This window comes from Cricetulus griseus, chromosome 5 (genome assembly GCF_003668045.3).
Source record: "Cricetulus griseus strain 17A/GY chromosome 5, alternate assembly CriGri-PICRH-1.0, whole genome shotgun sequence".
NCBI lineage: Eukaryota > Metazoa > Chordata > Mammalia > Rodentia > Cricetidae > Cricetulus > Cricetulus griseus.
Genome location: NC_048598.1, coordinates 127,065,816 through 127,122,077, shown reverse-complemented (window position 1 = coordinate 127,122,077; position 56,262 = coordinate 127,065,816). Strand labels below are relative to the sequence as shown.

At 42.5% G+C, this 56,262-nt stretch overlaps 3 protein-coding genes across 13 annotated transcripts in view; all 3 read left to right on the top strand.

Annotated features, from left to right (window-relative positions):
- Positions 1–635: 635 nt before the first annotated feature.
- Zbtb1 (zinc finger and BTB domain containing 1) lies at positions 636–30,654 on the top strand. 5 transcript variants are annotated; one of them, XM_027418288.2, is made up of 3 exons: positions 636–773; positions 14,850–16,763; positions 30,453–30,654. In XM_027418288.2, exons 2-3 carry the CDS (start codon positions 14,866–14,868, stop codon positions 30,637–30,639), a joined length of 2,085 nt encoding a protein of 694 aa, XP_027274089.1. In that variant the 5' UTR covers positions 636–773; positions 14,850–14,865; the 3' UTR covers positions 30,640–30,654. The 5 variants fall into 5 exon arrangements, with proteins under 5 accessions (XP_027274089.1, XP_027274090.1, XP_027274086.1 ...); XM_027418289.2 differs by lacking the exon at positions 30,453–30,654 and adding an exon at positions 25,030–26,998; XM_027418285.2 differs by lacking the exon at positions 30,453–30,654 and having other exon boundaries at positions 14,850–18,349.
- A 2,747-nt stretch (positions 30,655–33,401) lies between these two features.
- On the top strand, positions 33,402–36,658 carry Hspa2 (heat shock protein family A (Hsp70) member 2). 3 transcript variants are annotated; one of them, XM_035445895.1, is made up of 2 exons: positions 33,402–33,417; positions 34,257–36,658. In XM_035445895.1, exon 2 carries the CDS (start codon positions 34,262–34,264, stop codon positions 36,164–36,166), a length of 1,905 nt encoding a protein of 634 aa, XP_035301786.1. In that variant the 5' UTR covers positions 33,402–33,417; positions 34,257–34,261; the 3' UTR covers positions 36,167–36,658. The 3 variants fall into 3 exon arrangements, with proteins under 3 accessions (XP_035301786.1, XP_027274095.1, XP_027274096.1); XM_027418294.2 differs by lacking the exon at positions 33,402–33,417 and adding an exon at positions 33,880–34,021; XM_027418295.2 differs by lacking the exon at positions 33,402–33,417 and adding an exon at positions 34,028–34,046.
- Positions 36,659–44,914: 8,256 nt separating this feature from the next.
- Positions 44,915–56,262, top strand: part of Ppp1r36 (protein phosphatase 1 regulatory subunit 36) — a 17,896-nt gene continuing 6,548 nt past the window's right edge. For 3 of the 5 annotated variants that reach the window (XM_027418304.2, XM_035445169.1, XM_027418301.2), the window contains exons 1-6: positions 44,915–45,062; positions 46,510–46,574; positions 49,393–49,479; positions 50,800–50,897; positions 50,994–51,060; positions 51,789–51,887. In XM_027418304.2, the coding sequence (XP_027274105.1) occupies positions 44,994–45,062; positions 46,510–46,574; positions 49,393–49,479; positions 50,800–50,897; positions 50,994–51,060; positions 51,789–51,887 (485 nt within the window). In that variant the 5' untranslated portion in view covers positions 44,915–44,993. The remainder of the gene's footprint in view (positions 45,063–46,509; positions 46,575–49,392; positions 49,480–50,799; positions 50,898–50,993; positions 51,061–51,788; positions 51,888–56,262) is intronic. The other 2 variants (XM_027418305.2, XM_027418303.2) reach the window with 1 other exon arrangement.

Genomic DNA, 56,262 nt, shown 5'->3' with positions numbered 1-56,262 from the left:
CGGGGGAAGTGACTCAGGCCAGAGGCCGTCGGGCCCGCGCGAGGAGGGGTTGGGGCGGTGAGGGGGGTGGGGGGCCCGCAGGGAACGGGCGCCCCGGAGCGGACCAGCTTCAGGCGGGACGGGACGAGAGTGTCAGCGCCCCCAGAGCGTCCAGGGTGGAGCGCGGGGGCGGGTCCAACTGCGGGGCCCTGCGGGGCAGGGGATCTGATAACTGGGCAGAGGGCGAGCAGCAGCATCCAGCAGCCCTCCCGGGGGAGTCGGGAGGATCCCAGTGGCGTCCAGCTGTGCAAACAGGAGGGGGGCCGAGGAGACCCGGGGGAGAGGGGCGAAGAGTACTGCTCAAGCCGCCGCCCGGGCGCCCGCGTCGCTGCGGGCAGTGCCAGCCTCCTCGGCCCCGACGCAGAAACTTGTTGCAACCAACAGGCGACCGCGGGTGCCCCTAGCCGCCAGCGGCGGAGTGGGTGGGCGGGCGAGAGGGAGGGGAAGGCTGGCGGACGCCGCGGCGAACTGGTGGGCAGACCCGGAGTCGCCGCGTAAGCGGGGCCGGCTCAGTGCGGTGCGGCAGGCGCGGCTGTGCGGCAGCGGAAGTCCTTTGTTGCAGCAGCGCAGTCCCTGGCAGAGCCGGAGTGTCTCGGCGCAGCCCAGCCGAGCGCCGCGCGCCGTCAACTGCAGCCCGCGGTCCTTCACCTCCGCTCGCCCGCCCCGTGGCCCCGCTTGCCCCGCTGCCCGAAACTCCCGAGAAACCTCCGCAGCCGCGCGTCCCGCCGCGCCCGGTGAGTATCTGCCAGTCGTCGGGGCGATTTGCGCAACTTTGACCGGGGCCGGGCCGCGCGGGCCTGGAGGAGTGCGTGGCCCGCGGCGGCGGCGACGGCGACCGGTGCGGGGGAGCCGGAGCGCGGAGGGCGCGCGGCGAGGATCCGGTGGCGGGGGACTGCTGAGCCGCCCTCCTGCTCGGTGCCGGCGGTCAGTCAGCCCGGTGCGCGCGGCCTCCCCGGGTCCGGGACGGATCCCCCCTCTCCAGACGACTTCCCAAATTACTTCTTTTCCCTTTATTTTATTTTGTGGTGGGGGAGGGGGGAGGGGAGGTGGAGGCGGGAGGCCGCGCTTGATTGACGGGCCCAGAGCGCGCTTCGCTAACTTCCAGCTGCGGCCGGGCGGCCGGTGGGAGGGGAGCGTCCCGGAGCCGGAGGCCGCAGACTTGGGCGCGCTCCGAGGGAGGAGGCGGCCGGGCCGCGCGGATTCCTGCTTCGCTCTTTCCCACCCCCTCCCGTCAAGCACACACGCTTTTTGTTCAGGTCAAAAGTGGTAGGTCTCGGGGTAGGGGGAGGGTTGGGGGATTTTTCTGGGGACGAGATTTTTTTTTTTTCCTCTCTCTCTCTCTCCCCCCGAGTTCCGAGAAGAAAGTGCTTTTCGAAAGCCTCCAGTGGTGGGCGCTTACAAGCAGAAGTTCTGGGAGAGGCGGTGAGCCAGTTGGGTGGCGATCGGGAGTCCTTGCGGCTGAAGCGTGCAGGCGTGGGTCTGAGCTCAGCCGCCGCTCCCAGGCTGCCTTTCCACCTGAGCCACCCGTCCACGTGATCACGGGGGTTGACAAGACATTTTTCCAACTCGGTCGCGTCAGGAACAGGTTAATCAAAGTCCTTGTTTTCTGGGGCTAGGGTATCTGTGTATGTGTGTGATCGTGTTCCTAAATCGAGCGTCGCTTCGAAGGTACAAGTAGATTCTCCACTGTTCAGAATGTATTTCCGTACAGTATGTGTTGTATCGCTGCCGCCACATTTTTCCCTTTGACACTGGAATCTGAAAAGCGTTCCAAGCATTTATTTTTTTTTCTTTTTTGAGATAAGGTTTGGCAAGGTAGCCCAGGATCGATCGGTTGGACGTAATTCTCCTGCCTTGGGGAATCCTAAATTCTGAGGGGCATGAGCCACCGAACCTGGTTTTGTGTTCTGAAGACCACTTAGAATTGATTTCTTGAACCGAAGTTCCAGGCACCCTGAAGGAGATTTGGAGAAACGATGTAGTTCTTAAGATAACTTTAAAGCAACCATGGTTTTAAAAAAGGTGTAAGATAGCTTCTCTGGAACTTTGTCACCTCAAATGGATGTGATCTGGAGAGAAGTAGAGAGAGGATGGAGGTGCAAGAGTCTGAAGCCTGAATGATGGCTGGTCGTTCCCCGAACCCTAAAACTTCCCTTTTGAATCACTTGCTGCTATCTCCTGAAGTCTCAGTAATACTGAGTGGCATTAGGGGCTACTCGGGGTTCCTTCCTCTTAAAGAAACAGATGGAAGTAAAATAGAAAAGAGGTGTGAAATGCCTTTCCAGAGATTAATAAATCCTACAGTACAGTGTTGGTTATAGCAACTTACACCCATTTTAACAGCAGTATTTCTCTATTGACACCAAAGTTTTACAGGGTGTGGTTGCCTATATTCCCAGCACTTCCAGAGGCTGGATCAGGAGTTGGAGGCTAACCTGGACCTGGCCTACATAGTAAGACCCTTTTTTTCAAAAAACAAGACTCGGGGCTAGAGACATGGCTCTGTGGTTAAGGGCACTTGCTTTTCTTCCAGAGGAACTGAATTTGACTCCTAGCACCCATACATACCAGGCAGCTCACAACTGCCTGCAGCTCCAGTTCCAGGGAACTCGTGTGCACATACCCCTCCCCCCACATAAATACATAATTAGAACTAATTTAAAAAAGCAAAATCTCAGTTTTCATGATACTAAATTCTTCCAGTTTCTAACATCATGCTTACTGTTTTGAACCAGTGAAGGTGACAGGAGCATCATTGTCAGAAAAGAGAACCCGTTTTTAACCCTGGAATAAACATAGCTTCTTGACTGTGTTCGTTCACGTTCTGTAGGCCACGGTGTGGGTGTGTGTGGGTGTGTGTGTGTGTGTGTGTGTGTGTGTGTGTGTGTGTGTTCTGTAGGCCAGTCTGGCTTCAGAGATCTGCTCCTAGTGCTAGAATTAATGGCATGTATCACCATGTTGGCTGTTTTTTGTTTTGAATTGATTTTTTTTGTTTTGTTTTTGTTTTTCTAGATTCTCTCAACTTTTGGTCCAGGACTGGCCTTAGCTTTCTATCCTGCTGCTCCAGCCTCTCTACCAATGTTAAGATTAACAGGCCTGTGCCACCATACCAGGTTTTTGACCTTGTAGGTTTTGTTTTCTGAAAACAGGGTCTCACCTTGTAGCACTGGCCGACTTACAACTCTAAACCAGGCTGGCCTGGAACTCTTACAGATGTGCCCACATCTGCCTCCACAGTGCTAGGTTTAAAGGTTTGTGCTGCCAAGCCTGCCCATGGCCTTGCGTTTTGATTTCATGGTAGCTGCTGAATTTTGTACCCTCTTGCTTCCTCATTCTCCACGTTTGTCAGTTTCTGGTGCAATCAGGGTCCATCTTCACAGTGTCCAAGTGTTCCTTGTAACACCATTTTTTATTTTCTAACAATTCAGGAAAAAATGTTGCTGTCCTTTTTTGGGGGGAGGGGTCTTCTTTAGCTGGGACAGCCTAAAGGAGGGGAGGGAGACTGGGACATTTGAAATGCTAAAAAACACTTTTTTAGGCTGCAGTCTTTTGGGGGATGAATATGTGAAATATGTACTTCAGAGTTCACTTTGGTCTCTGGTGTTCTCTTGATAGTTTCTTGTGGCCTTATTAACTTGTATCTACTTTTCCTTAATGTGGGAATGCCTCTTTCTTTCTTTCTTTCTTCCTTCCTTCCTTTCTTATTAACTTGTATCTACTTTTCCTTAAAGTAGGAATGCCTTTTCTTCCTTCCTTCCTTTCTTTCTTTCTTTTTTTTTTTTTTTTTTTTTTTTTGAGACAGGGTTTCTCTTTTCCCTGTGTAGCCCTGGCTGTCTTGGAACTCAGCTCTGTAGACCAGGCTGGTCTGGAACTCAGAGATCCACCTGCCTCTGCCTCCCAAGTGCTGGGTGGAATGCTATGCTCTTTATAAAAATTCAACCTGTACTAAAGTACATAAAATACAAAACTAGGAAGTTGTTCTGACTCCCACTCCCCAGAGATAATCACTGTGAACAATCCATTCCGTGTTGTAAAATATGAAGGCAGTATCCGAGCATCTTGCTGCTATGTGTGCCTCACTCTGGCCTGTTCCCATTCATACGCTCATGTTCTTTTTTCATAACTTAGATTGGGTAGAATTGTCAGATACAGGGAAAGGAGGGAAGGTTTTTGCATTGAGCTCATGTCAAATCCTATGATTTGGTAACAGATGTGTAAGTTTTTATGTTTAATAGAGCTGCTGTTTTAGTTTAGTCCTCATGAAGTTTACTTTGGTGGGCTTCTTCTCATTCTTTGCAAATGTTGCAGCCCTTAATCTGATTAATGTATGCAGCCTAACCTCATTAAGACAAACCCTTCATGTGTAGAGAGCTTCCTAGCTTACCATAGAGAATAAGTGGGTATAATTGTCTCTAAAACCAGTGCGGAGATATCCCTTTGCCTTTTTGTTTTGGTGTGTGTGGGTTCCTCTTGATCAGTAGCCAGAGCTGCAAGAGAAACATGATTGGAAGGAAATCCTAAAGGGGGGCGGGCAATAGTGACGGTGTTGTTTTAGGTTATCGCATTGAAAGGACTAACAGTTGGGGGGGGGCAAGGACGCTGGCTTGAATTTCACTCTCATTTGGCGTCTCATATATTTAAGGTGGGTTTCTAAGTCTACTGATACTTTGTCCTGTGTAGTCTTTCACGAAGGATGAGCTGTGAAGTTGGTTTTCTAATAAAGCCCCAAAAACAATACATGCAAATTTAATCACAGTAGTTACTTGAGAGTGTTGAGGACATGATTTTTTAAAACACTGCTGTGTGAATATAAATTGTTCTCAATCATATTTCAAGGCTGGCGGTATAGCTTAGTGGTAGAATGCTTGCCTATCATGCATGAGGCCCTAGGTTCAATCCTTTGCACTGCAAAATGTGATAATTAAAAATTAAACAAAGAGTGTGGGGGTGAGTGACTCAGAAGGCAGAGGCAAGTGGATTTCCCATAGGTTCAAGGCCAGCCTGATATATACATAGTTCCAGGCCAGCCAAGGCTGTGTAGTGAGACCCTGCCCCCCTCCAAAAACAAAAAAACAAAACAAAACAAAAAAAAAACCACAAACAACTAATAAATTACTGATTATATTTTCTTTTAGTTTTCTCTATGAGATGCATGCTCACTGAAAAGCTCCTTCCCACTTGAAATTGCCAGCAGTAGAGGTGGGATGGGTGGTCAGCAGATGGAAAGGGAGATAGGGAGCAGGGGGTGCATTCTGCCTGCCTGCAAGATAAGACAGTGCAAGAATGATAGGAGTTTTACAGTGATGGAAAGTGACTGTGGGAGGCTTAGAATGTTCCAGAGGGGCACTTCACTTACTTAATAATCATACCCAGAAAGTGTTGTCTGGATTACAAAAACTGAAACACTGCATTTTGAATCAAGAGTTAGTGTTTTGGCCCCATTTTCTGTTTACAGGATGAAGGTGTTAACTACCACACCTGTTTTCTTCATTCACAAAATAAGGATAATTTAAAACCTATCTCAGGGCATCACGAGAATCCATTGACTAATGTATGAAAAAGGCCCTGTAGATTGTCAACAACTATTTTAGTTTCAGCGATAGCCAAAGCAAAAACTAATGAGCAAAATAAGACTTTCCTGCTTCAACATTTTATTCCTTGAAAAACTCATTAAATGTATCGATTACAACCTCTAGCTTCTAGTAGTTACTCATGACTGACAGGACACCTTGGTCTCAAGGACCTTACACTAAAACAAGAATGACTGATGCAACTTCCAGTTTGGATGACCCAACATTTGTCTCCCTGGTGTTAGACTTTTGCAGCCCAGAAAAGAGGTGCCTGCCTCATTGTGGGTCACAAAGGGTTCCCTAGAGATGTGTGTGTAAAATAAGGAAAACTTTCACTTTCCAAGTGTTTGGGTTGGGGAATTATTAAAGGTTTAAAAATGGAATTATGCTTAATAGATAATTTTATTGGTTTTATTTCATTTATTTTAATTAAATAAAAGTTTGAAGTTTTGCCAGGTGTGGTGGTACACACCTTTAATTCCAGCACTCAGGAGGCAGAAGCAGGCAGATCTCTGGAGGCCAGCCTGTTCTACATAGTGAGACGCTGTCTCAAAAAAAAAAAAAAAAAATTGGAGTTTTCATAATTTTGGTTAGAACTAAACAGAAACCACTCGGGGTGCAGAACTTGAAACAGTATACTTTATAAAACTTACAGGATCTGCTGGAAGAAGGAAAATGACCGGTCACTGTGGGAAGAGCTGCCTGGCAGGATATTAGCAGCATTTACTGAATACTTAAGTTCTGAAATAAAGAATCAGCTAACAGTCTGAATCCGGTTGCTCACAATTACAGCAGACAGTGCACACAGCAAATAGTTTGGAATAAGTAGAGACTTATACCACAAACCCTAACAATATAGATGCTATGTGCTAAGGGGGACCAACTTTGGCTACCTACAGTGCCCTCTGGTGTTCAGGACATGGCTATACTGCCTCTAGGATAGGGGGTTAAAAATGGAGATATAAATACCTTTCCTCTTGTACTGGAGAGAAAGGAGTATTCAAAACTCCATTATTTTTACCTCTGCCTTCAGTGTGGATGAATTCCTTTTCTGAGATCCAGTTGACAGAGATGGTTTGTTTGTGTTGTTTGGTGTAACATTTATTATCCATAGTTATGCCAAGAAGCCAGTGAAGGCAATTTGCTTGCCTACTATCATACTACATAGGACCTCAAAGAATTAAATTATGTAGTGTTTCACTGAGTTTTTGTCTAGTGTCACAGCCTGTGGTATTAAAATGTGGACACCAGATCATCATACCTTTAAGAAGTGAAGCTGTTGGCTTGAAACAGCAAGAGAACCCCAACTAACAAACAAGCCACAGTCTACAACTAAAGAGTGGCAGTGAGAGGGTGGCTGGAGTAAGTGTAGACAGTTCCTGCATTTCAGCAATGCGTAGTGATAAAGACAAGCCAGGGGTGCTGTTAGCGATAGGAAGAGCCTAGACCAGGCCACTGGAGACCCAGGTCTAACCCTGACAGCCACCGAAAGTCTGTGTGGCCGAGTATGTGACTTCACCCCTGTGAGCCTCCATTTGCTTTCTCATCTGCAGAACAGTGAGTTGAACTTGATTTTTCATAGAATTTTATGAATTGTGTTCAGTGTGATGACATTAACTTTTAAGAACTGGATTGCCCAAAACCCTGTCCTTCCTAGTGTCTACAAGAACCCTTTGCTGAGTGTGGCTGTGCTGCTTTGATGGTTGAGAGGCAAAATACAAGAGGTGGAACGGTTTCCTGGGACCTACCAAGCGGGTAGAACTGGTACCCATATCTAGCAGTGCTTGTTTCCAGAACTTTTTTTTCCCCTCCCTTTCATTTAACAAACATGTGCTAAGTGCCAACCATGTGGGAAGACTGTGCTGGGCACAAGAACACTAAGGCCTTTAAGCGTGTCCCTGTCCTCTAGGGCTCAGTATAGTGGGCATTACTGTACCGTACTGCTCCTTAGATCAGCGAGTGCCAATGATACCAGCAGTGCCGCAGCATTGTTAAGATTAATATAGGGCGTGTGATGGCTTTAACAGACTTTTGGGTGTGAGCACGAAACTGAGCCACCATTTATAGCATTGTTTCTATGGGAATGTGTGTTTCAGGTTCCAAATAACTTAAAAATAACTTAAAAATAAGTTTTGGAACATTATCCCATTATAAATTCAGAACTTCCTGTACTAAGTACTGAATTTAATAGCTAGCCTGGTTTTAGATAGTGGATAATTTTTTTTCATTTTCTCTTTTATAGCTCATAGTAAGATGTTTTTTATCTTTAGGAATATATCTACAACTGGTTATTCCCATAAATTTTAAACAGAGAACCCAAAATTTTTCATTTCTATTAGAAATAGGACTGTGTACTCTGAAATATGGCATTCAAGGAAGTGAGTGTGTGTGTGTGTGTGTGTGTGTGTGTGTGTGTGTGTGTGTGTGTCTTTCTCTTTCTCTGTCCCTATATACCCTGGCAATGTGGAACTGCTGGGATTAAAAATGTGCGCCATCCCTGCTTTATGTGCATATTTAATTAACCAGGTAGGAACTGTTATTTACCATTTAAGAGATTTAGCCGTAGACTAAATGGTTCCTGAGATTTTACTATGTCAATGAGAAAGTCACTGAAATAGCTTCTGTGGGGGTTGGGGGTGTGGCTCAGTGACAGAGTGCTTACCTACATGCAGGAAGCCTGGGTTCCATCCCAAGCACTTTTTAGTAAATCAGGTGTGATGGGGGCCTGTGATTCCAGAAGAAGGATCAGAAGTTCATGGTCATCCTTTACTACAAATGGAGTTTGAGGCCAGGCTAGGCTACATGAGACCCTATCCAGGCTAGACCCTGTCTTAACAAAAAGCTGTAATAGGGAATATATCCACACACACACAGATAAAACCACATTACACCTATCATTCAGATGGGGCTCGTCACTTATATGATAGCACCTGCTGAATTCAAGACCAGAGCCCAGTCCTTACCACACTAGATATTAGTACCAAGGAAGTTTTAGTACCACCTGAGGTATATAGGAGTCCTTGTCTGTAGTCCCAGCACCTGGTTTACCACAGATAACTATATCCTGATAAAATGTGTAATCATCATAGGTGTTTGCTTTTTATGAAGTAAGATTCTTGGACTTAGATTAAGATTTATGTTCTATAGGTTTATGACTATCTGAATTGCTTAATACAGTTGATGTGTTTTGTGATCACATTATGATTTTTTAAAACAAACTGGTAAACATTTTCAAAGTAAGTTTTAATTGTGGCGTGAGATACATTGGATCGCTGTCTCCTTGTTGCTGGAGTACTTTTCCCCTTTGAATACAAGTTGAGGGTTTTACATTCTGTCCCAGCCCAACTGCCAGCTGTGATAAATGTGATCTTCCATTGATAGCTGGTAACACAAACAAATACAGCCACAGATTCTAATCACAAAAACCAGAGCAGGTGAGATATAAGGACTCTGTTTATGTAAGTAAACTTCTTGATAAGCAACATGATATAAAGCTTACTATATTTTGGTGACATTTTTGTTGGTTTTGAGACTGTAGCCAAGACTGGTCTGGAATTCACAGATTTCCCCATCTGCTTCCCAGTGCTGGGATTAAAGCCACATACAGGAACGTTTCTTTTAGATTTGTTTTGTTATTTTGTATGTTTGAGTATTTTCTCTAAATACATGTTTGTACACCACATGTGTGCCTGGTGCCCACTGAGGTCTAAGAAGGCATCAGATCCTCTGGGGCTGGAGTTACACAGACAAGTTGTGAGCCACCATGTGAGAGCTGGGAATTTTACCTAGGTCCTCTGTAAGAGCAACAAGTGCTCTTAACCATTGAGCCTTCTCTCCAGTCTCAACACTTTTTAGTTATAAGTAAAAAATTGAGTTGAAAAGAAAGCAAACTTTTTGGAATTTGAAAGAAATTGTTTAATAAAAGTAAATGCTTAGCTGGGTGTTGGTGGCGCACGCCTTTAATCCTAACACTCGGGAGGCAGAGGCAGGAGGATCTCTGTGAGTTCGAGACCAGCCTGGTCTACACAGTGAGTTCCACACAGCCTCCAAAGCCACAGAGAAACCCTGTCTCAAAAAACAAACAACAACAACAACAACAAAAAAGTAAATGCTTTATACCATTTGGGGAGGTGGGTAGGGGTTTGAGACAGCACCATTCAGAGATCCTCCTTTCTCTGCCTCCCAAGTGCTTGAAGGAATGTGCCACCAGACCCAGCTATTTTATACACGTGTAATGCAAAACTTAACCTTAAAGAGATAAGCTAAAGTCTTTCAAGAATTTAGATCCTCCCCATCCCCTACTCTAGGTAAAATCAGCCTTACCCAGTAGATAATAACGTTGTATAATAAATAATAACATTGCTGAAACTATAATTGTATGTCAGCCTGGAAACTGTAGGGGTAGCACTGAAAATTTGCCTTAGCTCTTGTTCAGCATCTCACAGTAGGATGGGAAGAGAGGAGGATGCAGCACACACAGAGACAGTGGGATGGGGTTTACATCTGGCATTTGGACACAGTGCTTGTTCTCCACCGAAGCATGCTGCCTTCTATAGAGCAGACACTTCCTGACTATGCTGAGTGAAATCGCTAGTCCAGGGAAAACTACTCCAAAACTTTGGGCTTTGGGATACCTGTGTTGCTGATTTCAGTACTACATACAGTTACTGATTTACTGAATGAAAAAATGTGCGTTGAAGTGCTTTCGACGATGTACTAATTGGTATAGTGCTTGTTTAGGTTAATGCAAAATAATGGATTTTAACTAATTGTATGTAGTTGGCTTTAGTTAGTGGCCGAATCACTGTTTTTCATTTTAGATAAGAAAGGCTCTTGGAATTTTTTGACTCTGTCATGTCATTTGGCTCTTACTTGGAAGGAAGCTTAAAGTTTTATCTAGTTAGATTTACCTCCTAGTGCTCAAATAAACATCACCACCATTACAACCACAGCCAGTATTGTTTCTGTTAATTATTACATGGCAAACACCACATTTTACACATTAGTTGTGTGATACCGATACCTTGTGTGTGTTATTTGAGTCCCACCTTAGCACAAGGAGACTGATAGTTAACGGGTTTCGGAATGGGAGATCAGGACTGGGACCCAGCTCTGTCTGCCCTTCCTCACTCAGTTTCATCCCTCTGTATGTTGGCATCACTAGGTTCCACTCAGGTTTGTTTCAGTTTCCAACAACTGTTTTAGAAAGTCTTTTTTTAGAGCTATTGGTCATCTTTGCTTCTTTCTCTTTATTTTTCATTAAAAAATTCTGTGAATCATACAGTGGGAATGACTAGTGACCTCAAAATCTCACCCTACTTAAAATAGGTGTGGGTCAGTGTTTCTGTATATTTTTTAACATTTTGCATTCAGTTGTATTATTGTGTAGATTTGTTTTGTATAATTCTAATGGTAACAGTTTTGTTTCTGCACCTTCATTTGCTGTCATCATTTGTCAATATATTTGTTTTTAAAATGTTTTGAGATTTAATTTTGTGTGTATGTGTGTTGCCTGTATGTGTGTACCACATGTGTTTCCTGATGCTTTTGGAGGACAGAAGAGGGTATTGGATCACTAGACTTAAGGATGGTTGTGAGTCACTATGTAGGTGCTAAGAATTGAACCTGGGTCTTCTATGAGAGTAACAAGTGCTCTTAATTGCTGGGCCATCTCTCCAGGATTTTTTTTTTTAAGATTTATTTATTTATTATGTATACAACATTCTGCTTCCATGTGTATCTGCACACCAGAAAAGGGCACCAGATCTCATAAGGGATGGTTGTGAGCCACCATGTGGTTGCTGGGAATCGAACTCAGGACCTCTGGAAGAGCAGTCGGTGCTCTTAACCTCTGAGCCATCTCTCCAGCCCCTCTCCAGGATTTTTTTTATCATTATATTTTAAAACCTAGTAGATTAACCTAAGTGTAGTTAACTCTTACGAATAACATGACTTGCATCTTTGAACATACATAACTTTTATGTTCAGGCATATCCTCAGTTTAGTTGTGGATGTCTGAGACTTGGGTTTGAGATTTATTAACTTCCTGAAACACTTGATATGGCTTTCCAGTAGACACAGTGGCTTCTCCATTTCACAGGCTCCATCTCTTCCTAGAGAACTCTTGTTGACATTTAGGTAGAGAAATAAGGGAGACACCATAGTCCCTGTACATAGCAGGGTAGCATGGAGCAACAGGGTAGTGACCTATATTTGATCTGTGAGGAAAGATAAAAGCAAGGAGAAATGAATGTACTCAGCATTCTCTTGATTGCTACTACAGAGATGGAAAAGAACAGCTGAGCGTTGGTGGCGCATGCCTTTAATCCCAGCACTCGGGAGGCAGAGGCAGGTGGGTCTCTGGGAGTTCAAGACCAGCCTGGTCTACAAGAGCTAGTTCCAGGACAGCCTCCAAAGCCATAGAGAAACCCTGTCTCAAAAAACAAAAACAAAAAAAAAAAGAAAAGAAAGAAAAGAACTACATTTTGGTGGAACCTGGTTTAGACCTTTAATTCCAGCCACTCTGAGTACCAAGATAGGATTGAGTATCTGTGAGTTCAAGGCTAGCCTGGTATACAAAACAATTGCCAGGACAGCCAGCCAGGACTAAATAGAGACCCTGTGTTTAAAAAAAAAAAACAGAAGGAGGAGGAGGAAGCGGAAGAGAGAAAGGAAGCGGGAGAGAGAGAGAGAGAGAGAGAGAGAGAGAGAGAGAGAGAGAGAGAGAGAGAGAGAGAGAGAAGAATGGCCACCTCAGCCTTTGGGTATATGTTATGTTCACCTTTAAGTTGTATTTTATTTTTGCTTTATAATGTAACAGAACCTCTAGAGGGTTTTAATAGTTTCCTCTCTTACTCCCAAGTTAACTCACTACGTTAATAATTACACTGCCCATCAGTGTTGAAAACAGGCCACTTAGTGGTCTATACACTATGATACCATTTGAGTTAGAAAAACATAAAAGCAAAGTATATACCCGGCATGTTAGTACTAGGTATTACAGACTGAGAATTGTCAGATGTGAAGGGTATGTGGCCTAGAATGCTTAGATGATCACCTGAGAAGAAGCATGCCATTCAAGGTGCATTTTTATTCTGTTTAAACTTACTACAATGAGCATGTGTGGCATTTTTTCTATTTTTAACAATTTGTTTTAATGTTCATTGGTGTTTTGCCTGCATGTTTGTCTGTGTGGAAGTGTCAGAAGTGCTGCAACTGGAGTTATAGACAGTTGTGAGTTGCCATGTGGTTGCTGGGAACTGAACTGGGGGCCCTCTGGAAGAACATCCAGTGCTCTTAACCACTGAGCCATCTCTCCAGCCCCTAAGGAAAAAAGATTATGATATAAAGACAGATACTTTTTTCCCAAGTAAATTCACTGCTTCTTTTCCCCTTAAGTACATGGTGAACAATAAAAGATATATTCTGACTACAAAACTGCTGTTTCTCCAATAATTCAAGAAAAGAGAAAAATACCAAACTATTGGTGTAATTTCTATATAACTTAATAAAGTTTGTTTGTTTCCTGTTTTCTCAGACAGGGTCTCATTATATATCTAGGCAGGTCTGGAACTCAAAGACATCTGCTTTCATTCATTACCTCCTAAGTTCTGGTATTAAAGACTTATGCCACCAAATCCAGCAGATTTTTTTTTTTTTTATAGAATTCTGTGCTTGCTTTAAGAGACTTTTTTAGTTTATATGTATTTTTCTTTTGCCTGCGTGTATGTTTGTGCACCGTATGTGTGCAGTGTTCATGAGACTTAAAAGGGGCATTGAAGCCCCTGGAATTAAGAGTTGCAAATGGTGGTTAGCTGCCATAGAGGAACACTCTTAACCACTAAGCCATTCTCCAGCCCTAATAAATTTTTCTCTGTGGAAAATTTCAAGCAAATAAAAAAGTGAAACTCTTATGGCCCTGCTTCATTTCATAGCCAGTTTTGTATTATCTGTAGCCTTCATCCCCTCCTCAGTTGTTTTGAAGATTATCTCAAATGTGTTACTTCATCTGTAAATATATCAGTACATTCATCTAAAAGATAATGTGATGGTTCTTATGTGTAATCCTGTATCCAGGAGGCTGAAGTAGGATTCTGAGTCTGAGGTTAGACTGGGCTACACAGAATTCCAGGTTCTCCCAGCTCTATGATAGAACCCTGCCTCAAAAACCCAAGGTAGAGGGCTAGAGAAATGGCTCAGCAGTTAAACACTTAGTGCTTTTGCAGATAACCCTGGTTGGGTTCCCAGTATTCATAGTATTTACAGGTATTTTCATCTACCTATAACTTCATTTCCAAGGAATCTAATGCCCTCTCTGATTTCCACAGGCTCCTGCGTGTGTGTGTGTGTGTGTGTGTGTGTGTGTGTGTGTGTGTGTGTGTGTGTGTGTGTGTATGTATGTATGTATGTGTACGTGTACGCAAATACACACACATAAAATAATTTTAAAACCCCGAAGTAAATGTGAAAAAGGAGTGCTTTTTGGCGCACTTTTAAAATGAGCAACAGTTTCTAACCATCAAATCATTCAAAAGGCTTTTTTTAATGCTCTACACTCAAGTTATTTACTTTTAGTTTAAGTTGCTGCTTTATTTACTTTGGTATCTTAATGTCTGTCCCTTTTCAAATTTAGTATGAGTTTTCCCTCTAGGATAAAGACAGTTTTGTGTATATGTTCATTTGTGTACAGAGGCATACATATTCGTATGTGTGTAGAGGCCTTGTTCCTCAGTGCTATTTACCTCGTCTTTGAGACAGGGTTTCTCATTGGCTTGGAACTTCACAGGTAAGGTAGCAGGCTGGCCCACCAGCAAGTCTCATGGGTGCAGAGGGGTACCCCATGCCCAGCTTTTTAAAGACATGGTTTCTGGGGGTACTCATGCTTCCTTTTTTGTTTGTTTGTTTGTATACAAGGTCTCACTATGTAGCCTTGGCTGGCATAGAATTCCAGGCTGGTCTGGAATTCATAAAGATCTGCCTGCCTCTGCCTTGTTTTTAACTTTAAAAATATTAAGGTTTTTGGTTTTGGTGCCTTTTGTTTAATATGAGAAAACCAAATAAATGGCTAGATATTTTCATCTTCAGATTTAAAAAATGATTTAAGCATATTTCTGATTTTGCTTCATTGGCATAGAAAACTATGATTGAATAGCAAAATTATGCAAGTCAAAAATCATGCTAAAAGTGTCCTTCTTTAAAAGTGCCTCTGATATCTGACTGTCATATTTTTGTTTTGCATAGGTCTAATTAATAGAAGATGGCAAAGCCCAGTCACAGCAGCTACGTCCTTCAGCAGCTAAACAACCAAAGAGAATGGGGTTTTCTCTGTGACTGCTGTATTGCTATTGACGACATTTACTTCCAAGCACACAAAGCAGTCTTAGCTGCCTGTAGCTCCTATTTTAGAATGTTTTTCATGAACCATCAGCATAGTACTGCACAACTGAATCTCAGCAACATGAAAATAAGCGCTGAGTGTTTTGATCTCATTTTGCAGTTCATGTATTTAGGGAAGATTATGACTGCTCCTTCCAGTTTCGAGCAGTTCAAAGTGGCAATGAACTACCTACAGCTCTACAATGTTCCCGACTGCTTAGAAGATATACAGGACGCGGACTGTTCTAGTTCAAAATGTTCTTCTTCTGCTTCCAGCAAACAGAACAGCAAGATGATTTTTGGGGTAAGAATGTATGAAGACACAGTGGCTAGAAACGGCAACGAAGCCAACCGGTGGTGTGCAGAGCCCAGTTCAACGGTGAATACCCCGCACAATAGAGAGCCTGATGAAGAGTCTTTACAGTTAGCTACTTTTCCTGAGCCGCTGTTCGATGTGTGTAAAAAAAGTTCTGTGTCCAAACTATCTACTCCAAAAGAACGTGTGTCACGTCGCTTTGGACGGAGCTTTACCTGTGATAGTTGTGGATTTGGCTTCAGCTGTGAAAAATTACTAGATGAACATGTGCTGACCTGCACTAACAGACATTCCTACCAAAACACAGCAAGAGCTTACCACCGGATAGTAGATATTAGAGATGGAAAAGATAGCAACATCAAAGCTGAGCTCGGTGAAAAGGATTCTTCCAAAACATTTTCTGCACAGACAGACAAATACAGAGAAGACGCCAGCCAGGCGCCTGATGGTTCAGCTTCGACCACTGCAAGCAGAAAAAGCACGGTAGAGTCTGGAATGGCTGGTGAAGAAAAAAGTAGAGCTGCTGAGACAAAAAGAATTATTATCAAGATGGAACCAGAAGATATTCCTACAGATGAGATGAAAGACTTCAACATTATTAAAGTTACTGATAAAGACTGCAACGAGTCCACTGACAATGATGAATTAGAAGATGAACCTGAAGAGCCATTTTATAGATACTATGTTGAGGAAGATGTCGGCATTAAAAAGAGTGGTAGGAAAACCCTAAAGCCTCGGATGTCTGTAAGTGTGGATGAAAGAAGTGGTTTGGAAAGCATGAGACCTCCTAACAATAGCAGTCCAATCCAGGAGGACACCGACAATGCATCTTGTGAGCTGTGTGGACTCACAATAACTGAGGAGGACCTGTCATCTCATTACTTAGCCAAACACATCGAAAATATCTGCGCATGTGGTAAATGTGGACAAATACTTGTCAAGGGCAGACAGCTTCAGGAACATGCTCAGAGATGTGGAGAACCTCAGGATCTGACGATGAACGGGCTAGGAAATGCTGAAGAGAAAATGGACATGGAAGAGAACCCTGATGAGCAGTCTGAGATAAGAGACATGTTTGTTGAAATGCTGGATGATTTCAGGGACAGTCATTACCAAATAAACAGTATACAGAAAAAGCAGTTATTTAAACATTCTGCCTGTCCTTTTCGGTGTCCCAATTGTGGTCAGCGTTTTGAAACTGAAAATTTAGTGGTTGAACATATGTCTAGCTGCCTAGACCAGGATATGTTTAAGAGTGCCATCATGGAAGAAAATGAAAGAGATCACAGACGAAAACATTTTTGTAACCTGTGTGGAAAAGGATTTTATCAGCGGTGTCATTTGAGAGAACACTATACTGTTCATACTAAGGAAAAGCAGTTTGTTTGTCAGACATGTGGAAAGCAGTTTTTAAGAGAGCGGCAGTTGCGTCTGCACAATGATATGCACAAAGGCATGGCCAGGTATGTCTGTTCCATTTGTGATCAAGGCAACTTCCGAAAACATGACCATGTACGGCATATGATCTCTCATTTATCTGCTGGTGAGACTATATGCCAGGTCTGCTTTCAGATATTCCCAAATAATGAACAGTTGGAGCAGCATATGGATGTTCATCTGTATACTTGTGGAATATGTGGAGCAAAGTTTAATTTGAGGAAAGATATGAGATCACACTATAATGCCAAGCATTTGAAAAGAACCTGAGGGGCTTTCTACTGCACGAATGTTTAGTTGATAGGCAGAACACCAAAGCAAAAGGATATGAGCTATTTAGACACTGATTTCATAAGAAGTGTTGGGGAAAGATTTCAAGGCCCTTTTACTTTAACATTTTTGTTTAGGACCTTAAGTATATTTTAGGCATTAAATGTTTATCATTTTTGATGTTTCCAAGAGCATTCTTTGTTCATAGTTTTCTTAACTACCATTAAAATTACTTTTCAATGTAGACTGTAAGTGGCTGTTATCCCTTCAATGACTATTAAACTAGTTTTTTTTTAATCAATAAGGTAATGATTTCACTATTTCTATGTACTTTCATTTTAAGGTTATCCTATGAAATTTTAAACCCAAGATTACTGACCATTCCTGCTTAAATTTTTTAAGAGTTTTTAAATAATTATTTAAAACTGTCATTCATTTTTTGCTTCTTTTTTGCTTTTGCTTTTTTGGGGTTTTTTTTGGCTTTTTGGCTTGTTTGTCAGTTGTATAGTGGATGGCTACTGTTCATTCTCCCTTATCAATGAAATCCATATTCTTAAATTGACAAACTTAGGCAAGTGAGGTGCACTGAATCTAACCTTCAAGGTGGACATGGGCTCAATCTTGGCCTAAGATTGATGGACCTAAGGAAATTCCTATAAATGAACATTTCCTATAATTGATAAAATGTTATCATTTAATAATCACATTTAAAACTTATATTAAGTGTAAATCCCAATGACTTTCCCTCACTTGAGAAATTAGTGGGGATAAGCCATTTTGTTTTGTGATACTGAATTTAACTATGATAGTTAATTAAAAAAACATCTTGTATTCATTAAAATATTTTAATTTAAAAATATTCTGATTTCTAAAGTGTGTTAGTTTATCAATTATTTTGTTTATAAATAGACTTTAATAGCTCTTTAGGAATATGACATCTAAGAAAAATGATTTTTCATTTTTAAAATTACTTTGGAACTGAGATTTGAAAAAGCTGCCATGTATATTGATAAATCTAATAAAATAAAGAAATCAATTATAAATCTGGTTGTTCTATAAAAGTAGAGTGCACAAAAGTGTGTTGTGTTTACACTAAGATTTGGAGGAAGTGTGTTGCTGCAAATTGAAGTTTATTGCTATGCTTTATAGATAATTTTCTGTAAAGGATACAAGATTTGAGGACTATAAAATAATCACAGCATATAAATGGAAACAGCTTCTACTTGTCAGATAAAGTAGTCATATTGTTAGTTGTTTTGGACAGGGTCTCTACTATATCAGTTACATGTGAACTTAATCCCTGGCAAAACAACCCACTAATAAACACATCTACTGAATAGAATGCCTTTTAATGTGAATTACTTGGAACACCCTTCTTATATTGAGAGGGATTAGTTAACATTTATATTTAAAAGTATGGCTTTGATCATGGATAGTTTAAATGCATTGCTCTTTTTTGCTCTTGATAGTTTTAAGATATGCAAATCATATTTTCACATAAAAGTACAAGTTGCCAAGAAAACTGAGAGACATTGGCTAGTACAGGATCAGTTGAAAGTACTAGAGCACAGTAAACACAGAGATTGATGGGCATGTGTTGAAATGTTACTGAGGACAGGATAGCACAGGAGCCAAGACATTAAAACCTGACCATGAGAAGAGGCACAAAAACATAATGGATCTTGGGAGTTTTTTCCAAGGCCACGCGTAGTTAACAGAACATGCTAGAAAAGTCATTCATTTAAAAATGTCTTCGATAGGCCTGACGTTGGTGGCGCACGCCTTTAATCCCAGCACTCGGGAGGCAGAGGCAGGTGGATCTTTGAGTTCGAAGCCAGCCTGGTCTCCAGAGCGAGTGCCAGGATAGGCTCCAAAGCTACACAGAGCAACCCTGTCTCGAAAAAAAAAAAAAAAAAAAAAGTCTTCGATAAGATAGTTTAACAAGTACTTAAAACTGAAGAGAAAATACAAGATGCATATGTAGATTACTCGTAAACACCTGATAAATGTTCTCTAACGGAGCCAAACGTCAAAGAGTAGTGTAAAGGAAGAGAAGACAGATCAAAGGAAATGATCAAGTTACACAGTATCTTAGGGGACCTAATTTGGGGGTTAGGAGGTCACTTTTCCCTGTCAGAATTTGTGTTGCAAAGGCTTTCCCACAGTTAAAGGCATTTTTAAAATATCCCATCCTTGAAGAAGGAATCCTCTCTTTCGTGAGGGGGAGAGGTTTGATTTAATGTTTTAGTGTGTGCTAACAACTACCAAATTAGCAAGCAAACATAATCTAACTTTATCAATTAAACCATCAATTGTGATGGTTTCAAGAAGCCATGTTTGATGATGTTTTCTATTTTATACCATAAAGTATGCATGTTTTTTGGGAATTAAGCTACAGGATAACACAGGTTTCTCCAAGTAGAATGTACAATTTTCTTTAACAAGACTAGCTTTGGGTAAAAGTTACTTAGCTTGGGCTGGAGAGATGGCTCAGTGGTTAAGAGCACTCACTGACTGCCATTCTAGAGGTCCTGAGTTCAATTCCCAGCAACTACATGGCCACTCACACCATTTGTAATGAGATCTGGTGCCCTCTTCTGGTGTGCAGGCATACATGCAGACAACACTGTGTACATAACAAATATTTAAAAAGAAAGAAAACAAAAGAAATTACTTAGATTGTAAAATTAATAGGGATGAGAAACACCCACCACTTCTGCCTGCAACCTCTCCTGCCTCCCTTGAACTGTGAAGACAGTGACTCAAGGCTGGGATGTTTGCCTGGTGCTTCTGCCTTTAGTAGTTCGCACATTTAGGATCCAAAATTTTTCAGATCTGTAGAGGAAAAGAGAAACGAGAAGAGTAGCATCTCTCCCCCTGTATTAATGACACTTCTCATTTGAAGTCCCATTGCTGGAATTTCTTAGTAAACAATCTAATTGGATTTTTTTCTCTCTGGTGCTCCAGATCAAACCCAGAGCCTTGACATGCTAGGCAGCCATTCTGCCTGAGCTGTGAATTGAGTTTCTCTTTTGAAACAGCAAAAAAAGAAAAAAAAAAAAAATCCGGGAGAAATAATTCATTTCTAACAAGGTTGACACTACAATGTGGATCTATGATTTTTCATAAAGACTGGACCTCAGAACTTAATAAAGTAGAATCAAATCAACAAAAGACTAGAACTCAACTGGATTTAATCCCTCCTTCCCCCCTCCATTTTTCTCTCTTGTAGCCCAAGCCGGCTAACCCAGGTGTGCCTCAAGCTCATGCTGCTCCTCTGCCTCAGCCTCCCAGGTTCAGAAGTTACAGGTGTGAGCTAAAGCTTTAGTTCAGCATCTCATGTCCTTTCAGGTTCTTTGCTCTGTTAGTCAGGGTCTTGCTTTGTAGCCTGAGAGAGGTTGGAGTGGAAGTCTCCATTCTTGCAGTGTTTCACACCCAATTAAATTCCTTTTTTTTTTTTTTTTGGTTTTTCAAGACAGGGTTTCTCTGTGTAGCTTTGGCAATCCTGGCACTCGCTCTGTAGATCAGTCTGGCCTTGGACTCACAGAGATCTGCCTGCCTCTGTCTCCCAAGTGCTGAAAGTCTCATATGTTTTAATGAAATTTTTCAGAGCAATGACCCACATGATAACACGGTATATAGCAAATGTTTAATATAAAGTAATAAACAATTTGACTCCACGCAGCTCCACGCAAAATGTTAAATGAGAAGGATTTCAGAGGGTACTCTTAAAAGAATTAAGCTGCTAGTCAGTGGTGGTGCATGCCTTTAATTTCAGCACTTGAGAGACAGAGGCAGGAGGATCTCTTGAGTTTGGGGCCAGTCTGGTTTACTAAGAGAGTTCAAGGACAGCCAGGATAGTTACACTGAGAAACCCTATCCCCCCCTCCCCCCAAAAAATGGAGGCTGGGTGTGGTGGTTTATGCCTATAATCCCAGCACGCCAGAGGCTAGGTTCAAGGCTACTACTTGAGTTCACGACTCCGCTGGTCTTTACATAGTTAAAACCCTGTCTCAGAAAAATGAAAAATACTGTTGAGGACAGCTTGCTAAGACAGAACAACACTGAGCTTGAAAATCCATGTTTCAGCTTGAAGCAAAAATACGAACATGATGTAAAACTGAATGTAAACCAATGATAGGATATTAAGGTTTTTTGTTTTGTTTTTTGTTTTTCGAGACAGGGTTTCTCTGTGGCTTTGGAGACTGTCCTGGAACTAGCTCTTGTAGACCAGGCTGGTCTCGAACTCACAGAGATCTGCCTGCCTCTGCCTCCCAAGTGCTGGGATTATTAAAGGTGTGTGCCACCACCTCCCAGCGGATATCAAGTCTTGATTAGGCTAATCCAACTAATTGTGAAATACCCAATGGAATAGTAGTTATAAGCATGGCAAGTATGTGCCCCAAAAGTGATGGTTGGTGGTAACTTCTCACTGGTTAAGCAATATTTCTTTATATCACTAATAAAGTTATATACTTACTAGATCTCTGAAAAATCTTCCTAAGAGCCAGTTTAACATTTGAAAAAAAAAAAGTGTCTTTGTTACTAAAAACTAATATATCAGTACTAAAAGAAAAAGACCTCAATATGTACATGTAAGAAAAAGACCTGAATATGTACACATAGCTGAGAAGTTATGATTTGACATACCTAATTTGAACTGGGTTTATCATTAACTTAAGAGCTGGATATGATGGCACATACCTGTAAACCCACTATTTGGGAGGCTGAACCAGGGACGTCAAGAGTTCAAGTCCAGCCTGGACTACATGATACCATGCCACAGGTTGTTAAAAAAGAAAAAAGAAAAGAGCCATTCCCCCCACCCCATTGTTCTGTTTTGATCAATTCCTCAACTTTGTTCACTTTGTTTCCCATATAAGTGCTTCCCAAGGATAAAATGCCCATTCTCTCCCACTTACTAGGATTGCAGAGTAGCAGAAATTGAGGGGAGCATGTTTTCATAGAACCCTGTCCTCTGTGCTTGATAGCTCAGCTCAGTTAACTAGGTGTGATGATATGGACGCTAAGGAACTAGCACAAGTGAAGCCATCCTCTGAGTTAAGAATTTGATGTTTACATCCCAGCTTAGGAAACCCACAGTTTGCCCATAGTAGGACTGGCTCCCTAGAGTCCAAGCATCCATTTCTTCAGCACTCTGTATTCCTTATCCCCTTTGAGGTAAGTCTACTAATTTTCCAGATGGGGGACAAAGATCCAAAGACTACTTATTTTTCCTAAGCCACACAAACTGTATATACTAGACCTGGAATTGGAATTCAGTCTTTGACTAAGGCTACATTCTTGTACTTAATCATGAAGACACATGTTCCATCTACAAAGAAGTGCCTTTTCAGCATAGGACACACATGACAAAGTTCGTGTGAGGCTGTGCTCCTTGGTCACCTGTCATCTGTGATTCCTGGTAAGGTGGCTGGTAATAGTGGGAACTACCTGAGGTGAGAATATAAAGTAGAAAGCAAATGTGGTTTGAATGTGTCATTCAGAATGTTTTGATTTTGCTTCATTTAAACTTAAAACATTTGGTGATAGTTATTTGAGGGCCCAATAGTCAGTTGAAAGTTAACTTGAATTGGCATTGCATGTTTGTACTGGGGCTTTGTTTTAGTCTCCACCAGCCTGTTTGCTTGCATTGGTCATGGAATTAGTAAATTGAAGAAGTCAGATTACTCAAGCAAATATCCCCAGGGGAAAAAAACAAGATAACAATAACCAGTCTCCTCTTTTTTGTTTTTTTGTTTTTTTTTTGGGGGGGGGGTTCAAGACAGGATTTCTCTGTGGCTTCAGAGGCTGTCCTGGAACTAGCTCTTGTAGACCAGGCTGGCCTTGAACTCACAGAGATCTACCTGCCTCTGCCTCCTGAGTGCTGGGATTACCTCTTTTTTTGCTTTAATAGAGGTGGATAAGAAACTGGATATTCCTTTGACCATTGAACAGATTCCCCTCCCCCAATGGTATAGTGTGGTTGTTTTACTAAAGGAATCTGCTTAAAAACAAAAGTTGGATATTCTAACTCTATGATTCCATTTATAAAAATATAGGTTTCTAGGTAAGCTCAAAGGCAGTTTTACAAAAGAAATGGAAGATGAGCCCAGGAGGTCACAACTTTGTAACTACATCAGTCTAGCAGCACTCAAAATGTTAAGTAATGTTTTAAGGAGGACAATAAGATTCCGACCTTTGCAGCTATTTAATATCTACACAACAGATTCTATGCTGAAGCTACCTACCATTAATAATTTGGCTACCATATGTCAATGTTGTTTTTGAAATAAAAGAATGAACTGGAGACTGTTCTGTGACCAATATAGTCATTTAAATGGCCCTACTCCTCACTGCTCTCTGTAAAACTCTAGAACACATTATTTAGGGTTTAGTCTCAAAAACAGATGAAATTTAGCTCTTTATATGTTTATATTCTGGCAAAGACAAAAAGAGGATTTTATTATTTCTGTCTACCAGGGACAGTTGGTAAATAGAAACTAACCAGATGAAATAACAACTTGTAAATCCATGCTGGTTTTGAAGCAATTTATTACTAACATGCACATATGCACACATACATAATTCAAGTTAGCATTGAGTTTAAATCTTTAACTTTCTTGATAATCAGGAAAACCAAATCATTGAGGCAAATTAGTAATGAGAGATTATCTTTGTATCAAAGTTCACATAAATCAATGGAGGGCAGAAGGGGGTAAAACTGAAAGGTGATATGTAGATTACAATTCCATACTCGGTTTCATTCTAATGGATCAGTGTGCTAATCACTGAGCTAAGTATAAAATCATAGGAAAGGCAGCACCTGAGGAAGGTGACGAAAGACATTTCGAAGCCAAGAATATTAACAATGTCATGTAAGAAAATTTGCATCAAAAAAAGCTCGTTATGGTAGCACGTACCTTTAATCCCAGCACTGGGGAGGCAGAGGCAGACGGACTGAGTTCAAGGACAGCCTGGTCTACAGAGCAAGTTCCATGACAGCCAGAACTGTACAAATAAACTCTGTTTCAAAAAACCAAACAAAAAAGAAAATTGCATAGTAGTCTGTAATGGCCTATTTGAAAAAGGATTAGAGTTAAACATATAGCCTTTAAGCCGGACTTAAAACATTTGCTTGGCTTCTATTATGCTTAAACCAATAATTTATACCTGCTTATTCACTCAATCAAGTGAATAGACAGAGCAAGGGTTCTGTTCTGTTTTGAAGATGGGGTCTCAAGTAGCCAGTCTGGCCTTGAACAGGGTGATCCTCCTGCCTCATCGCCCAAGTGTCATATCACAAACATAATCACCGTGCACAGCTACAGTGCTGTTTCTGATTAAACAAATCTAGGCACCCAGGTTATAGAAGTCACCTTTTCCTTCAAATGCTTATGTTCCCCGGTAAGAGAGATATTTTAAGGGACTATTTTTTTAAAAAAGGATATTAGTATTAGGGCAAAACATTCCTACAAAAAAATAACACTTTGCCCAATACCAGGGGGTGGGTTAGGAGAGTTACAAACCCCGGACTGACTTCCCAGCCATGTTTGTACTTGGTTTTTATTTGCAAAGTATATGCCTAATATTTGAAGAAAGTAGTGTTAGTGTGATGGCTGAAGACTAAAACCATGAACTTTCAAATTCATCACATCGGTATTTCAGTCAGATATTTTTCATTAGCAAACACATTATAAAACTATCCCATTTGAAGAGAAGTGCTTGCTTAGCTCCCGCTCCCCTGGCACCCTGTCTTAGGTGACATACTCATGTCTGCAGCCATGCTTACTTAGACCACGAAAACAAAACTAAAAGGTGCCCTGAATTTGAAGACTTAACACCAGTGATACTAGTTTATAAGTTCAGGTTCTAGGAGCTATTCTCTCGTTCCTGCTCTGTTCCTTCAACAGTGTGCCAGTGCCAAAGCTAAAATATTCTGACCTAAGCATGATATTGTCTTGTAGAGCAGTTGCCTTGTGATGTTATTTTTCTTGAGTTTTGTCTTTTTCTGTGTGGCAGTGGTGAAATAGGGCCTTCTAAGCCTCTGGAGAAGTGACAGATGTGGCTTTGGAGAGGACATGGGGAAGAATCATTCTTCAACAGATAATCTTTAAGTGCAGACCCAGGAAATCAGATCTGACGTGGCACCATCTTGTCTGTCTTCCTGACAAACGCCATCAGCCCCAAAGTTCCAGTTGCAAAGATCCAAGAAAACTCAATAAAGATCACTTTGGAATCACTTTGTTGTAACAAAATTGATTCGCAGTGACTCTCCTAGTACTTACAGAAAATCTGCTAAAGAAAAGTGACTGTAAAAGTCATGTGACATCAGTGATTAAGTTTATGCCATGTATCTTCACGGTTCCCTTCTAGAATAAAGGGCTTGCTAGGCTACTGTGAATGCACTATAAAGGGAGATAATTACATATTTCCGTAAACACATATTCTAAACTCAAAACAACCAGAATTATATATTGTAAAATGCAGTTAAGCAATTTAAAAGAATATTAAAAATATCTGTAGAGTGTAAGTAAAAAGAAATGGGTACAGAAAAAGAAAATCCAAGACCAGATCTTTAACAAGATAATGTAGCTATTAGAGAAATGTAACACTAGGCTTCCTTTCTCGCTGTGTACCAGTCACACACTTGCTTATGAATATGAGTGAAGCTTCTTTCAAAGTCTCCTGAACAGAGGAGCATTATTCAGTAGTGGTAGATTCCCACAAACCATGCATTATTTTCTTCTGAACTTAGCAATATGGTCCCATAATATAAAATGATTTTTTGTTATTCTCAGAACTGATGTATAGTGTCATGTTTAGCTTCAAATTTCAAAATAAAATGGAGCACTAAATGAACTGATAATATGTCTGTATGAAACCTTTGCTGAGATAAGATTTAGTGAGATTTGAATTTAGCTATGACTACAAATGCTTCACTACACATACACTCCTTAACCATATGAATCTTATGTATTATTTCTTGATTGTGAATATACTTTTTTTGCTTTTTGTTAACTATGTGACTAATTCCTTATTGCTTTGTTGTTTGTGTGTGTGATTTCAAATGTTTAAATGCTTTGTTTTTATGCAAAATCCTTGCAAGTATTTTAATAAGTTACACAAAGAAATCTGTCCTAAGGAATGAAGAGTGTATATGGTGTACATCTTTAATCCCAGTACTTGGGAAACAGAGGCAGGCTGATTTCTGTGAGTTCATGGCCATGCTGGTCTACATAATAAGTTCCAGGCTAGCCAAGGCTATATAATAAGACCTTGTCTAAAAAGAATTTTTCTTAAATTAAAAGAAAATCCTCACTTTAAGGTAATAATAACTTGAATCTCATTTTGTAAACTAACTGGCTAAAAAATCAGAGAGCCCACAATAAGAGATAATGGATATAGAGACGAAAGAGAACAAAGAACCCTACCAGAGTTCAGATTCAATGAGACATGCTGATGGATGCTTGCAATCCTAGCTTTTGGGAGGTAGAGGTGGGAGCATCAAAGAGAATTCAAGGCTAGACTTGGCTACAGAGTGAATCAAAGCCAGCCTGGGCTACATGAGACCCTATCTCAAACAAACAGACAAAAATATTCCAAATATATGACTGCTTTAAGACAAAAGGTCTAGACAAGTGTTAAGAGTTGAAACATCACCAGAGTAATAAGCATATAGACTGCAGGCTTCTTAAAGTACTTAGAAAATTTAAAAAATCACAATAACTAAAGAAACCAGATCAAGATAGAAAAGACTCAGTTTTTGCCTAAGTTTTATTACTCTAGGTTTACTAAAGAAAATGGTTTTGACTGTATTAAATGCAAGTGTAACGAAATACATAAGTGGTATAAGTGCATACTATAATGTGATTATTTTCTGTACATTATTTTAAGTGGAATTTTTGGATTACATACAGTATTTTTGTTACATTTTGAAATCCATTGCTTTTACCTAATAAAATTTCCTCCTCTACATTCAGAAGTTAAACTGTTTGTACATCACCTTCATTTGTATTGCATTTGTTTGCAACCTAATTCTTTTAAAGCATAACCAGTCAACTAAGTTATCAACTCGACCTATCCTCTAGTGTCACAATAATGTCACCAGAGGTGGTCATGTATGGCCCAAAGAGAATTAGCTAAAATTTATTGCTGACTCCTGTTTATTCGTTTTTTGATACAGAAGAATGATTGGAAAATACTATTCCAAGGCAAACATGAAAGCAAATTATTGTGTTGACAATGATGGAATGTTTGGTCTGTCTCTCCCCTTGACAGGGCAGCCTCACTTTGCTGCATCATTTCAAACTGTTCTCCAAGGAACATGATTTGTTAGCACTCAAGATGAAGAAGGCAGACTGCCTGTAGCTTCCGGCCACCTCTCAGAAAGCATGTCTTCCAGGGCCAGGCGTTTAGATGTCCACTCAGGACATGGCAGTCTCCCTGCCCATCTTACCATGTATCTTCAGTTTAATTGAACTTAGGACTAAGCTTTGTTTTGTTGTTTTTTTGAGATAAGGTCTCACTCTGTAGCCCAGGCTGCCTTAAACTGGTGGTGATCTTCCTGCCTCTGCCTTCAGAGTTCTTGAATTACAGGTTTAAATCACCATACCAAACAAGACAAACTTTTAAGACTCAAAGAAAACAAATGGTGATTTCCCCCGACCATAGGGGCTGAGAATTGGAGAATTATCTTAAGACCAGGCACTTTAGAGCTGCCAAGGTAGCTCACCAGGTTAAGGCATTGCCACCAAGCCTGAAGACTGAGTTTGATTTCCAGAACCACGTGAACACCAGTTCTCTCCAGTTGTCCTCTGACCTCCATATGTGCTAGGGCATGTGTGCATGTGAGGTCACACAAAGCAAGCATGTCTGAGAAAAACAAAAACAGTACACTAGAGACAGGATTACAGCTAGCCAGTATCATGCAGCAAGGCCCTGTCACAAAAAGGTGTGGAGGTGGCCTTAAATAATTACAAAATGCATGATGGCGCATGCCTTTAATCCCAGCACAAGGGAGGCAAAGGCAGACGGATCTCTGTGAATTTGAGGCCAACCTGGTCTACAGAGTGAGTTCCAGAACAGCCAGGGATGCTACACAGAGAAACCCTGCCTTAAAAAAACAAAAAAGAATTATAAAATGGCACTGTTTATAGAGATCTTAAATATAATCATTAGTTGAACTCCAGCCTGCTCATATATCTTCAAATTGGAAGCTGTTACTGATTCTACTTCCTCTTCAGGCCTCCTCAAAACAATGCCAACCCTAATGAAGCCTATGCCTGGGTGGGATTAGAAGGATTTAGGACAGTTTAGCCTTGTACTTTGCCACCAGCTAACGCTTGCACACATCATCTTGGGTCTCATATTAGCTCAAGATCTCTAGTGCAGATATTTTCAGATATTAATCTGTTTCAACTGTTAGACTCTGTAATGTGTAAGAGGATTTTCTTCTTACACAAGAGGAAGATTGTTTGTGGTTGAAAATATTATGCTTTGGATAACTTTTAATAAACAATGAATGAGCTGGGAATATGACCCGGAGATGAGGTGCATTATAGGTTTTTGTAGACGAAACCTTGTGTTTAATCTCCAATACCAAGCCCCAAACCAAAACCCACCAAGCTCTTGATTCTTTGACCAGTCTGTGAAAAGTTAATCTTTGGAATATTTAGTCCAAACAGTCTAGTATATATGATCTGTTAAAGAGATTTTACCTGTTGAAAACCAGTACTGATTTATGTGTAAGTAATAGGACTGGTGAACTTTGTTTCAGTTGAATGTTGTTGCTATTTTAAAAATCAATTGGAGGGGCTGGGGAGGTAGCACAGTTGACAGAGTTCTTACCTAACAAGCATAGAACCCTGAGTTTGATCCTTACATGAATCAACTGGGCATGTTGGTACATGTCTATGATGTTAGCACTTTCGAGGGTAAGGCAAGAAAATCAGGAGTTTAAGGTCATATTTGACCACATAGTGAGTTTAAGGTCAGCCTGGGCTACCTGAGACCCTGTCTGAAAAAAAAAAAAAAAAGTAAAAATATAATAAAGCAAGTTCTGATAACCCTGCCATCTAAATTCTGGTGTCATTTTCATATATAGAGAATTATTCCACTAATAGAATCAGATACAGAAGCTGGTAAGATTGCTCAATGTTTAGAACAGTTGCTGCATAGTCAAGAGTACTAGAGTTCAGATCCCAGCATGAATGTAACAGTGGGTGCACTGCACACAGTCTTAACTCCAGCTCTGCATGGGTGTCAGAAAGGGATGGTGGCTGGGCTTGCTGACTTCCAACCTACACAAACAACCCAAAGCCTCAGGCTCAGCAAGAGAGCCTGTCTCATAGGAATAGCAGGAGAGTGACAGAGAAAAGACAGTCTGCCCTGTCTTCTGACTCATGCAAGTAAGTGGATATGCATTAGGGTGCATGTGTATTGGCACATGAAGGCACAAATAATAACAATTTAAAAAGCATACAGAAGTTGAGTACCTCCTTTTTTCATTTAATTATATCCAAGGCAAGTCCGTGTCATTAAAAATCTTGTAAACAGGACCAAAGAGATAGCTTAGCAGTTAGGAGCATTACAGACTCTTCATTTCCAGGGAATCTGAATTAAGCTCCCAGCATCCTCCTCCAGTGGCTCAGGACTACAGGTAACCCCAGCTCCAGGGGACCCAACGCCCTCTTTGACCTCTGTGGGCCCTGGCAAACAAATCTTAAAAAATAAAAAGGTTACCCCTAGTACACAATGGACTTTGGGAGCCCTCTCCACATAGAAGGATACTCTCTCAGCCTAGATACACTGGGGAGGGTCTAGGCCCTGCTCTAAATGATATGACAGGGGTTGGGATAGAGGGTCGGTGGGGGGCAGGGAAGGAGAGGAGGGGGAGGAAACTAAGATTGACATGTAAAAGAAGCTTGTTTCTAATTTAAATAAAAAAGAGAAAATAAAATAAAATAGGGAGGGGCTAGAGAGATGGCTCAGAGTTTAAGAGCACTGCTGCTCTTCTAGAGGTTCTGAGTTCACTTCCCAGCAACTATATATAATGAGATCTGGTGTGCAGGCAGAACACCATATACATAATAAATCTTTAAAAATAAAAATTTAAAAAGGAATGTGATGGTAAATGTGTATGTTTCCAAATGTCAATGCTAATCTAGCATTGTTCTTAAAAATTATGTGAATAGATGAACATAGTGACATCCCAGCACTCGGGAGGCAGAGGCAGGCAGATTTCTGTGAGTTCGAGGTTGGTCTGATCTACATAGTGAGTTCTGGGACTCATAGTGAGGGCTGTCCTTGTAAATACTTTTGCAGGTACATAATTCATCATGTGTATATAAGTAATTGATTTTTTGCATTCAATATTTAAACCATTTTCAATTTACTGTTGCCACCACAAATAATAACACAGGCATTTTCTATTATCTCCTTAGGATGAACCACACAAATAATATTGATAAAGGATATGATCTCTTCAAGGTGAAAACAAAAGCACTGCCGCAGTCCTCCAGAAAACCCTCAGTGGTGAGCAGTCTTGGTAGGGCTTGCCTGTTTTGCTACACCACTGATAACACAGATGGTCAAAACCTTGCTGATTTAATCATTTTTAATGGACTGTGATTTTAATTATTTATTTATTTTGGTTTTACTGTTTCAATCTATAGCTCATGCTGGCCTGGAACTCACTATGTAATAATCCTCCTGCCTCTTGGTCCTGAGAGCTGAGATTATAGGTATTGCCACCACACCTACCTGAACTGTGTTTTTAATGAATTCTGAGGTATAGTTATCAAAAAGAAAAAAATGCCTGTTTTAAAACAAATTACAAACAAGGGAAATGTAAAAGATACCAACAAAATGAAAATATGCCAATGCTCTGTCTGAAGAAGTTTCACATAAAAATATTATTACTGTATCTTTGTGGGAAAGGCCCAAGGTACCATGTACAGTATGAAACATGTAAACATCAATTTACCAGGTGAAAAGTGAAAGCAGAAAAATATAGCTAATAAAAACACAGGCATAACTGTGCTGTCATTTCAGAAGACTGTTAAAGATGTGGTGAGAGACTCAAGATTTGTCTGCAGTGACTGCATAGATAGGACATAGTTACTTCACAAGAGAGCTCTCCCTTTGAAGCTCTAAGGGTCTCTCTGTGGGAGAAGTTTGGGCCTGCTGGCTCTCAGTCTTGTTTTGCTTAAGATGTCTGGAGAGTCAGAATCGTGTGTAGTGCCCTAGGAGACCAGGAGAGGGCGTTGGATCCCTTAGAACTCGAGGTTTGGATGGTTGTTAGGCCCCATGTGGATTCTGGGAACTGACCCTAAGTCCTCTACAAGACCAAGTCCTTTTAACTGCTGAGACATCTCTGCAGCCCACTAACTCCCTTATTTTCTAAAATAATATTTTCTAATAAGAACATGATAAAGATGTTTTGTCTGCATATATGTGTACCACTGCTTGCCTAAGGTTTCTTTTTTATTTATGTACATGTGTCTGCCTTTGTATGCTTATATACACTTGAGTACAAGAGCCTAAGGATGTTAGAAAAGGGTGACATTCCCTAGAACTGGAGTTAATGTTGGTTGTGAGCCACCATGTGCACGTGGAGAACTGACCCAGGGCCCTGCAAGAGTAGTTAGGACTCTTAACTACTAAGCTGTTTCTCCAGTGCTCTCCCCTCACCCCCACCCTGCTTTGGGTGAGCCTCCCCAGTGCTGGGTATGTCAGCATATACCACCAGGCCAGGTCCGCTATTTTTTTTAATTCTTTTCTTATCTCAAATTTTTCTTTAATTTCTTTCATGGGAAATAGAGAATTGTTAGTCAAACCAGTTAAATCAATGAGATGAAGAAATCAATGGCAAATGTGTTTTTAAAAACTAGAAATTACATATCAGAACAAATGAAAGGATCTTTAAATTTTTCCTGATTAGGTTTTATAGAACTCTGAGCTGGAGAGATGGCTCAGAGGTTAAGTAAGGGTACTGACTGCTCTACTAGAAGGCTGGTGCTCAATTCCCAGCACCTATGTCAGGTGGCTTTCGACCATATTTAATTCCAGCTTTAGCAGTTCTGACAACTCTAGCCTCTGCAGGCACCTACACCACCACACTGCACAAACCTGATACACTCACACACACGGGAGGGGAGGAGGAGGTTGGAGAGGGGGAGCGAAAGGGGGGGAGAGGGGTCGAGCGAGCGAGAGCGAGCGAGCGAGAATCTCAAAAGTTTTATAGATGCCAGGTGGTGGTGGAGTACGCCTTTAATCCCAGCACTCGGGAGGCAGAGGCAGGTGGATCTCTGTGAGTTCGAGGCCAGCCTGGTCTACAAGAGCTAGTTCCAGGATAGCCTCCAAAGCCACAGAGAAACCCTGTCTAGAAACCCCACCCACCACCCCAAAAAAAGTTTTATAGAATTATGTCAACATTTCCTTTTGGACACAGAAAACTTTGGAGTTTGTCACGCAACTTACTAGTCAGTTTAGCCAGTTTCAAAGGGCGGTTCTCTCCTGAAGCTTCGAAAACAAAAAACAATCCCAACAATACAAAAAACAACTCAATGTATCCTGACCCCCAACTTTGAATTCGGAACTCAAATGCCCAGGTCGTTGCCCACACTCCCAACTCCTCAACCTGAATAAATAATGCCATTCTAGCTGGGCGGTAGTGGTGCTCGCCTTTAATCCCAGCGCTTGGGAGGCAGAGGCGGGCGGATCTCTCTGAGTTCCAGGCCAGCCTGGTCCACATAGGGAGCTCCAGGACAGCCCCAAAGCTACAGAAAACCCCTGTGTAGAAAAGCCTAAAACAAACAAAAAGCCTTTCTTACCCTACTCCGCACCTCCTCCGGGATGCATTCATGGACACTTTCCCTAGTCAGTGTGTGCCCCCGCCCTATCGCACTTCTCCCAGCACTTCGGCTTAAGGACGGACCGTTCCCCCTTTTCCTTACATCTCATCCTAGGCACCGGTCAATGTTTCCGGGGATGACTGTGCTCAGCTTCCCATCCGTAAGGCAAAGGGGTGGCTCTACCTTACAGCTCTCCGGTTTCCTCCAGGAGTTCTTTGACAGGAGCCAACTTCTGCCCACCCTCCCTCGCGCCACAGAGTACTTTCCAGACCGAAAGATGTTGACTCTTTTTCATCTACCCTCTCTCACAAGTCTGTGCTGCCAACCTAACTTCTCTGTAGGAAAAAGAAGTTCAACCGAGCACAGCCGCAAAAATGACTAGTTCCTAAACCGGATCTCGCGTGCGGGGACAGGAGTCGGAGAGTGACTGGCTTATTTCTCCGTACCCGCAGGGAGCCAAAACCGCCGATAAGGGCGCTTCCAAGAGAAAACGAGGAAAGCAGAGCAGGGAAAGCGGGGCCGAGCAAGGAGGCCGTGAACGCGCGCCTCCCGGGTAAGCACCGCACAATCTACCCCCGCCACGCACCGGCCAAAGACGCGCGCGCCAGGAAAAGCTCGCATCCGCCCGACCGTGATCACAGTCCCCGCCCTGGAACCGCCCCACGCCCAGCCCCGGTCCTCGCTGGTGGAACCGCAGGGGCGGGGAAGGACGAGAGCTGGTCCTAGCCGTTCTTTATTCGATGCAACCGTCCCAGAAAGAATTCGGCCCGGGGGAGCTGGGTCCGTGGCGGAACTCCGCACCGAACCGCACTTAAACCTCCAGGCCAGCCAGCTCTCCTTCCCCCGCTGCCTCCGCGAGCCCCGCCCTGCGCCCCGCCCCCAGGCGTCTAGGGCTCCGCGCTGCTCATTGGGCATCTGCCCTGCCAATCCCAAATACGTCAACGAATCACGCTCTAGAGAAGGCAACGAGGCGGGGCGGAGAAAGGGTCTTACACCCTGGCTCCCCAGCGCGAGCCTAACGCCCCCAAGCAGCAGGAGGCACTGGGCGGGGCCTTATTTGCATAACGGCCGCCCCTCAGTCTCCCCGCCCGGGGCCGGAGTCCCGCCCCTCAGTCAACTAGCTCTCTGTTGGACCACCGGCTGGTCACTCCGACCAGGCAAGCCTGTGGGGGCGCTCGACGGGTTGGTGCGGGCGGTCCCGAGGGCGGATTGGCTCCGGGAGTTTCCAGAAGGCAGGGGGGCGACTTTAAGAGCGGGGACACCCAGCCGAGGGAGCCGGGAGACGCTGGTCACGCTCGTGGGTGGTTGTGTGAGGCGACCGTTGGCCGGGGTCCCGGCTTGCTTGCTTGCTTGTGACTCTCGCCCTAACGTCGCCGTGCCTGCTTTTCTCAGTCAGGATGTCCGCCCGCGGCCCGGCTATCGGCATCGACCTGGGCACCACATACTCCTGCGTGGGGGTCTTCCAACATGGCAAGGTGGAGATCATCGCCAACGACCAGGGCAACCGCACCACCCCCAGCTACGTGGCCTTCACCGACACGGAGCGCCTCATCGGCGACGCCGCCAAGAACCAAGTGGCCATGAACCCCACGAACACTATCTTCGATGCCAAGAGGCTGATCGGGCGGAAGTTCGAGGACGCCACGGTGCAGTCAGACATGAAGCACTGGCCGTTCAGAGTGGTGAGCGAGGGTGGGAAGCCCAAAGTGCAGGTGGAATATAAAGGGGAGATGAAGACCTTCTTCCCCGAGGAGATCTCCTCCATGGTCCTCACGAAGATGAAAGAGATCGCCGAAGCCTACCTGGGGGGCAAGGTGCAGAGCGCGGTCATCACCGTCCCCGCCTATTTCAACGACTCGCAGCGCCAGGCCACCAAAGACGCGGGCACCATCACGGGGCTCAATGTGCTGCGCATCATCAACGAGCCCACGGCAGCGGCCATCGCCTATGGCCTGGACAAGAAAGGCTGCGCAGGCGGCGAGAAGAACGTGCTCATCTTTGACCTGGGCGGCGGCACCTTCGACGTGTCCATCCTGACCATCGAGGACGGCATCTTCGAGGTGAAGTCCACGGCCGGAGACACACACCTGGGTGGCGAAGACTTCGACAACCGTATGGTGAGCCACCTGGCGGAGGAGTTCAAGCGCAAACACAAGAAGGACATTGGGCCCAACAAGCGCGCCGTGCGCCGGCTGCGCACCGCCTGCGAGCGCGCCAAGCGCACCCTGAGCTCGTCCACGCAGGCCAGCATCGAGATCGACTCGCTCTACGAGGGCGTGGATTTCTACACGTCCATCACCCGCGCCCGCTTCGAGGAGCTCAACGCCGACCTCTTCCGAGGGACCCTGGAGCCGGTGGAAAAGGCGCTGCGCGATGCCAAGCTGGACAAGGGCCAGATCCAGGAGATTGTGCTGGTGGGCGGCTCCACCCGCATCCCTAAGATCCAGAAGCTCCTGCAGGATTTCTTCAACGGCAAGGAGCTGAATAAGAGCATCAACCCCGACGAGGCGGTGGCCTATGGCGCCGCCGTGCAGGCGGCTATCCTCATTGGCGACAAGTCAGAGAATGTGCAGGATCTGCTGTTACTCGACGTGACTCCACTGTCGCTTGGTATCGAAACCGCTGGCGGGGTCATGACCCCGCTCATCAAGAGGAACACCACGATCCCCACCAAGCAGACGCAGACCTTCACTACCTACTCAGACAACCAGAGCAGCGTGCTGGTGCAAGTGTACGAGGGCGAACGGGCCATGACCAAGGACAATAACCTCTTGGGCAAGTTCGACCTGACTGGGATCCCCCCAGCACCCCGTGGGGTCCCCCAGATCGAGGTCACCTTCGACATCGATGCCAATGGCATCCTTAACGTCACCGCTGCCGACAAGAGCACTGGCAAAGAAAATAAGATCACCATCACCAACGACAAGGGTCGCCTGAGCAAGGACGACATTGACCGTATGGTGCAGGAGGCAGAGCGGTACAAATCGGAAGATGAAGCTAATCGCGATCGCGTGGCAGCCAAAAACGCAGTTGAGTCCTATACCTACAACATCAAACAGACGGTGGAAGACGAGAAACTGAGGGGCAAGATTAGCGAGCAGGACAAAAACAAGATCCTCGACAAGTGTCAGGAGGTGATCAACTGGCTGGACCGGAACCAGATGGCAGAGAAAGATGAGTACGAACACAAGCAAAAAGAGCTTGAGAGAGTGTGCAACCCCATCATCAGCAAACTTTACCAAGGCGGTCCTGGCGGAGGCGGCGGCGGCTCTGGAGGACCCACCATCGAGGAAGTGGACTAACTAAGCTTGCACTGGAGTCCGCGGAAACCTCCTCCCCCACTTTTTCCCCTTTCTCCCCCCCTCCCCTCCCCTTTTGTTATGGTTTCTTTGAAATGTCCTCGTGCCAAGTAAGAGCTGTTGTTGGAAGTCTTTAGCCTGGTGCATACATATGAAAGGAAAGGTGCAGCAACTTAGTTTAAGTTACAAAAGGTTAGTTCTAAAGTTTGATTTGGGGGAAAAATGAGGTTTCTATCTAATGCATTTTTAGTGTTTGCTGATTTGAGCATATTTTTTTGGTTAAGCTTAGTTTGTACGTGGAGATTTGCTCGAAATGGGAAACTGATGTTTGCACACCTGTCCTATGGAAGCTTGGTAACACTAAATACAGAGAAGCTTGAATTGTTTATTTTTATGTACTACTTTGAGATTAAACATTGCGGTAATTTTAAAGACAGGTATATTCTGTAAACACATAAATGCAAATTTAAAGTAAAGCTGAAATTGATCTCAAAATTGCTGTCTGGAGTTTTCAATTTCTTCTGCCCATGTTTTACTCACATTGATCTTTATTATTATGATGTGAAATTTATCTAATCCAATTTTCTCTAATTCTCAGATGAAGTTCCTGCCTGGAATCAGCAACAATTTAAGGGGTGAAGAATCTTGGAAATCCCTCTCCCTTTAGTATACAGAAACCTGATGGGGTCTTCCAGTGAATGTAAACTCCTAAACCCTGGCTTTAGTATTCCAGTTTAAAACAACAGGAACAAAACCCGACCTAAAAGTTGTAGGAAAGGACAGGTGGTATTCCAGAGTCCTGCATGATGTAGTTTCTAGAGTAACAAAAGGACAGCATCTTTTTATAATTGCCAAAGGGTGTACAAACACACGAACTCTGTGACATACAGGTTCCCAAAACAAGAGCCAGCAGGCAAGTTTAGAAGTGTTTAATGTGAGTCCAAGTCTGGCCAAGCTTGTTTTAACTTCCTACAAAACAGCTCAACTGCCAAAACTTACGGCAAATTCTGTAAGAACCCGTTTGGCAGCTGTAATTACTTGGGAAGTGGTTTCTTTTCTGATATGAAGATCTTAGAGATTTTATAATACCATAGTTAAATTTTTAGTCACATTTGTTTATTTGGTGTTCTCTCCACCATGGGTGTCCCCAGGATTCAATTCAGGTTTTCAGGTTGGTAGCAAGTGCCTTTACCTGTTGATCCATTTGGTTTTTAGTTTTTAATGAAATCATGTTTGAAAGTTCTTTAAGAGGAACGTGGAAGAAATTTAGTAGTTGATTTGAAAATGCATAGTTTTAACAGCACATAGACATTTTTAAAAATCTTTTTTTAAAGTTTTTTTGTATTATGTATACAATGTTCTGCCTGCATGTATGCCTGCAGATCGGAAGAGGACAGCAGATCTCTTTCCAGATGGTTGTGAGCCCCCATGTGATTGCTTGGAATTGAACTCAGGCCCTCTGGAAGAGCAGTCAGTGCTCTTAACCTCTGAGCCATCTCTCCAGCCCCCACACATAGACATTTTAATATCTTCCTAACATGATAAAAATTTGCTTCATGTTATTTTTAAAATATTAGTGAGTTTTAAAAGCTATATTTTTAATTTAATAATGGATCCTTCATTACTCCAAAATAGTTGATTTATTTTTAGAATAGTATAAATTAATGTGAAAATTAGGAAACAGGTTAATCTAAGGATATTGGGTTTTGGTGATAACCTTCACATTATAGTTGACCCTTATGTATAGATAGATCTTTTAGCAAGTCTCACTTAGGTGAGGGAAAGAAGATAAATGGGCAATTGTGAAATTGCTTCAAAATACTTAGAAATTTTTTTCAATAATTACTCCATACTTTGTAAATGTGAGGGCAGATTAATCCATGTTAGTATAACACTAGTGAAAGTTTCCAGCAATGAGCATTAAACGATGTAGTGAAACAAGGCTACAGAGACCATCACATATACTTTTGATAAAGTACTCCGATACTAATAGATTTACAATGATTTTGTTTTTAAGACTGTGCCTTAAGTAGCCCACTGAAGCTCAGTATGTAGCTGAGGATGACCTTGAACTCCTAATCCTGCTTCCACCTCCGGAATGCTGGGATTACAGGTGTGTGCCACCAACCCTGTCTTAAAGTGGCTTTTTTTTTTCTTTTTTTTTTTTGAGACAGTCCTGGGTGTCCTAGAACTCATACGTAAACAAGGCAGGTCTCACAGAGATCCACCCACCTCTACCCTCCCAAGTGCTGGAATTAAAGGCTTTAAAGTGACTTTTTTACCTGAGTTTTACCAGGACAATACTCATCACATTGCTCTTTTACTAGTCCTCTATGAATTCAAGGGTGTTTGATTGTTATTTTCCTGTCCTAGGGAGTGGGGGACCAGAAGGCAATATTGAACTCAGCACCTTCTGATGAAAATGTCCCCGCTCTAATTTCAAATGATAAGGCCTTTCTACCCAGGCAAGTTGCTGTGACAGACTTCAGGCCTCACTTCAGAGTCTCAGTGACCTCCAGCCATTTGCTATTACAGTTACCTCGGTGTTATAGAGACCTCATTTACTGTTAACTTTGAAAAGTAAACTAGTCTTTTAAAATTTTAATTCGATCTTCTCAAATTTATCTAGATTTGAATATTACCAAGATAATGCCACTAAAAATAGCCATTTAGTGTTTCCAAGAGTTAACTGAAACTGGTAACTCAAGAACACCTGGGGACTCCTCATCACATGGTAGGCAAGCCCTGGTCAAATAACAATGGAAACAAGGCTTGCTCTTAGGAGGGGTTAAATTACATTTGAGGAATAATTAACATCATATGGACTTCCAAGTAGTAGCTGGGGTGACTAAAACAAATGAAATACATTTACAAATAGAGAGCTAAGGGCAAAAAAAAAAAAAAAAGTAATTTATGCAAACAGGCACATCTGTATATGAATGATTACTTTCTCTTTTGAGGTGATAAATGGAGATGATCTGTCAAAATAATATATAATAGTGTTTACAGTATTTGAGATAGATGACATTTTGAGACAATCTCTCTTTAAATTTCTTTTAGAGTCTTGTATGTGTAATGGAAAGGCATTAAACCTTAGGATATATTGTTACTCACATAAAATTTAACATAATAGGATTTTTAATATATGACACATTCGGTGTGCAATGGAGGCTTAAGGTGAAGAATTTTTTTGAGTTATTGATCTTTAAATCTTTTTTTTGCTTAAAAAAATTTTGTGGGTATTTTGCCTGCATGTGTATCTGTACATTATGTGTGTGTGGTACTCACTGAGGCTAGAAGAAAGCATCGGATCTGGAAGTGCAATCACACACAGATGTGAGCTGCCATGTTGGGGCTGGACATTGAACCTGGATCCTCCACCATAGCAGCAAGAGTTTAAGAGCCGTCTCTGCAGCCTCGGTCTTTTTTTCAAAATGACAATTGCATTATGTGAGTGTGTGTCTGCATTCCTGCCATGGTGCACATGTGGAGGTCAGAAGACAACTAGAGAGAGCTCTCCTTCCACCACAGGATTCCTAGGAACCGACCACAGGCTTGTCAGCTAGCACCGTTACCCACTGAGAAAAGTATTGCACTGAGGATCTAACTCAGGGCTCTGTGCATGCGGGCAAGCACTCTACAACTGAGCCGCATCCCCACCCCAGAGCTGGAAATCGAACATCTGAAAAGGGAGTACAATCTGAATGAAATAAAAAGCTAAGTGGACAGGCACATAAGTCATTCCCACCTTAAACTGTAGGTTGTAGAAGTAGTGTTGTAAAGCATACTCCCTTTGCCTTTGGATACTGAAAATTAAAATAGAAACCAACCAACCTTGATCACCTGAGTTCCATCCTCAGGCCCTGCATCACAGAAGAGAACGAATTCCCACCTGTTTGTCCTTGGTACTCCACCTGTTATAACACACATACACACATGTACACATAAATGAATGTGAGTACAGATTTAATCTCATAGCCGTATGTGAAGACCATTGCTAAAGGCATATGTATGTTAGGATTAAAAAATAAGAATAAAGGGCAGGGCCAGGCAGTGGTGGTACCGCCTTTAATCCCAGCACTCGGGAGGCAGAGGCAGGTGAATCTCTTGTGAGTTTGAGGCCAGCCTGGCTGGTCTACAGAGTTCCAGGACAGCCAAGGCTACACAGAGAAACCCTGTCTTGAGAAACCAAAACAAAAGGGTAGGAGGGGCTGGAGAGATGGCTAAGTAGTTAAGAGCACATGCCCTTCCTGAGGACCTGAGTTCAAATTCCAGAACCCACATTAGGTGGATTACAATGGCCTGTAACCTCAGCTCCAGGGTATCTGACACCCTTAGTATTCATGTGCATATAACACACACACACACACACACACACACACACACACACAAACTCACATAATTAAAAATGAATCTTAAAGCTGGGTGGTAGTAGTGGTAGACACCTTTAATCCCAGCACTCCAGGAGGCAGAGGCAGGAGAATCTCCTGAGTTAGAGTCCAGCCTGGGCTATTTAATATAGAGAAACTCTTGTTTCCAAAAACAGCAAAACAATAGGAATGTTCAATTGCTTCTGTATGCTTAATGCACAAATAGGCATTAATTAAAGATTTCTCAATTAGAAATCATATACGAAGTTTTGTTCCTGAGTAAAATTACAGTAGAGGAGTCAAAACCATGATGGGGAAACTCGCAGAATCAGCTGACCTGAGCTAATGAGGAGAGATCACTGACTCCAGTCAGACAAATGGGGAACCAAACTAGACTCCCTTAATATAGGTAACAATGGTGTGGCTGGGACAATATATGAGGCCACTGGCAGTGGGTCCAAAATCTAACTCTAATGCACAAACTGACTAAGTGGATCCCATTCAACCTAGACATGGGTGTGGGGGTTGGGGAGGTGCCTTGGTCCTGCCTCAGTGAGATGATGAGACAGACTTAGTAGACTTCCCAGGGGAGGCCTTACCTTCTCCCAGGAGGTGGGGTTGGGGACAAATGAGGGGAGTGAGAGGAGAGGAGGGACAGTGAACTGGGATTGGAATTTTAAAACCAAATTAATTTTTAAAATACTTTAAAAAAAGAATCAAGTTTTATTCTTTTGTTTTGGGTTTTTGTTGTTTTGTTGTTTTCAAGACAGATTTTCTCTGTGTTGCTTTGGCCATTCTGGAACTCACTTTGTAGATCAGGCTGGCCTCAAACTCAGAGATCCTCTGTCTCTTGAGTGCTGAGATTAAAGGGATGTTCCACCATGTCCTGCCAGTTTTATTCTTGGTATGACTCTTGGAATGTAAATATTTCTAGAACATATGCACTTCTGGTTTAGTGGGACAGTACTTAGTTTTTGTCTTTAGAACAAACAAGATGCCATGGACAGTCTTCTTCACCACTGTCAGTGCAGAGAAGGTTGTTTGCAAATTGAAGATTAGGAAAATAAGCAAGCTAGAATATTTATTCAGTGTTTAGCATCACAAGTGTTTTATTTTTAGAGTCTAGCTTGCTAAGGAGCCAGGCAGGCTTTGAACTCCCAGTCTTCCTGCCCCAGTATCTCCAGAGCTGGAATTATAGGCATGTACCAACCATGATCATCTCCAGCATTGTTCTTTGCTTTCATGGGCAGAATTACAACACTGAAAATCTATCTATATGACTTTTTCACTAAATAAGCATATGCATTTTTTTTGAGACAGTGTCTCTACATAGCCCTGGCTGTCCTAGAACTCATGATGTAGACCAGGTTGGCCTGGAATTCACAGAGATCCGCCTGCCTCTGCTTCCTAAGTGTTGGGACTAAAGGCCTGTGTCACCATGACAAGCACAAGTATATATTTATATCCAGTTAATGCCAGGTCTAAAATTCTGAGACCAGAAGCTTTGTTCTGTGTTACATGCTCTTAGTTGCTTTTTGAATTAAAAAAATTAATTTCCGCATGCATGTACATCATGTCTGTATCTGCTGCTCTCGGAGGTGGAAAGAGGAGGTTTGATCCCTGAAACTATAGAGTCGGGTTTGTTTTGTTTTACTTTGTTTTTCAAGACAGAGCTGCTCTGTGTAGCTTTGGAGCCTGTCCTGGAACTCGCTCTGTAGACCAGGCTGGCCTCGAGCTCACAGAAATCCAGTTGCTTCTGCCTCCTGAGTGCTGTGATTAAAGGCGTGTGCCACCAACACCACCACCACTCAGTTGGAGACAGGGTTATAAACCATCATGTGGGTGCTAAGAACCAAACCCATGTCCTCTGCAAGAATGGCCTTAACCTCTTACCCATCTCTTCAAACCCTGCTCCTTGGTTTCAATAAGATCTTAAGGAGTCTCTTTTGATTAGGCACAAACAACCCTTTCTCTCATAGGATACTTAGGAATACTAAATACTTAGAAGGAAACTTTATATTTCTGTTTATAACAGTATGAACTTTAAAAAGTTTGTTCCTCTTATACTGTGTGTGTGTGTAGGCATGTGCTTTCCTATGTATATGAAAGGTGGGGATGACTTTCTGGATTCAGCTCTCACTTCCACCACCTCACCTCCAGAGTGCTGGGATTACAGGCAGGCACCACCATGCCTGGCTATGCATCTTAATTTTAAATAATATTTTAATTTCTCAGGAACTTCCTTTCACCTTAGTTTAGACTGATGTTAGAAAGATGGTATTCTGTCAGCACCTAATGCACTTAATGGGCCATCTGAAGAGTGTTGTTTTTTTGTTTTTAATAGAGTGTACTGAGGCAACAACATGACTTTTTTTCCTCTTGGGGTTTCGTTCTTTTTAAAGATTTATTAATTTATTTTATACGCTTTGGCGTTTTGCCTGCATGTATGTTTGCATGCATGTATGTCCAGAGGATGCCTGATCCCCTGGAACTGGAGTTACAGACAGTTGTGAACTGTCATATGGGTGCTGGGAATTGAACCCAGGTCCTCTGGAAGAATAGCCAGTGCTCTTAACTGCTGAGCCATCTCTCCAGCCCCAGGGTTATTCTTACATTCTCTACTGATTGTGGAATAACAAGATACCTTGGTCTTAGTCTTTTTTGGACCTTTATCTCAACTTCTCCTGGTTCATTCCACTCCGAGTTGTAGATACTGGTTGTTAAATAATTCTTGGCATCTGGCATATTATATTCTCTTTCCTCTTCAGTGAGTAAGCCTGCTTGGCCCTTGGCCTCAAACTAGCACTGGAGGTGTCCAGGTGGGTTTCCATGCATTTAAATTAATTGGGTCAATTAATTTAATTGAACTGACTCCAGTGAATAGGACAGAAATGTGTTGATTACAGCTTTAGACCACCATAACCAGTGACTGGAAGACAGGGCAGGCAGGCAGTGACATGTAAGTTGCTGTAATTGTAAAGTTTATGGGCATATGTACTTGGTTATATACTGTGCATCTCACACCCATTCAGCTGTGTGGACGTAAAAGCAAACTCATTAGGCATTCCCAATTGCCCGCCTCTTCATCTAGCATTGCTTATATTGGAGGGGAAGAATAACCCAAATCTGCCTATCAATTCAACTGCAAAGAGAAAGAACAAGGTTTGTGACCTGAACATAAGCTCACTTGAATATCCAAAAACACCGAGCAAGTTGTTCTTGCTTTTGTTTTGAGCAACACTAATTTTGAGTACTTATTAAGGCTAATGCTTTATACACAGTATTGGCTAGGTTTTGTTTTGTTTTGTTGTTTTGTTTTGAGACAGGGTCTCTATGTAACAGAGACAGCTCAGGTTGTCCAGGAACTTAGCTTGTAGACCAGGCTGACTTTAAACTCACTGAAATCCACTTGCCTCTGCCTCCCAGGGGCTGGGATTAAAGGAGCAGGCCACCACTTCCTGGTTTGTACTGGCTAGTTTTATGTCAACATGACACACACTAGAGGAGGGAGCCTCAACTGAGAAAATGCATCCATAAGATTGGGCATAAGATTGGGCTGTAGACAGCCGGATGGCACTCGGGAGGCAGAGGCAGGCAGATCTCTGTGAGTTCGAGGCCAGCCTGGCCTACAGGCTCCAAAACAATACAGAGAAACCCTGTCTCGAAACAAAAACAAAAAAAAAAAAAAAAAAAAAAAAAAAGGGCTGTAGACAAGCCTTCTGGGCATTTTCCTAGTGTTTGATGAAGGAGGGCCCAGCCCATTGTGAGCTGGTGGTCCTGAGTTCTATAAGAAAGCAGGTAGACTAAGCCATGAGGCATAAGCCAGTAAGCAGCACCCCTCCTGGTCTCAGCATTTGCTCCTGCCTCCAGCTTCCAGCCCAGTTCCTGTTCTGACTTCTGACATGGAAGGGAAAACTGAATAAACCCTTTCTTCCCCAAGTTGCTTAGGTCATGGTGCTTCATCATAGCAGCAGTAACCCTAACTTAAGCACACATGACGTTACCCCAAAACGTATAGGATCTCTGATTTGGGTATTTTCACAAGTTGGTTAAAACCAGGTTTCACTAATTAACAAAAAAAATTGCTCGGAATATTTTATTTCCGTGTCCATAGTCTCTTCCACTAAACGAACTCTCCAAAGCAACTTAGGTTCAACAGTGTTTCAGCTTCATTGCGCTAGCCATGGCAGTTTGGAGCAGGTCTTTACTATAGGAGTGTACCAAGTTACTCCAATTAAAGCATAGGGTGATGGTTTCATGGGGTCACCGCAGTGTCAAGTCCCAGCAGGACCGGAGCTGGGGTAGGGGGTGGGGGATGGGAGCTAGGGAGTGGGGGGGGGGGTTCTGAGCCTTCCAGGTCCTCCGTCCGGCGGAAGCCCCACCCTTCATACGCAAGCGGGGGCCACAGGGTGGCCATATCCGTAGCGACGGCTCAGTCTTGTGATGCTCAGGGTGAGGCTATGGGCTCCGTGCCCGAGTTTTACTCCAAGAGGAGGCACTACGATGCACAGCCCTCCAACTCGCTGGACGTAAGTGCAGCCTGGACTCGCCCTCGACGCGGGGAGGGGGGGATATGTGGCAGGTCCTGTGGGAGCCCAGCGGGATTCTATGGGGGAGGCCGTTTGTCCTGTGCTCTGCCTTTGGGCTTCTCTACAGGCGGGTCATCGCCTTCATCTTGTGCCCACGGTTCCCAAGAACAGTGGGGCATATTTGCCTCTAAACCCAAAAGTAGAGAGGTGTGTTGTCGGAATTGAATTCTGTCTGGCTCCCCACGCAGATATGTAGGTTATTCTGAAAGCCCACTCCTCTCTGTTACGTGGTAAGATAGTATTCCTACTGCTGGAGAAGCAGGCCAGCTCTGGACTCAGGGAGGGCAAAGGCTGATTGTTTGTCCCCAACTACTGTGCGAAATTCTGTCCCTGAAGGTCAGGGACAACGTTAGAGCCAGCTGTCCCCTGTCCCCCTTATACCTCCACCTCCCACAAGGTTTCTCTGTAGTCCTGGCTGTCCTGGAACGCACTCTGTAGATCAGGCTGGCCTCGAACTCAGAAATCTGTCCCTGCCTCCCAAGTGCAGGGATTAAAGAAAGGCGCCACCACCGCCACCGTCTAGTTGGCTGTTCCATTTTTTTCTTTTAATGAAGGTCTAGATTAAAGGTTGCTTTACAGCATCCTCTGAATGGTTGTGACTAGCCTTGAGCTAAATTTCTTTCCTCCTGCTCCCTTCCCATCTGCCCCTTTCCTGTTCTCCTGCTTTCCTTCTTTCATCCTCTCTCCCTTTCCTTATTGAAACAAAAAGGATGAAACCAAGTAAAAACACAGAACAATGAAGGCATGGCTCTCTTCCATGGAGCTGCTCTTCCAAAGGAGCCAAGTTCAATTTCCTGCAACCACAAATCTGACCTTTGGTAACTCCAACTCAGGAGATCTGATGCCCACTATGACTTCTTCCAGCATTACACACGGGAGGTGTACAGATAGGCACACAAGCAAAACACCCATATGCAGGAAATAACATTAAAAAAAAAAAAAAAGGCTGGGTGTCACTCAGTTGGTTGAGTCCTTGCCTAGCGCGCACCCACCCCTATTTTGGCTGCTGATCCCCAATGCTGCATAAACCAGGTGTAAGGGTGCATGCCTGTAATCCCAGTGGAGAGGTAGAGACAGGGGGATCAGAAACTCAAGGTCCATCGGGTGGTGGCCACACAGGCCTGTAATTCTAGCCGAGTCAGGCAGATCTCTGTAAATGAGGCCAACCTAGTCTACAGATCGATTTCCAGGACAGCCAAGGCTACACAGAGAAACCCTGTTTCGAAAAACAACACGAAGAAGAAAGAAAAGAAACTCAAGTCATCTTCAATGAGATTAACTCGATAGACCGAACAAGGGACTAACAGAAAGGATTAAAGGTTTATGGGGACGTGTGCATTGTAAAGTGAATTTTAGTTATATTTGATGCAATCATCTCATTTTACAGCAATATGGATTACGATTGGGCATGTGGTACTGGAAAGATGAAACCAAAACTCTGGAATTTAGAAGGTAAAGTTTATCTCATTTATTTATTTGTTTGTTTGTTTGTTTACTTTTTGTTTTGTTTTTCAAGACAGGGTTTCACTGTGTAGCTTTGGAGACTGTCCTGGCACTCGCTCTGGAGACCAGGCTGGCCTCGAACTCACAGAGATCCACCTGTCTCTGCCTCCCAGGTGCTGGGATTAAAGTCGTGCGCCGCCACCACCACCCAACCAACAAAATAAGTGTTTAACAAATGTTTATCAAGCATGTTCCTTTAACCAGCTGTTACCTGGGGAAAGGGCAATGGCAGGTGAAGGAATTGTAGACAGTGAGAAGGTGGAGAATCAGAGTCAGAATTAACTATGCTGATAGAGAGGGGAGTGGGAACATTAAACAGGATTTTTGGATAAAATTAACAGGCTATAATACCCAAATGTGAAGGGAGACAGAGGAGTGGGCAGCTAGGTTGCTTCCCAGGTAACTGGGTGGCATTGCTATTCCCGCACATGCAGAGGAAAACAGTGTTGTGTTTAAGGTTGCTATGACAGGCTCCCATGAAAACTGCTATGAAAACATCTGTTACAGTGCTGGACAATTGAGGCTAGAGATCAAGAAAAGAGTTGGCTAAGCACATGTAGTTTGTACTTAACTTACAGAAATATAAAGGCATTAGATGTATCGTCAGATAATTCAAAGACTACATTAGAGTCAAAACCAACGGTTTCTATTTTATTTTTGTCTTGCAGTACTAGGCCCAGTTTTGTCTTGAGCCCAGGGCTTTGCACATGTGCCAGGCAAGCATTCTACCGCTAAGCTGCATTCCAGCAAGCATTTACAATTTATAGAATATATTTATCGCAGTACCTCTGAGTAGCTTGCTGCTTCCAAAGCAGTCATTTCAGTTTTGTTTGGTTTTTTTCCCCACTAAGATGTCACAAAAGATCCTATTCATTAGCTCCTGCAACATCATACACAGTGATTGTGACCTAGGTGATGAGAAGCTTGGGGATTGGATAGGCTAGCACGGGAGGGCAAATGATGTACTAAGAGGATGTAGGTGAAATCTTAAGTGCCAACATTGATACTAAAGACTAATGTGTTGTTAGTTGTTTTTTACTTTTATTCTTTTGGGGAGCCTACGATCCAGCTCCCAAATAAATACATAGGAAGGCTTATTCTTTCTAGTGAAATGCCTGGCCTTAGTTTGGCTTGTTGCTAGCCAGCTTTTCTTAAATTATCCATGTATCTTTCGCCTCTGGGCTTTTCCCTTTTCTTCTGTATATCTTACTTTCACTCTTACTCCATGGCTGGCTTGGGTGGCTGGGTGACTGGCCCCTGAGGTTTTCCTCTCCTCCTCCTCTTCTTGCTCTGCTTTACTCTCTCCTTCCTTCTGTTTATACTCTCTGCCTGCTAGCCTTGCTCCTGCCTCGATATTGGCCATTCATTTCTTTATTAGACCATGAGGTGATATAGACAACATAAACAAAAGCAACACATCTTTACATTGTGAAACAAATGTTCTAGAGCATAAACAAGTGTAACAGAACTTAAAATCATATACCACAGCACTAATGTGACCATGTGCTTCATTTTTGTATAAATGAGGTTAATTGGCAGTACATTTCAAACTAAGTTTTAGTGTTAATCTCATAATATTTCAGTTAAGGTTATGAATAAATTTAAAGGTAAAAGTTTAGTAATCTCATAACATTTCATAGTTAAGATTACTAAGTTTAAAAGTAAAAGTTTAGTATTTTTTGTATTTATGAAATATGTTAATAAACTAAAGACTTTAAATTTTGCCTTTTTTTTTTTTTTTTTTTTTGGTTTTCCAAGACAGGGTTTCTCTGTGTAGCCCTGGCTGTCCTGAAACTAGCTCTGTAGATGAGGTTGAACTCAGAGAGGTCCACCTGCCTCTGCCTCCAGAGTGCTGGGATTAAAGGCATCTACTACCACCACCCCGCCCAGATACCATCTTCTTTCCGTCCAAGGACATGGAAGTTCCTAGCACATAGTAGGGCCTCACTATAGATGTTTATCATGGTCCATTGTTAGACTCACTACTCCCTTATAACTCCTGTATTATGTGATTGGCAGAACTTGTCACCAGGGAAGAGGTTTCACTGAGTTCAACCAGCTTGTCAGACTACCTTATAGCTTGAGACTGAATCCCAGACAATGAGGACAGTAGAGGATGGGAGCACACACTGGGACGGCTTGCCCTCTCTCTATTCAAAGTATAATTTCCCTTCAGGACTCTGCCCTGGATCTCTTTATCCCTCTTCCTAATGTGGACACACACACACACACACACACACACACACACACACACACACACACACACACCACAAACAGTCAAAGTGCTGGAACCTTCACAGAGAGTTGATCCTGAGATGGCTGCTTGGGAGGCAGAACTGCCCATTCCTAGAGGACAAGGACACTTGTAATCTCTAAGCCTCACTTCTTCTCAGGTGTGAAAATGACAGCAATATTATTTTTCTCATGAAGTGGTTATGAGAATGAGATGGTACTTAAAAGTCCTTGGCCTGTCACAAATACTCAATAAGCTTAGAAAGTCCTCTACATTTATGAACTTTCTCTTTATGACAGTACTGTAAGATGTTCAGACAGAAGTGTTTTGTGCATGGTGGCATCCTAGAAGCTGAATGTGAGCCGGAGGTGCTAATCTTCCTCTTGATAGTGGTTCCATGTGTACATACATGCTGAGTTGAACACTGCTAATACATGCCAGTCTTTAGACTACATGAGCTATGGCCCATAGGATCGGCTTTCTCTGGGAAAAGGTCAGGTCCTCAGGTCCCTAACCATCCCCTTCTTGTTGCAGTTTCACGCCTGCAGTAGAGCTCAAGGATAAAGGCAAGAAAGGGAAGGCGGTTCACTTCGCTGAAATGGACGGTCCGGCTTCTGAAAGGTCGTTCCCTCTGCTCACATCGTCTCTCAGCTGACTCACTTGTCTTTCCAAACACAAAGAGACACCAGTCCTTTTCCTAGGTTGCTACGCAAATATCCGTCAAGGGAAACATAGGCAGTGTCTCTACAGCAGGAGTTACAAACAGCCCCTAGACATTCATTCCTTTGATAATGTGGCTATTAGTACATTTCAGGCTTGTTACAGTTACAGTTTTTTATTAGTCTGAAAATACTAGCAACACCAGAATTTCATTCATATCCATCCATCCATCCATCCATCCACCCATCCATCCATCCATCTATCCATCCAAAGTACTGGGGATAAAAGCCTCACACATTCTAGCAAACATCCTATCACTGAACCACATCCTCAACCCATTATGTGATTTAAATTATCTATTTGAAAGCTGAGCAGTGCTGGCCTTTAATCCCAAACTCAGGAGGCAGAGGCAGGCAGATCTCTAAACTGGAGGCCAGCCTGGGCTATCGAGTGAATTCTAGGATCCCCAGGGCTACACAAAGAAACGCTGTCTTGAAAAAAAATCAACAAAAATGATCTATTTGAGTTTACATTTTATATCAGTATACATGCTTCTACTCCTATAATAAACACAATACACAAAAGTGTATTGTGGCACAATACTGCTTTAAATGGAACCCAGGCATGACACTCAAGCTCTCATTACAAATTCCTTGTGCATCTCAGGATATACTAGATACGACTAAATCCTTTAAAATACTCTCAGAGGGCAAATTGAGAGCATGGGAAGGGGGGAGGAAGCTACGAGAGTGAGAAGGGAAGAAAAGGAAGGATGCAGACGTCCTGAGGAAGCAGAAAGGTTGAGTCAGGTGTAGATTAGAAGAAAGGACATATGATAGGTCGGGTTTTAGTTGGGGGGTGGTGGTAGGGGAGGAAGGGAGGGAGAAGGGAACTGGGATTGTCATGTAATTCAATCTTGTTTGTAATTCAAATATATAAAAAATTAACTGGAAAAAAGATGATAAATTGTATGTAATTATGTGCTTTATATTTTACTTCAATAAAAAAATACTCTCAGAGGGATAGAGCAATGGCTTAGAGGTTAAGGGCACTGGCTGCACTTTCTCTAAGATTTGACACAGATTTGACTCAAGGAACCAATAGGGTGGCTCACAAGCCACTGTAATTCTACTTGGGGGATCCAACAGCCCCTTTTGGCCTCTGCACAAATGTGGTACACAGACATACAAGCAAGCAAAACACCCATACAAATAAAATAAAAAATAAATCTTAAAACAAAACAACAAAATCCTCACCTGAGACTAATATATTTCCAAACAGGTTGACAGATAAAAGGTTTCCCTCAAGGGACGAAAAGTCACTGAAAGTCTTGGAGAAACGATATCAGCTGGGCAATATCACGCTGGATGATGTCAAGTGTGAGCCGCTTTCTTCCTTCTACTTCATGTTGTGCGGCCTACTGCTTCCGGCGCCACTCCTTGCCTCTGTTTAACTGTTTCCTTTTTTCCTTTCAGTTGTTGCTTTGCTTTTCCTCCAAGACACTGAAATGCAGCGGGTCTGTTCTTTCACAACGTTTATGAGGTAAAGCTGGTGAGACAGCCCTCATCTTTACCCTTTTTCTGGCAAGTAGAAACCCATGAAACAGGCCTAGTAAATGGCACCGGGTTTCTCAGAGGAAAATCACATGGTGCCGCTGTGCAAGCCATCCTCTCAGAGGCTAGACTGGAGAGCAGGGGGTGGGGGAGACACCTGAGGTCACAGGGGCTCCAAAATTCTAGAGCAAGGGTAAGAGCACATTGCACACATGCAAAAGAATGGGAGAAGACAACGTTTGCCTCATATATTTCTGTGCTTCTTGTTTTATTTTGGGATAGGGCTATGCTGTGGAGAAGTTTTCTCTGTCAGTTATGTTTAGAAGCCCAAGCTGGCCTGGAACTTGAAATCTTCCTGATTGCTGGCACCACAGATGTGAACCACCATGCTCAGCCTGTACATTTTACAAACAATGTAAATACATTACCTATGGAGCAAATACTATTGAAGTGAAAAAATAATAGTTAATAATTTGGTATATTAATTTGGTATCTGATGTCCCCAGAAATAAGTTCTTTTTCAGATGCTTTTTACATCTTCATCACAATGGGTAGAATTTGAAATACTAAGTTAATTGTGTAATAGGTTTGGAACCATAGATTTCTATTTATTCTTACACTGTGAACCCATTGTTTTTCACAAGAAGCCTAATGTTTGAAATCGGGAGTGTTGATTTCTTTCTTTTTTTTTTCTTTTTATCTTAAATTTCCCTGTAGAAATAAGAGTCTTGACAGCTTCCTTATGGCACTGTTGTACTATCTGTCTTATTACTTGGAGAAAATGTCAATGCAAAAGAAACCCCAAAGCTACATGGTGTGAGTAAGATTTTATAATATGTTTGAGAGTTTTTATTACTGGCAGTGCTGTCTAGGGTGAAGGGATGATGGCACCTCTTAAGTCATTCTTGTCCAGGAAAATGTTTTTCATGGGAGGATTTTCTCTGAAAATCCTGAAAGCCAGCAGGCAGAGACAGGTGGATCTCTGTGAGTTCGAGGCCTGCCTGGTCTACACAGCAAGTAGCCAGGACAGCCAGGGCTGTTACACAGAGAAGCCCTGTCTTGAAGAAAAAAAAAAACAAAACTCTAATAATGTGTCTTAAAAATATAAAAAAGAGGGGTTGGGGAGATGGCTCAGCAGTTAAGAACACTGACTTCTTTTCCAGAGAACTCAGGTTCAATTCCCAGCACCCATATGGCAGTTCATAACTGTCTGTAACTCCAGTTCCAAGAGATCTGACATGCTCCCACAGACATATGTGCAGGCAAAACAACAACGCACATGAAATAAAAATATATAATTTTTAAAAAATAAAAAACGAGCTGGGTGGTGGTGGCACACTCCTTTAATCCCAGCACTAGTGAGGCAGAGGCAGGTGGATCTCTGTGAGTTCGAGATCAGCCTGGTCCACAAGAGCTAGTTCCAGGATAGGCTCCAAAGCTACACAGAGAAATCCTGTCTCAAAAAAACAAAAAAACAAAAACAAAAACAAAAATTAAGAAATAAAAAAAGATGTGGTAATGTGAATTTAAATTGTTGTTTATCCAGCATAGTGACTTAAAATATTACATTATTATTATTAAATTAGTTAAAATATTAAAATACTAGAATGTTAGTATTTTAAAATAATTCTTTAAAAAATGCATTCTTTGTGTGTGTTCAAATGTGTGTGTATATATTATATGCATGTGTATGCATGTGGTATATGTATGTATATGCATGTGGCATGTACATGTGTGTGCAATGTGGGAGATAGTGTGCTCATCCATGTATGGGCATGTGGAGGCTTGAGGTCTATGTCAATGTCTTCCTCTGACACTCTACCTGGTGTTTTGGGACAGGGCCTTTCACTGTGTTTGGAGTTTGCTGTTTTTCAGCTAAACTGGCTGGCCAGAGTGCCCCAGGGATTTGCCCCTTAGAGCTGAGGTCACAGATGCCTGCCACCATGCCAAGTTTACACGTGGGTGCTGGGGACCTAAACTTGGGTCCTTAAGCCTGAGCAGCAACCATGTTACCTACTGAACCATCTCCCCAGCCCCTTACGACATTATTATTAGGATGCCTTTGCTTTTTCTATAATCTTCAGAATCTGGTGTCCCTTGTTATTTTTTTTTTTTTTTAGGTACATTAGTGTTTTTCCTACATATATGTCTGTGTGAGGGTGTCAGATCCCCTGGAACTGAAATTACAGACAGTTCTGAGCTGATATGTGGGTGCTGGAGATTGAACCAGGTCCTCTGGAAGAGCAGCCGGTGCTCTCAACCACTGAATCATCTCTCCAGAACTTTGATTCAATTCCGATGAAACACTCTAAGCACTCAGAAGGCACTTAGAGCTAGCGATATCACCTCAGAGCCTTGCATTCCCCCCCCCTTCTCATGTTTTTTGTTTGTTTGTTTAGATACAGGATTTCTCTGTGTAACAGTTCTAGGTGTTCTGAAACTCGCTCTGTAGGTCAAGCTGGCCTTGAACTCACAGAGATCCACTTGCCTCTGCCTCCTGAGTACTGGGATAAAAAGGTATGGGCCACCACCATCCAGCTATTCTCGTGGTTTTTGTGCTTACAAACTTCATGCTAAAAGGTCTATTAGCGTCTAATAACAAAAAGCAAGGTGTTTTAAAAAGTAGATTTGGCTGAAAACAAAACATTCTCCATCACAGGAAAATCGATGGAGTTTCTTAACCTGTCTGTAGAAAACTGACTGTGCCGTTAGGCAGCAGTGGCCTAGAGATAAACATCAGAGCCAAAATCTGGGAACTTGGAGTCTTGAACACAACAATGCCTCTCAGGCTTAGTGACCTTTCACAAACTGTGGAACTTTCCAAGTGCCCAGGCTGTCCTCCCACCCCCTGCCCCGCCCCGTTTGTGTGGAACCAACTCAATGATTTAGCTGTTAAGAATGCTGGGGAGAACCATTAATTTGTTGCTACAGAATGTTTTTAAATCTAAAACTCTATCTGATCAAGCAGTTGGAGAAACATTTTGCAAACTGAAAAATGTCCCCGAATAGCAGTTTTGTGAGGAACCAGATCAGACACTTCTGTGCCTGTAATGCTACCATGATATGCAACGGAGTGTTATTTCAGGGTGGCATTTTGAGCGCAGCAGGGCAGCCAGAGCGTGAAGTGTTTCTATGGCAGCATCAAAACTAAAGCCAACTGTGGCTCACTAGGCTTGAAGAGTCCTCCCATTCCCTTCTGGTTTCTTCTAATTCTGAGACTTATTACTAATCTAACAAAGACATTTGTTTTATATATTAATTTACAAGTAGCAGAGAAGAAAGGTCTTCCTGGTAAGTTTTTAAATGCACTGGAAGTAACTAGAACACAGTTGTATAGGAAAACAAATCAACCCAAATCTTAAATTATGGGTTCTGGAAATCATGATCACCTTTCATTTTCATGTGTCCAGTAGTCATTTAACAGTTAAATGTAGATTGTATTGGGGTATTTGCACAGAGGAAAATATTTGATTCCAGTGACACAAAGTTAATAAATATGTGCCCTTAAATCCTAACTAACTGGCTGTATGAGTTCTGTCCTTTCATCCCTTTTGCTTATTTATTTTGAAATTTTTCTGTCTCTTTGATAGATAAACAATACTTGTAAACTGGGCATGGTGGTGCACACCTTTGATCCCAGCACTTGGGAGGCATAGGCAGGTGGATCTCTGTGAGTTTAAGGCCAGCCTCATCTACGTAGTGAGTTCCAGGCCAACCAGGGCTACATAATAAGATAACCTGTCTCAACAAATAATAATAATAATAATAATAATAATAATAATAATAATATGATTTTGTATTTATTTCTCTGAAGTTTTTTTTTTTGAGACAGTCTTTTTTAGCCCAGGATGGCCTTAGAATTATTATATATCTGAGGTTGATCTTAAATTCCTGATCCTCCTGCCTCGACTTCCCAAGTGCTAGGATTATTGGCATGAGCTATCATGCTCTCAGCTCAGAATTGAATATCTTCATTGATGAAATTTCTCTGTCTGATTTTGTATAGTGTGTTTTGTTTTTTTTTTAAAGAATTTTCCAGAGATCTTATGGAACCAAAATTTGTAATTACTTCCATGTTTCTTTAAAATCTTTTCAAATTTTTTTTCATAGAATTATGCCAATTTTTGTGGTAGCAGCAATATATGTAATATGCCACTCTCAACAAAATCGTCAGTGTTGCAGCTTTCATTTTTGATGATATCGGGAATCGAATCCATTCCCGATTGAACTATATCCCTAGCCCTTCATTTGCCTTTTTTTTTTTTTTTTTTAAAGACCATGCTTGTCAGTTCAGGTGAACCACTGTGTGTTTAAGGACTATTTAAGGGTTGGGAATGCAGCTTAATTGGAGGAGAGCTTACCTAATACAGAGCCATGGGTTCCATCCCTAGTACTGCATAGACCTGGTGTGGTGGTGTAGCCTGTGATCTCAGAACTTGTGAGTTGGAGGCAGAAAGATCAGAAGTTCATATTCTCAGCTACACAGTTCAAGTCCAGCCTGGGCTACATGATACTCAAACCCCCCCCCAAATGTTTGAGGCAATGTTGCAGAAGTGAAAACACTGAAATCATGGAGGGGAATGATTTTCAGACACAGAATATTGATGAGAGTGAACCAGCTTGCCTAGAAGTTTGTGTTGAGGTTATTTTTCCTTTGGCTTTGGTTTCTTGACTTTCCCCCTTCTTTCCTCTTCAACGGGGCTTTAAAATGATTTATTAGTCTTAATTGTGTGTAGGTGTGTGTGTCTGCATGTCCGGACGTGCACATGAATGCACATGAATCCTCTGGAGCTGGAGTGTACAGGTCAGGGACCGTGTGGATGAGGGGAACTGAGCCTGGGTCTTGTGCCAGAGCAGCAGGTACTCTTAACTACTGATTCATATCTCCATCCCTAAGTTCCTTTTTGTTTTCGTTAGTTTTTTAAAATTACATTTATTTAGTGTGTATGTGTGTGTGTGAAGGTTAGAGAACAATTTGCTGAATCTGTTCTTCCACCGTGTGGGTCCCAGGGACCAAACTGATAGCAAGCACCCTTACCTGCTGAGCCATTTTGAAAGCCCAGCACTCAGATTCCTTATGTATTTTACTAGGTGAATCCCCCGCCTCAGTCAGTGGGATGATTGTTTTAATTTTTCTGGGCTCTCTCCAGAATCTGGAGATGATGTCACGTTGGGACTCTGTACTTTGAGC

Bases quoted from the DNA above. Each gene is read 5' to 3' on its own strand.
- Hspa2 (XM_035445895.1), top strand. From the start codon at position 34,262: ATGTCCGCCCGCGGCCCGGCTATCGGCATCGACCTGGGCACCACATAC.
- Zbtb1 (XM_027418285.2), top strand. From the start codon at position 14,866: ATGGCAAAGCCCAGTCACAGCAGCTACGTCCTTCAGCAGCTAAACAAC.